Source organism: Arachis hypogaea, chromosome 2, assembly GCF_003086295.3.
Source record: "Arachis hypogaea cultivar Tifrunner chromosome 2, arahy.Tifrunner.gnm2.J5K5, whole genome shotgun sequence".
NCBI classification, from domain to species: Eukaryota; Viridiplantae; Streptophyta; class Magnoliopsida; order Fabales; family Fabaceae; genus Arachis; species Arachis hypogaea.
The window spans coordinates 32,594,643-32,666,731 of NC_092037.1; the positions used below are offsets into that span (position 1 = coordinate 32,594,643).

At 38.4% G+C, this 72,089-nt stretch overlaps 1 protein-coding gene and 4 non-coding genes across 16 annotated transcripts; 3 read left to right on the forward strand and 2 right to left on the reverse strand.

Moving 5' to 3' along the window:
* Positions 1–15,065: 15,065 nt before the first annotated feature.
* LOC112766276 (small nucleolar RNA R71) lies at positions 15,066–15,173 on the reverse strand. The gene has a single exon (XR_003184235.1). It is a non-coding gene; the product is annotated as a small nucleolar RNA R71 (small nucleolar RNA).
* A 20,306-nt stretch (positions 15,174–35,479) lies between these two features.
* On the forward strand, positions 35,480–35,587 carry LOC112762742 (small nucleolar RNA R71). The gene has a single exon (XR_003182756.1). It is a non-coding gene; the product is annotated as a small nucleolar RNA R71 (small nucleolar RNA).
* Positions 35,588–42,656: 7,069 nt separating this feature from the next.
* On the forward strand, positions 42,657–42,760 carry LOC112764536 (small nucleolar RNA R71). The gene has a single exon (XR_003183237.1). It is a non-coding gene; the product is annotated as a small nucleolar RNA R71 (small nucleolar RNA).
* Positions 42,761–44,048: 1,288 nt separating this feature from the next.
* On the reverse strand, positions 44,049–48,336 carry LOC112742426 (naringenin 7-O-methyltransferase). 12 transcript variants are annotated; one of them, XM_072216641.1, is made up of 7 exons: positions 47,820–48,307; positions 47,295–47,404; positions 46,887–47,176; positions 46,261–46,310; positions 46,097–46,172; positions 45,013–45,066; positions 44,049–44,453 (listed from the first exon to the last, which is right to left on the reverse strand). In XM_072216641.1, exons 4-7 carry the CDS (start codon positions 46,272–46,274, stop codon positions 44,250–44,252), a joined length of 348 nt encoding a protein of 115 aa, XP_072072742.1. In that variant the 5' UTR covers positions 46,275–46,310; positions 46,887–47,176; positions 47,295–47,404; positions 47,820–48,307; the 3' UTR covers positions 44,049–44,249. The 12 variants fall into 12 exon arrangements, with proteins under 12 accessions (XP_072072742.1, XP_072072738.1, XP_072072741.1 ...); XM_072216637.1 differs by having other exon boundaries at positions 46,097–46,175; XM_072216640.1 differs by having other exon boundaries at positions 46,097–46,175; positions 47,295–47,426.
* A 7,145-nt stretch (positions 48,337–55,481) lies between these two features.
* LOC112767663 (small nucleolar RNA R71) lies at positions 55,482–55,585 on the forward strand. The gene has a single exon (XR_003185110.1). It is a non-coding gene; the product is annotated as a small nucleolar RNA R71 (small nucleolar RNA).
* The last annotated feature ends 16,504 nt before the right edge of the window (positions 55,586–72,089 follow it).

Consider the following 72,089-nt stretch of genomic DNA (forward strand, 5'->3'; position numbering starts at 1 on the left):
AGCTAGAATTGAATCCACTCCTTCCAACTCCATTACTCCTCTTCTTTGTGATGGTTGGCGTTGTCTTTGATGAGCAAAGAAATATTGGTTATTGGCCACCATATCAATGAGGTTTTGAGCTTCCTCTGTAGTTTTCATGAGTTGCAAAGAGCCTCCAGCTGAATGATCAAGTGCTTCTTGAGCCTTAAGAGTGAGTCCCTCATAGAAGTTCTGCAGCTTGTCCCACTCAGTGAACATCTCTGGTGGACATTTCCTCAATAGTGCCTTGTATCTTTCCCATGCTTCATATAAGTTTTCAGCCTCCATTTGAGTGAAGGTCTGTACCTCAGTCTTCAACCTTAGGATTCTTTGAGGGGGATAAAATTTGGCAAGGAACTTGCTCACTAAGTCATCCCAAGTGTTGATGCTTTCTTTTGGAAAGGTCTCTAGCCATTGAGTGGCTTTATCTCTGAGAGAAAATGGAAAGAGCAGCAACTTGTAACTGTCAGGGGGTACACCATTGGTTTTCACAGTGTCACAGATTCTCAAGAAGGTAGATAAATGTTGATTTGGGTCCTCCAATGGTCCTCCTCCAAAAGAGCAGTTGTTTTGAACCAAAGTGATGAGTTGTGGCTTTAATTCAAAATTGTTTGCATTGACATTAGGAGGAAGAATGCTACTTTCACAGTGTCTAGCATTTGCAAATGTATATGAAGCCAGGACTCTTCGTTGTTGTTGGTTATTGTTGGCTCCTTCTCCTGGTTGATTGAGATCTCCTTCCATTTCTTGGAATTCCTCCTTAGATTCTTCCTCTCCAATAACGTTCTTCCCTCTTTCAGCTCTTCTTATTCTTCGAAGAGTTCTTTGGTCAATTTCAGAGAGGACAGGGGAAGATCTTCCTGTACCTGACATACAAACACACAACAATAAACACACAGATCCAGAAAACCAATGAAACTTCAATCTATAGCTAGAATGAAGTTTTAGTTAGTTTAAGCAAAAATTCAAACAGTTAGTGTGTTAGTCAAAATTAGAAAAACAGAAAAGAAAAAGTGCTTGATCTAGACCTCCACTTCACTTAATCATTGTCAATCTATTTCAATCCCCGGCAACGGCGCCAAAAACTTGAAGTGTGGAAAACGATCCAACACAAAACTCACCGGCAAGTGTACCGGGTCGCATCAAGTAATAATAACTCACATGAGTGAGGTCGATCCCACAGGGATTGAAGGATTAAGCAATTTTAGTTTAGTGGTTGATTTAGTCAAGCGAATCAAGTTTTGGTTGAGTGGGTTGTATTTGACAGAAACTAAATTGCTTGGAATATAAAGGGAGAAAGGGAAATTGCAGTAAATTAAAGAGCAGGAAAGTAAAATTGCCGAATCTTAAAGAACAAGAAAGTAAATGACTGAAACTTAAAGTGCAAGAAATGTAAATTGCAGAAACTTAAAGTGCAAGAAATGTAAATTGCTTGAATATAAAAGGGGAATTAAGGATTGGGAATTCAGAATTCCAGCAAGAGAAAGTAAATTGCAGCAATTAATAAAGTAGAAGATGAAGTGGAATAAACTAAAGTTCAAACAGAAATTGAAATTAAAGTGCAGCAGGGTTCACAGAAGAACCAAAAGTAAATTGGGATCTCAGGGTTCAAGAGACTAGGTAGCAGAGCCTAGATCTCAATTACCTTCCTAGATCCAAGTTCTCAAAGCAATTGACAAGAAATTGAAGAAGAAACAGTAAAGAGAATGTGAATGGATTCAATTATGCCGAAAAGAAACTAAAGAGTTCTTGAGTGGAGATTGAGACAGAATTTCCTCAATTCTTAACACCCAAGAATCAAAACAAGGAAATTAAAAAGGACCCAAGCAAGAACGAGGAAGAAGAGAGATCAATTCTCCTCCCCAATTCTCTGAAATCTCAGTGAAGACACCAAGGGAAGTTCCAAAGTGCAAAAATAAAATTCAAAGCTCAAAGAAAGTGCCAAATTCAAAAGCAAAGCAAAAGATTTAGTAAAGGGTCCTAATTACATCAAACTAGCTCCTATTTATACACTTTCTATTCTTGGATTTTGGGATTTGGATGGGCTTTTGATTTGGTGAAGAAATGAATTAAATTGGAATTTTAATTGAATTTTCGGCCCAAAAATAATAGCTCCCAGGAGGCTGCCCTGCCCTTGTGGAGGGCAGGGCAGGATTTGGTGCGTGTGGGTGCTTGGTGCGGCTTGGTGCGGTCTGGTGCGCAGAACGCTGCCCTGCCCTCGCGGAGGGCAGGGCAGGAAAAATTGGTGCGCCAGAAACGTGCCACAGTGCGTGCTGATGCTGCCAGAATCATGCCATGGTGCGCCAGAATTGAGCCTTGGTGCACAGGATGCTGCCCTGCCCTCGCGAAGGGCAGGGCAAAAAAATATGGTGCTGCCAGGATTGTGCTGTGGTGCGCGCTGGTGCTGCCAGGGTAATGATTTGGTGCGCCAGAAATGTCCCTTGGTGCGCCAGATTCATGCACCAACAAAATGCTGCCCTGCCCTCGCGGAGGGCAGGGCAGTGTTTCCAAAATGAAGTCCCGCGTTCGAATCCGGGAAGAAACACACGCTCATTCATTTTCCTTGGTTTCTTGGCACGGTAATGGAACTTAGTTCCTTACTTCCTCATGGTCCCGTGTTCAACTCTTGTGGCAAGCATTTGGAGACATTTTCCTTTGATTTTCTCCCCTTGTGAGCCCGATACTGCCCTTGTGGAGGGCAGGGCAACATTTTCTTCTTCTTGATTCCAGGGCACAAATTTGTGCTCTGCCCTTGTAGTGGGCAGGGCAGAGTTGCCTTCTTTGCCTTGTTCCCTTATGTTGCCCTCCTAGAGGGCAGTGTGCCCTTGTGGAGGGCAATGCTTGCCTCCCCCATTGTATGCGGCACACTTTTCCTTCCTTTGACCACGCTTCCTTCTCCTTGGGTCACGCTTTCTTAGGCCACGCTTTTCTCTTTTATTCTTTTCTTCACCTGAAATAAACCAAAACAACCACTCCAAGTATCACTAAATTCATAAGGCTTATAAATCAATTAAAATTCAATTAAAATTAGCTTAAACCTCATAAATTAACATTAATTTCATGGTGGTTGCTTGATTTAAAGAAGTTATGCATTTTCACTCCAAATCACTTACTTAAGATGCAAGAAAGTGCATAAAGACTAACAAAACAAATGAACTTAGCTTGAAAAATGGGTATATGATGACTTGTCATCACCTTCTCAAAGGTCATGGTGCCTATGGTACAAGGTATTAAGAATTTACCAGGATCTTGTTTCTTTTGAGGTAAAGTTTGCTGAACCCGTGTATTTAGTTCACTAGTGAGCAAGGGAGGTTCATCTACCCAAGTCTCATTACCAAACAACTTGGCATTCAGCTTCATGATGGCTCCTAGATATTGAGCAACTTTCTCTTCAGTTACATCTTCACCCTCTTCAGAGGAAGAATAGTTCTCAAAGCTCATGAATGGTAAAAGGAGGTTCAATGGAATCTCTATGGTCTCTAGGTGAGCCTCAGATTCCTTAGGTTCCTCATTTTGGAACTCCTTTTTATTTGGAGGACGTCCCATGAGGTCTTCCTCATTGGGATTCACGTCCTCCCGTTCCTCTTTGGATTCGGCCATTGTGATTATATCAATGGCCTTGCACTCTCTTTTTGGATTCTCTTCTGTATTGCTTGGGAGAGTACTAAGAGGAGTTTCAGTAATTTTCTTACTCAGCTAACCCACTTGTGCCTCCAAATTTCTAATGGAGGACCTTGTTTCATTCATGAAACTTAAAGTGGCCTTAGATAGATCAGAGACTATATTTGCTAAGCCAGAGGTGCTTTGCTCAGAATTCTTTGTCTGTTGCTGAGAAGATGATGGAAAAGGCTTGCTATTGCTAAACTTATTTTTTCCACCATTATTAAAGCCTTGTTGAGGCTTTTGTTGATCCTTCCATGAGAAATTTGGATGATTTCTCCATGAGGAATTATAGGTGTTTCCATAGGGTTCACCCATGTAATTTACCTCTGCCATTGCAGGGTTCTCAGGATCATAAGCTTTTTCTTTAGAAGATGCCTCTTTAGTACTGTTGGATGCATTTTGCCATCAATTCAGACTTTGAAAAATCATGTTGACTTGCTGAGTCAACATTTTGTTCTGAGCCAATATGGCATTCAGAGCATCAATTTCAAGAACTCCCTTCCTCTGAGGCATCCATTACTCACAGGATTTCTCTCATAGGTGTACATGAATTGGTTGTTTGCAACCATGTCAATAAGTTCTTGAGCTTCTGCAGGCATTTTCTATAGGTGAATGGATCCACCTGCAGAATGGTCCAGTGACATCTTAGAGAACTCAGATAGACCATAATAGAATATATCCAGAATAGTCCACTCTGAAAGCATGTCAGAAGGACACTTTTTGGTCATCTGCTTGTATCTTTCCCAAGCTTGATAGAGGGATTCACCATCTTTTTGCTTGAATGTCTAAACATCCACTCTAAGCTTGCTTAGCTTTTGAGTAGGAAAGAATTTGGCCAAGAAGGCCGTGACCAGCTTATCCCAAGAGTCTAGGCTATCTTTAGGTTGTGAGTCCAACCATGTTGTAGCTCTGTCTCTTACAGCAAAAGGGAAAAGCATGAGCCTGTAGACTTCAGGATTTACTCCGTTAGTCTTAACAGTTTCACAGATCTGCAAGAATTCAGTTAAAAACTGATAGGGATCTTCTGATAGAAGTCCATAGAACTTGCAATTCTGTTACATTAGAGCAACTATTTGAGGCTTCAGCTCAAAATTGTTTGCTCTAATGGTAGGGATTGAGATGCTTCTTCCATAAACGTTAGAAGTAGGTGTAGTATAATCACCAAGCATCCTCCTTGCGTTATTATTGTTGTTATTATTTTCGGCTGCCATCTCCTCTTCTTTTTCAAAAATTTCTGTCAAGTCCTCTCTAGAGGGTTGTGCTTTAGCTTCCCTCAGCTTTCTCCTTAGAGTCCTTTCAGGTTCAGGATCTTCTTCAACAAGAATGTTCTTGTCCTTGCTCCTGCTCATATGAAAAAGAAGAGAACAGAAAAGAAGAGGAATCCTCTATGTCACAGTATAGAGATTCCTTTATGTGAGCAGAAGAAAAGAAGAATGGAAATGAAGAAGAGAAAAATTCGAACACAGAAGATAAGAGAGGGTTCAAATTTTAAGATGAAGAGAGGAGTGTTAGTAATTAATTAAATAAATAGAAGAAGATGTGATAGAGAGAAATTCGAAAATTATTTTTGAAAAATAGTTAGTGATTTTCGAAAATTGAAAGAAGAAATATAATTAAAATTAAATTTGAAACAATTAGTTAATTAAAATAATTTTGAAAAAGTGGGAGGTAATTTTCAAAAATTAGAGAGAGGAAAGTAGTTAGGTGGTTTTGAAAAAGATAAGAAACAAACAAAAAGTCAATTAGTTAGTTGAAAAAAAAAAGATTTGAAAATCAATTTTGAAAAAGATATGATTTGAAAAAGATATTTTGAAAAGATATGATTGAAAAAGATATTTTGGAAAAGATTTGATATTTAAAATTAAAAGATATGACTCTAGAATTTAAAGATTGAACCTTTCTTAACAAGAAAGTAACAAACTTCAAATTTTTGAATCAATCACATTAATTGTTAGTAAAGTTTTTGAAATTTTGAAATGAAATTAAGAAAAAGATTTTGAAATTACTTTTTAAAATTTTTCGAAAAATAATAAGAAAAATGAAAAAGATTTGATTTTTGAAAAATTTTTGAAAAGATAAGATTTTTAAAATTGAAATCTTAACTTGACTGACAAGAAACAACTTATTTTAAAAATTTTTGACTAAGTCAACCCAAAGATTCCAAAATTTATGAGAGAAATAAGGAAAAGATAATTGTTTTTTTATTTTTGAATTTTTAATGAGGAGAGAGAAAAACACAAATATGACTCACAACATGAAAATTATAAATCAAAACACATGATGCATGCAAGAACACTATGAATGTCAAGATGAACACCAAGAACACTTTGAAGATCAAGATGAACATCAAGACTTATTTTTGAAAATTTTTCAAGAAAAGAAAAAACATGCAAGACACCAAACTTAGAAATTTTCAATGCTCAGACACTATGAATGCAAAAATGCATATGAAAAACAACAAAAACACAAAACAAGAAAATATAAAGATCAAACAAGAAGACTTATCAAGAACAACTTGAAGATCATGAAGAACACATGCATGAATTTTTGAAAAATTCAAAAGTTTTTTAAAACATGCAATTGACACCAAACTTAAAAATTGACTCTAGACTCAAACAAGAAACACAAAATATTTTTTATTTTTATGATTATTAAATTTTTTTGGATTTTTCAGAAATTTATTTTTGGAAAAACAAAAATAAATAAAATAAAAAAATTGAAAAACTTTTGAAAACTTTTTGGAAAACAAAAAACGAAGAAAATTACCTAATTTGAGCAACAAGATGAATCGTCAGTTGTCCAAACTCGAACAATCCCCGGCAATGGTGCCAAAAACTTGGTGCGCGTAAATTGTGATCATCAACAATGGCGCCAAAAACTTGGAGCTCTCAAACGTGAATCACACTTTGTCACAACTTCGCACAACTAACCAGCAAGTGCACGGGGTCGTCCAAGTAATACCTTACGTGAGTAAGGGGTCGATCCCACGGAGATTGTTGGTATCAAGCAAGCTATGGTCATCTTGTAAATCTCAGTTAGGTGGATTCAAATGGTTATAATGGTTTTCAAATATAAAGATAAATAAAACATAAAATAAAGACAGAGATACTTATGTAAATCATTGGTGGGAATTTCAGATAAGTGTATGGAGAGGCTTTTGTCCCTTCTGAATCTCTGCTTTCCTACTACCTTCCTTCAATCATTCTCACTCCTTTCCATGGCAAGCTGTATGTAGGGCATCACTGTTGTCAATGGCTACTTCCCATCCTCTCAGTAAAAATGGTCCAAATGCTCTGTCACAGCACGGCTAATCATCTGTCGGTTCTCGATCATGTCGGAATAGAATCCATTGATTCTTTTGCGTCTGTCACTACGCCCAACAATTGCGAGTTTGAAGCTCGTCACAGTCTTTCAATCCCTGAATCCTACTCGGAATACCACAGACAAGGTTTAGACTTTCCGGATTCTCAAGAATGGCCGCCAATAATTCTAGCTTATACCACGATGATTCTGATTAAGGAATCCAAGATATATTCATTCAATCTTAGGTAGAACAGAGGTGGTTGTCAGGCACATGTTCATAAGGACAGATGATGATGAGTGTCACAGATCATCACATCCATCAGGTTGAAGTACGAATGATATCTTAGAACAAGAATAAGCTTGAATTGAATAGAAGAATAATAGCAATTGCATTAATTCTCGAGGTACAGTAGAGCTCCACACCTTAATCTATGGCGTGTAGAAACTCCACCGTTGAAAATACATAAGTGATGGTCCAGGAATGGCCAAATGACTAGCCCCCCCTGAATGATCAAAAGACCGAATGGTCAAAAGACTAGACCCTAGTACAATAGTAAAAAGTTCTATTTATACTAAACTAGCTACTAGGGTTTACAGAAATAAGTCTAACTGTAGAAATCCACTTATGGGGCCCACTTTGGTGTGTGCTTGGGATGAGCTTGAGCTTTACACGTGCAGAGGCTTCTCTTGGGGTTAAACACCAAGTTGTAACGTCTGTTTGTCGTTTAACTATGGTTTGTGACGTGTTTCTGATGTTTTACTCCAGAATGCAGCATGGAACTGGCGTTGTCATCGAAACTCAAATAAAGTGTAAACTATTATATATTACTGGAAAGCCCTGGATGTCTACTTTCTAATGCAATTGAGAGTGCGCCATTTGGAGTTCTGTAGCTCCAGAAAATCTATTTTGAGTGCAGGGAGGTCAGAATCCAACAGCATCAGCAGTCCTTTGTCAGCCTCCTATCAGATTTTTGCTCAGGTTCCTCAATTTTAGCCAAAAAATACCTGAAATCATAGAAAAACACACAAACTCATAGTAAAGTCCAGAAATGTGAATTTTTCATAAAAACTAATAAAAACATCCCTAAAAGTAGCTAGATCATACTAAAAACTACCTAAAAACAATGTCATAAAGCGTATAAATTATCCGCTCATCAGTACCTTCCCTCCCATGCAATAAAGCCAACCTTTGAATAGCCTTTTGAATGGTTGGATGTCCTCATTTTTCATCAAAGCACATCCGAGAAGTGTCGACTGACTGTGGTGATTCACGCCCACAAAAGAACTAAAAACTAGATTGTACCTGCATAAATGGACACTCTCACATAGTTATGAACCGAAATTTGTAGGCTCTATAAACCTAAATCTATATCCAAATGAACTGACTATCTGTTTGTGTTGTAAGTGGTGTCAAATGAAACAACATCTCCAAAATACTTGTATGCAACCCTGCTCCTTGTATTGGCCTAAAATGCATTTTTGATGGCTTAATCACTTTCAAAGTTAAGCTGGAAAAAGAAATTTTGATTCTTCTCTTTCATTCTTAGTAAGTACTTGCCAAATTCTTTGGCATTGTCTTATTCAGAAACATTTCATACTTTTCTTGTAATGTAATTTCTTACGTCTTTTTTGATAAAACTTAGTTCCCGATGATTGCCCGCTGCTACTACGAATGACTGATATGTTTTACTCGGTCTGATTCCGGCTTCCTCATTGGTTTCAATGGTGTGACACACAAACCTGCTTAGCTCCCTGTGTTGTTTGAGCATCTCAATTCCATCTAGACAGCAAGGGTGTGAATAATCCAGAATAACTTTGGAAATGATCCAAAGATTGACGTCCTTCAATATATGTGCATAAATCCTGGCTGGACACTTTATTTCAGTTGAGGGGTTTATCTTCAGACTTGCAGATATCTTAGATTTTCACTTCCCCTCTACTATATGTAATTAGTTGATTCTTAATCTCATCTCTCTTCCGAGTTGTGTTCCTTATTTTGGTAGAAAAACCAGCAAGTTTGGAATAATCTTTGTAGAACTTTCCAGCTTCTTCTAGAGTCTTGAAAGTCATCCCAACTTTTGAGACAAATTGTTCATCCATAACACACATGGACTATAAAATGAACAGAAAATATTATCAATGTGAAACCATTGTATAATACTAAATGAACCGAATATTGTCCATTATATAAATTCAAATTTAGAACACCTACATCTAGAATGAACCAAAAATATAATCAAACTGAAACCACTATATAATACTAATGAACCAAATAATGTCCATTATATAAATTCAAATTTAGATCACTTGCATCTAGAATAAACTGAGAAATACTATCAAAACAAAACCAATGTACAATACTAAATGAACCGAACATTGTCATTATATAAATTCAAATTCAGAATTTAGCGAAATGTACAATAATATCAAAATGAAACCAATGTATAATACTAATCTTCTAGAATTTAGCAATTGCATTCCATTCAATTCAATTCAAAATTGAATAATCCAAACCTCATCTGCTTGATTCCATTCAGAAGAATAATCCAAATCGCTCTCATTCAACTGATTTGAGGTTGAATCATTCATTTTTTTGATATGCTATTGAAATCTTAAAAAGAAGAAGATAAATTCAATGCAGATCGAAGAAGAAAACAAAGAAGAATAGGAAGAAGATAAATGCAATGTAGATCAAAGAAGAAAACAAAGAAGAACAATGAGATCAAAGAGGAACGACGAGAGCTTTATGTTGAGAAAGAGAAGCTCCACTATAAAAAATCTTGGTTAAAACAGCGGTTTTTTTCGGTATTTGTGGCGGTTTGAACTGCCATTATTTCCAGAACAGTGATTTTAGAAAGCGACATAATTCTAGATGCCATTCTGGTTATTACAGCGATTTTCAGAAAACTGTCACAATTTTCTGGGTTAAAACGGTGGTTTTTGGATAGGTTAAAATGGCGGTTCAAATCGCCATTATTTCCAAATAAAATGGCTTTTTTGGTTGGTTCAAACCGCCGTTATTTCTTGGATAGAAACGGCGTTTATGAACCGCCATTTTTACCTTGGCAGAGTGACATTTTTGGTTGGTTAAAATAGCATTTGATACCATCGTTTTTACTAGATTAAAACAGTATTCTTGGTTGGTTAAAACGGCATTTTGAATCACTATTTTTACCTTGAAAGTTGCATTTTTATTAGTTAAAATGGTATTTGAAATCCCCGTTCTTACCGTGTTAAAATAGCGTTTCATGTTTTTTAGAATGGCAGTTACAAGCTGCCGTTTTTACTGGGTAAAAATGACAATTTTTATCGTTTAGAAAGGTAGTTTTAACCGTCTTTTTTACTATGATAAATAAATAATTTTTTTGTTTAAAATTCATAATAACAAGAAATCATAACCCACACACAAAATATTATGTAATTCATAAATAAAGTATTAAACATAATATATAATTTTTTAGTATTGAAAATCAATGATAATAACTACAATACAAATAAATTATCAAATATAACATCATTTTTTAATTCTAAATGTCGATTGGCTACAATTTCTAGCAATGTGTAACATACATCTCATACATAAAACAAAGTAACTAGCTTAGCTAATACCTTGAGAGTAAGAAAAATAACATAATATCATGATCTTGTTTCTTCCTGTGTATCTTCTTTCTGGCTGTCCAATTTCAAAACTTTTACCTCTCTAGCGCCATGGAAGAGGAATCTGTGATCATCTAAGTTTCCTCCAACCAATTTTAGGGCCGCAACAAGTTTGGCGAGGACCTCCAACACTGTTTCCTGCAACAAACCAGAGGGAATTATAAGAGATGATCATTGGTTAACAAAATAGGAGAGTTGGTCAGAGAAGTTTAAAATCACAGGTGAGACTTGCAATTGCATGTTTGTATACCTGCAAGAAACCTCTTAACGATGAGTATATATAAAATTAATAACACATGAGAGTTGTTAAAGACTGAAAACACTTGAAAATATAAGATACAGAAGCTGAAACGAATTTCAAAAGTATTATCAAACTTTAAAATGAATTCAGAAGTTGAAACTAGTGAAGCTAGTTAACAATTAACTCAAGTGCTATATATACAAAGGGATGAGCTTACTTTACACATTAGTGCTACAAGTATTTCCCTATACCAATTATTTGGTTCCTTCAAATGAACTTTAAAGGCAATGGTTCCACCCATTGACTACCCCAATAGAAATCCAGGAAACTCTCTAACCTTAGGCTTTGCTGTCAATTGAAATATAAAGATATATATGGTGACAACATTACGGCACTTTCTAAATTGAAATTATTAGATCAAAGAACTAATTAAGAGTATGTCCAACCTTTGGAATGTAACCATGTAAGCCTTCAGAAAGGCCAAAACCTGGGTAATCCATAGCATAAACAACATATCCAGAAGTAGCAATTCTCTTGGCAATACCTGAACAAAATTTTGAACCCTATCTCAATCTCTAAATTAACTAGTTCTGAACATAAATATTAAGAGAGAAATTAAACCTTCAAAAAAGAAGGTGCAAGTGCTGCAATATCCATGGCAGAAATAGAGAACGGCCTTCAAACTAACAACTACTAACCACTTGAACAAATTATTCAAATACAAATTTAGGATACAGTATTCAGTAAGCAAATAAAAAAATATTAAAAAATCACACAATTTGAACAGCATCCCATGGTTTTGATGGATAATAATAAAAACTTGGTGCTGAATTCCATAGAATTATCACTTCCTAAATGCATATCATATCAAAATTTATGCTAGAGAATTCATTTTATACAATAAGTACAAAAAGAAATAAAATGAAATAGATCTAATAAATTACTATGAAAAGCCATATTACAAGGTTACCACCCAAGGTGTCCTTCCATGACCAACTAGCACCTTTTATGCAACTTTCAGTTTCACATCAATTATCTTTACTGTGTGGTCACCGCTGTAAATGGCAAACAAACAAATTCAATCACAACAGAGTCTTAAATTCAATTTGGTAAAGCTTTAATTTCAACAGTCTTAAATTTTTTTCTAGAGCAGTAATTGATATAAATTTCAACAGTCATAAAGGTATTGATCCAAATAAAATACACATGATGTTTCCTTCTTTTCCCTTCGGTTTAAGATATTAACAAATGGAATTGCCATTGAAGAGTACCTTGGGGATATTATTCAATTTAACAAGCAAGAAATTAGCATACTTGCCTTGAGGACTAATGAGCGGATAATTTATACGCTTTTTGGCATTGTTTTTAGGTAGTTTTTAGTAGGATATAGTTACTTTTATGGATGTTTTCATTAGTTTTTCTACTAAATTCACATTTCTGGACTTTACTATGAGTTTGTGTGTTTCTTTGTGATTTTAGTTATTTTCTGGCTGAAATTGAGGGATCTGAGCAAAACTCTGATAAGAAGGCTGACAAAGGACTGCTGATGCTGTTGGATTCTGACCTCCCTGCACTCGAAATGAATTTTCTGGAGCTACAAAACTTCAAATGGCGCGCTCTCAACGGGGTTAGAAAATAGACATCCAGAGCTTTCCAGAAATATATAATAGTTCATACTTTATTCAAGATTAGATGACGTAAACCGGCGCTTAACGCCAGTTCCATGCTGCATTCTGGAGTCAAACGCCAGAAACACGTCGCGAGCTAGAGTTGAACGCCAAAAACACGTTACAACTTGGCGTTCAACTCCAAAAGAAGCCTCTGTAAGTGTAAAGCTCAAGCTCAGCCCAAGCACACACCAAGTGGGCCCCGAAAGTGGATTTCTGCATCAATTACTTACTTCTATAAACCCTAGTAGCTAGTCTAGTATAAATAGGACATTTTACTATTGTATTAGACGTCTCTTTTGACCATTCAGTCTCTTTTGACCACATCTTTGGTCTCAGTTTTATTCTATTATTCATTTTTGGATGTTTAGTTCTTAGATCATGGGGGCTGGCCATTCGGCCATGCCTGGACCATCACTTATGTATTTTCAACGGTGGAGTTTCTACACACTATAGATTCCTGTGGAGCTCTGCTGTACCTCGAGTTTTAATGCAATTACTACTGCCTTTTATTCAATTCAAGCTTATTCTTGTTCTAAGATATCACTCGTACTTCAACCTGATGGATGTGATGATCCGTGACACTCATCATCATCCATCCTTATGAACGTGTGCCTGACAACCACCTCCGTTCTACAAGCGAGAGCTAGAGTGTGTATCTCTTGGATTCCTGATGCACGACTCATGGCTGCCCTCGCCTGACAACTGAGCCTTCCATTCCGTGAGATCAGAGTCTTCATGGTATAAGCTAGAATTATTGGCGGCCATTGTTGAGAATCCGAAAAGTCTAAACCTTGTCTGTGGTATTCTGAGTAGGATTCATGGATTGAATGACTGTGACGAGCTTCAAACTCACGATTGTTGCATGTGATGATAAACGCAAAAGAATCAATGGATTCTATTCCGACATGATCGAGAACTGACAGATGATTAGCCGTGCTGTGACAAGAGCATTTGGACATTTTTCATTGAGAGGATGGGAAGTAGCCATTGACAACGGTGATGCCCTACATACAGCTTGCCATGGAAAGGAGTAAGAAGGATTGAAAGTATGAAAGTAGTATGTTGCAGAGATCCAAAAGGAACACAGCATCTCCATACACTTATCTAAAATTCTTACCAATGACTTACATAAGTATTTCTATCTTTATTTTCTGTTTATTTATTATTATTATTCGAAAACTCCATAACCATTTATTATCCGCCTAACTGAGATTTACAAGATGACCATAGCTTGCTTCATACCAACAATCTCTGTGGGATCGACCCTTACTCACATAAGGTTTATTACTTGGACGACCCAGTGCACTTGCTGGTTAGTTGTGCGAAGTTGTGAAGAAAGTGCTGAGTTATAAACGCGCATACCAACTTGAGCACCATTGTTAGAGATCACAATTTCTTGCACCAAGTTTTGGCGCCGTTGCCGGGGATTGTTTGAGTTTGGACAACTGACGGTTCATCTTGTTGCTCATATTAGGTAATTTTATTTTCAAAAAGTTTTCAAAAATTTTTCAAAAAAAAAAATTTCTTGTTTTTGTTTTTCTAAAAATTAATTTTCGAAAAAAAATATACAAAAAATCATAAAATCATAAAAATCAAAAATATTTTGTGTTTCTTGTTTGAGTCTAGAGTCAATTTTTAAGTTTGGTGTCAATTGCATATTTTTATTTTTCAAAAAATTTTTGAAAATTCATGCATGTGTTCTTCATGATCTTCAAGTTGTTCTTGATAAGTCTTCTTGTTTGATCTTTAAATTTTCTTGTTGTGTGTCCTTTGTTGTTTTTCATGTGCATTTTTGCATTCATAGTGTCTAAGCATTAAAGATTTCTAAGTTTGGTGTCTTGCATGCTTTTCTTTTCTTGAAATTTTTTTAAAAATAAGTCTTGATGTTCATCTTGATCTTCAAAGTGTTCTTGGTGTTCATCTTGACATTCATAGTGTGGTAAAGAGGATCCCTATTATTATTTTCTGTTCCCTTCTTTTTCATATGAGCAGGAGCAAGGACAAGAATATTCTTGTTAAAGCAGATCCTGAACCTGAAAGGACTCTGAAGAGGAAACTAAGAGAAGCTAAATTACAACAATCCAGAAACAACCTTATAGAAATTTTTGAAAAGGAAGAGGAGATGGCAGCCAAAAATAATAATGCAAGGAGGATGCTTGGTGATTATACTACACCTACTTCCAAGTTTGATGGAAGAAGTATCTCAATCCGTGCTATTGGAGCAAACAATTTTGAGATGAAACCTCAACTAGTTGCTCTACTGCAACAGAACTGCAAGTTCCATGGACTTCCATCAGAAGATCTCTATCAGTTTTTAACTGAGTTCTTGCAGATCTGTGAGACTGTTAAGACTAATGGAGTAGATCCTGAAGTCTACAGGCTCATACTTTTCCCTTTTGCTGTAAGAGACAGAGCTAGAACATGGTTGGACTCAACCTAAAGATAGTCTGGACTCATGGGATAAGCTGGTCGCAGCCTTCTTGGCTAAGTTCTTTCCTCCTCAAAAGCTGAGCAAGCTTAGAGTGAATGTTCAGACTTTCAAACAAAAAGATGGTGAATCCCTCTATGAAGCTTGGGAAAGATACAAGCAAATGACCAAAAGGTGTCCTTCTGACATGCTTTCAGAGTGGACCATTCTGGATATATTCTATTATGGTCTATTTGAGTTCTCCAAGATGTCATTGGACCATTCTGCAGGTGGATCTATTCACCTAAAGAAAACTCCTGCAAAAGCTCAAGAACTTATTGACATGGTTACAAATAACCAGTTCATGTACACTTCTGAGAGGAATTCCGTGAATAATGGAACGCCTCAAAAGAAGGGAGTTCTTGAAATTGATGCTCTGAATGCCATATTGGCTCAGAACAAAATGTTGACTCAACAAGTCAACATGATTTCTCAAAGTCTGAATGGATGGCAAAATGCATCCAACAGTACTAAAGAGGCATCTTCTGAAGAAAAAGCTTATGATCCTAAGAACCCTGCAATAGCAGAGGTAAATTCCATGGGTGAACCTTATGGAAACACCTATAATTCATCATGGAGAAATCATCCAAATTTCCCATGGAAGGATCAACAAAAGCCTCAACAAGGCTTTAATAATGGTGGAAGAAATAGGCTTAGCAACAGCAAGCCTTATCCATCATCTTCTCAGCAACAGACAGAGAATTCTGAGCAGAGCACTTCTAGTTTAGCAAACTTAGTCTCTGATCTGTCTAAGGCCACTTTAAGTTTCATGAGTGAAACAAGGTCCTCCATTAGAAATTTGGAGGCACAAGTGGGTCAGCTGAGTAAGAAAGTCACTGAAACCCCTCATAGTACTCTCCCAAGCAATACAAAAGAGAATCCAAAAAGAGAGTGCAAGGCCATTGACATAATTAACATGGCCAAACCTAGGGAGGAAGGGGAGGACGTGAATCCCAATGAGGAAGACCTCATGGGACGTCTCTCAAGCAAGAAGGAGCTCCCTATTGAGGACCCAAAGGGATCTGAAGGTCATATAGAGACCGTAGAGATTCCATTAATCCTCCTTCTGCCATTCATGAGCTCTGAAAACTATTCTTCCTCTGAAGATGATGAAAATGTAACTAGAGAGCAAGTTGCTCAATATCTAGGAGCCATCATGAAGCTGAATGCCAAATTGTTTGGTAATGAGACTTGGGAAGGTGAACCTCCCTTGCTCATTAGTGAACTAGATACATGGGTTCAGCAAACCTTACCTCAAAAGAGACAAGATCCTGGCAAATTCTTAATACCCTGTACCATAGGCACCATGATCTTTGAAAAGGCTCTGTGTGACCTGGGATTAGGCATAAATCTTATGCCACTCTCTGTAATGGAGAAGCTGGGGGTCATTGAGGTACAGCCTACCATATTCTCACTACAGATGGCAGACAAGTCAATAAGACAAGCTTATGGATTAGTAGAGGACGTGTTAGTAAAGGTTGAAGGCCTTTACATCCCTGCTGATTTCATGATCTTAGACACTAGAAAGGAGGAGGATGAATGCATCATCCTTGGAAGACTTTTCCTAGCCACAGCAGGAGCTGTGATAGATGTTAACAGAGGAGAATTAGTCCTTCAATTGAATGGAGACTACCTTGTGTTTAAAACCCAAGGGTGTTCCTCTGCAACCATGGAGAGGAAGCATGAAAAGCTTCTCTCAGTACAGAGTCAAACAGAGCCCCTACAATCAAACTCTAAGTTTGGTGTTAAATCCCCACATCCAAACTCTAAGTTTGGTGTTGGGAGTCTACAACATTGACCTGATCACCTGTGAGGCTCCATGAGAGTCTATTGTCAAGCTAGTGACATTAAAGGAGCGCTTATTAGGAGGCAACCCAATTTTTATTTATCTAATTTTATTTTTATTTTCTTTATGTTTTATTAGGTTCATGATCATGTGGAGTCACATAATAAATACTAAAATTAAAAACAGAATCGAAATAGCAGAAGAAAAAGCACACCCTGGAGGAAGGGCTTACTGGCGTTTAAATGCCAGTAAGGAGCATCTGACTGGCGTTCAACGCCAAAACAGATCATGGATCTGGCGTTGAATGCCAGAAACAAGCAGCATCATGGCGTTTAAACGCCAGGAATGCACTCTGAGGAGAGCTGGCGCTGAACGCCAGAAACAAGGATGGAACTGGCGTTCAATGCCAGAAACATGCTGCAAATGGGCGTTGAACGCCCAAAACAAGCAAGAAGCTGGCGTTCAACGCCAGAAACAAGCATCAATCTGGTGTTGAATGCCAGGATTGCATGCAGATGGTGTTTTACACGCCTCATTGGTGCAAGGATGATAATCCTTGACACCTCAGGATCTGTGGACCCCACAGGATCATCTCAGGATCTGTGGACTCCACAGGATCCCCATATATCTCAACTCACCTTCTCTCCTCTTCACACAATCCAATAACACTCTTCCCCAAAAATCCTTTACCAATCACCTCAATCTCTCTTCCCCATCACCTCTTCACCACTCACATCTATCCACTCTTCCCCATAAACCCCACCTACCTTCAAAATTCAAAATCCTTTTTTCCCACCCAACCCACCCAATATGGCCGAACCTTAACCCCACTCCCTCCACTATATAAACCCCTCCATTCTTTTTCATTTTCACCCAAAACAACACTCTCTTCTCCTCCTTAGCCGTAACACCACCATCTTTCCCTCTCTTCCATATCTTCTTCTTCTTCATCTATTCTTTCTTCTCTTGCTCGAGGGTGAGCAATACTTTAAGTTTGGTGTGGTAAAAGCATAGTTTTTTTTGTTTTTCCATAACCACCTATGGCACCTAAGGCCGGAGAAACCTCTAGAAAAGGGAAAGGGAAGACAAAAGCTTCCACCTCCGAGTCATGGGAGATGGAGAGATTCATCTCCAAAGCCCATCAAGACCACTTCTATGAAGTTGTGGCCAAGAAGAAGGTGATCCCCGAGGTCCCTTTCAAACTCATGAAAAATGAGTATCCGGAGATCCGACATGAGATCCAAAGAAGAGGTTGGAAAGTTCTATCCAACCTTATTCAACAAGTCGGAATCCTAATGTATCAAGAGTTCTATGCCAATGCATGGATCACTAGGAACCATGATCAAAGTATGAACCCGAATCCAAAGAATTATCTTAGAATGGTTCGGGGAAAATACTTAGATTTTAGTCCGGAAAATGTGAGGTTGGCGTTCAACTTGCCCATGATGCAAGGAGATGCACGCCCCTACACTAGAAAGGTCAACTTTGATCAAAGGTTAGACCAAGTCCTTATGGACATATATGTGGAAGGAGCTCAATGGAAAAGAGACTCCAAAGGTAAGCCGGTTCAATTAAGAAGACTGGAGCTCAAGCCTGTGGCTATAGAATGGTTGGAGTTTATCCAACGCTCCATTATCCCCACTAGCAACCAATCCGAAGTTACTGTGGATCAGGCCATCATGATTCATAGCATCATGAATGGAGAGGAAGTAGAAGTTCATGAAGTCATCTCTCTTGAATTCTACAAAATAGTCGAAAAGCCCTCCACCATGGCAAGGCTAGCTTTTCCTCATCTTATTTGCCATCTATGTTACTCAGCTGGAGTTATCATAGAAGGAGACATCCCCATTGAGGAGGATAAGCCCATCACTAAGAAGAGTATGGAGCAAACAAGAGAGCCCACTCATAGTCCCAAGAGACGCATGAGGAAGCTCATCAACAAGAAATCCCGGAGATGTCTCAAGGGATGCACTTTCCTCCCAACAATTATTGGGAACAACTCAACACTTCTCTAGAAGACTTGAGTTACAATATGGATCAATTAAGGGTGGAACATCAAGAGCACTCTATCATTCTCCATGAAATTAGAGAAGATCAAAGAGCAATGAGGGAGGAGCAACAAAGGCAGGGAAGAGACATAGAAGAGCTCAAGGATATCATTGGTTCTTCAAGAAGAAAGCGCCACCATCACTGAGGTGTACTCATTCCTTGTTCTTATTTCTCTATTTTTCGGTTTTTATGCTTAATGTTTATCTATGTTTGTGTCTTTCCTACATGATCAGTAGTATTTAGTAACTATGTCTTAAGGCTATGAATAATTCCATAAATCCTTCATCTCTCTTAAATGAAAAATATTTTAATACAAAAAGAACAAGAAGTACATGAGTTTCGAATTTATCCTTGAATTTAGTTTAATTATATTGGTGTGGTGACAATACTTTTTGTTTTCTGAATGAATGCTTGAACAGTGCATATTTCTTATCTTGTTGTTTATGAATGTTAAAATTGTTGGCTCTTGAAGGAATGATGAACAAAAAGAAATGTTACTGATAATCTGAAAAATCATAAAATTGATTCTTGAAGCAAGAAAAAGCAGTGAATAGCAAAAGCATGCGAAAAAAAAGTGTGGCGAAAAAAATAGAAAGAAAAAGAAAAAGCAAGCAGAAAAAGCCAATAGCCCTTAAAACCAAAAGGCAAGGGTAAAAAGGATCCAAGGCTTTGAGCATCAATGGATAGGAGGGCCCAAGGAAATAAAATCCAGGCCTATATAATAGTCTATACTTTATTCGTGATTAGATGACGTAAACTTGTGCTTATTATATAGGCCTGGATTTTATTTCCTTGGGCCCTACTATCCATTAATGCTCAAAGCCTTGGATCCTTTTTACCCTTGCCTTTTGGTTTTAAGGGCTATTGGCTTTTTCTGCTTGCTTTTTTTTCTTTTTCTTTCTAATAAATTTTTTTTCGTCACTTTTTTTTCACTGCTTTTTCTTGCTTCAAGAATCATTTTCATGATTTTTCAGATCATCAATAACATTTCTCTTTGTTCATCATTCTTTCAAGAGCCAACAATTTTAACATTCATAAACAACAAGATAAAAAATATGCACTGTTCAAGCATTAAACAAAAAGTATTTTCACCACATCAATATAATTAAACTACATTCAAGGATAATTTCGAAATTCATGTACTTCTTGTTCTTTTAAATTAGAAACATTTTTTTCATTTAAGAAAGGTGAAGGATTCATGGAATTATTCATAACTTTAAGACATAGTTACTAAATACTACTGATCATGAAGTAGAGACACAAAACATTAATAATCATGAAGCATAAAAATTGAAAAACAGAGAAATAAGAACAAGGAATGAGTCCACCTTAGTGAGGGTGGCGCCTTCTTGAAGAACCAATGGTGCTCTTTGAGCTCCTCTATGTCTCTTCCTTGCTTCTGTTGCATGATCCCCTAGTGATTTTGGTGTTCCTACCCTTAGTTGCTTCCAATAATTATGTGGAGGAACATGTATCCCCTAAGGTATCTCAGGGATTTCTTGATGAGGGAATTTCTCATGCTCTCTTGATGTGCAGTCAAATGCTCTTCTACTGAGTTATGGACCCTTGAGATGTATCTCTCCATCTCCCATGACTCAGAGGTGGAAGCTTTTGTCTTCTCTTTTCTCTTCTTTTTCTTTTCTCTTTTTTTTGAGGTTTCTCTGGCCTTAGGTGCCATCAATGGTTATGGAAAAAAAAAAGCTATGCTTTTACCACACCAAACTTAGAATGTTGCTCGCCCTCGAGCAAAAGAAGAAAGAATAGAATAACGAAAAGAAGATATGGGGGAGAGGGAGAGATGTTTGTGTTTCGGCCATGTAGGGTGGGTTTGGGTGGGAGGGATGGATGGATGTGAGTGGTAAAGAGATGATGGGGAAGAGGGATTAAGGTGATTGGTGAAGAAGGGAGAAGGTGAGTTGAGGTAGGTGGGAATCCTGTGGGGTCCACAGATCCTGAGATGATCCTGTGGACCTGAGGTGTCAAGGATTTACATCCCTACACCAATTAGGCATGTAAAACGCCTTTGCATACAATTCTGGCATTTAAATGCCGAGGTGATGCCTGTTCTGGGCGTTCAACGCCCATGTGTAACATGTTTCTGGCATTGAACGCCAGTTCCATGCTTGTTTCTGGCGTTCAGCGCCAGCTCTATGCTCTGTTCTGGCGTTGAACGCCAGCCAGATGCTCCTTACTGGCGTTTAAACGCCAGTAAGTCCTTCCTCCAGGGTGTGATTTTTCTTCTACTTTTTTTGATTCTGTTTTTAATTTTAGTATTTTTTTCATGACTCCACATGATCATGAACCTAATGAAACATAAAAAAAGAAAAATAAAATTAGATAAATAAAAATTGGGTTGCCTCCCAATAAGCGCTTCTTTAATATCAATAGCTTGACAGTGAGCTCTCATGGAGCTTCACAGATGTTCAGAGCATTTTTGGGACCTCCCAACACCAAACTTAGAGTTTAAATGTGGGGTGGTGCACGAAATTGTGATCATCAATGGCGCCATCAACATGGTACACTCAATTGCAATCTCAACTCTATATCACAACTTCGCACAACTAACCAGCAAGTGCACTAGGTCGTCCAAGTAATAAATACGCGAGTAAGGGTCGATCCCACGGAGATTGTTGGTATGAAGCAAGCTATGGTCATCTTGTAAATCTCAGTCAGGCAGATTCAAATGGTTATAAATGATTGATGAATAAAGCATAAAATAAAAATAGAGATACTTATGTAATTCATTGCTGAGAATTTCAGATAAGCGTATGGAGATGCTTTGTCCCTTCCGTCTCTCTGCTTTCCTATTGTCTTCATCCAATCCTTCTTACTCCTTTCCATGGCAAGCTATATGTTGGGCATCACCATTGTCAATGGCTACAGTCCCGTCCTCTCAGTGAAAATGTTCAATGCGCTCTGTCACAGCACGGCTATTCAGCTGTCGATTTTTGATCATGTCGGAATAGAATCCAGTGATTCTTTTGCGTCTGTCACTAACGCCCCACAATCGCGAGTTTGAAGCTCGTCACGGTCATTCAATCCTTGAATCCTACTCAGAATACCACAGACAAGGTTTAGACCTTTCGGATTCTCTTGAATGCCTCCATCAATTCTAGCTTATGCCACGAAGATTCCGGTTAAGAAATCCAAGAGATAAACATTCAAGCCTTGTTTGCTTGTAGAACGGAAGTGGTTGTCAGGCACGCATTCATAAGTGAGAATAATGATGAGCGTCACATAATCATCACATTCATCATGTTCTTGGGTATGAATGAATATCTTAGAATAAGAATAAGCTGAATTGAATAGAAGAACAATAGTAATTGCATTAATACTCGAGGTACAGCAGAGCTCCACACCTTAATCCATGGTGTGTAGAAACTCCACCGTTGAAAATACATAAGAACAAGGTCTAGGCATGGCCGAGATGCCAGCCCCCAATAATCTAAGAACTAGACGTCCAAAGATGATCTAGAGATCTAAAGTGATCAAAAGATGAAAATACAATAGCAAAAGGTCCTACTTATAGAGAACTAGTAGCTTAGGGTTTACAGAAATGAGTAAATGACATAAAAATCTACTTTCGGGCCCACTTGGTGTCTTCTTGGGCTGAGCATTGAAGCATTTTCGTGTAGAGACTCTTCTTGGTGTTAAATGCCAGCTTTTGTGCCAGTTTGGGCATTTAACTCCCATTCTTGTGCCAGTTTCGGCGTTTTACGCTAGAATTCTTGAGCTGACTTAGAACGCTTGTTTGGGCCATCAAATCTCGGGCAAAGTATGGACTATTATACATTGCTGGAAATCCCAGGATGTCTACTTTCCAACGCAGTTGAGAGCGCGCCAATTGGACTTCTGTAGCTCCAGAAAATCCACTTCGAGTGCAGGGAGGTCAGAATCCAACAGCATCTGCAGTCCTTTTCATCCTCTGAATCAGATTTTTGCTCAGGTCCCTCAATTTCGTCCAGAAAATACCTGACATTACAGAAAAACACACAAACTCATAGTAAAGTCCATAAAAGTGAATTTTAACTAAAAACTAATAAAAATATAATAAAAACTAACTAAAACATACTAAAAACATACTAAAAACAATGCCAAAAAGCGTATAAATTATCCGCTCATCACAACACCAAACTTAAGTTGTTGCTTGTCCCCAAGCAACTGAAAATCAAATAAGATATAAAGAAGAGAATATTTAATGAATTCCAAAAACATCTATGAAGATCAATATTAATTAGATGAGCGTATAAATTAATCAGTTTTTGCCTCTGAACAGTTTTGGCATCTCACTTTATCCTTTGAAATTCAGAATGATGGGCTTCTATAGGAACTCAGAATCCAGATAGTATTATTGATTCTCCTAGTTAAGTATGATGATTCTTGAACATAGCTAATTTATGAGTCTTGGCCGTGGCCCAAAACACTCTGTCTTCCAGTATTACCACCGGATACATACATGCCACAGACACATAACTGGGTGAACCTTTTCAGATTGTGACTCAGCTTTGCTAGAGTCCCCAATTAGAGATGTCCATGGTTCTTAAGCACACTCTTTTTACCTTGGATTACAACTTTATTATTTTTTTCTTTTTCCTTCCTTTTTTTTGTTTTTTTTTAATTCAATGCTTTTTCTTGCTTCAACAATCATTTTTATGATTTTTCAGATCCTCAGTAACATGTCTCCTTTTTCATCATTCTTTCAAGAGCCCACATTCATGAACAACAAATTCAAAAGACATATGCACTGTTCAAGCATACATTCAGAAGTCAAAGTATTGCCACCACATCAAAATAATTAATCTGCTATAAAATTCAAAATTCATGCAATTCTTCTCTTTTTCAATTAAGAACATTTTTTCATTTAAGAAAGGTGATGGATTCATAGGGCATTCATAACTTTAAGGCATAGACACTAAGACACTAATGATCATAAGACACAAACATAAATAAAACATAAAGCATAATTTTCGAAAAATAGAAAAATAAAGAACAAGGAGATTAAAGAGCGGGTCCACCTTAGTGATGGCGGCTTGTTCTTCCTCTTGAAGATCTTATGGAGTGCTTGAGCTCCTCAATGTCTCTTCCTTGCCTTTGTTGCTCCTCTCTCATGATTCTTTAATCTTCTTTAATTTCATGGAGGAGAATGGAATGTTCTTGGTGCTCCACCCTTAGTTGTCCCATGTTCAAACTCAATTCTCCTAGGGAGGTGTTGATTTGCTCCCAATAGTTTTGTGGAGGAAAGTGCATCCCTTGAGGTGTCTCAGGGATTTCATGGTGAGTGGAATCTCTTGTTTGCTCCATCCTCTTCTTAGTGATGGGCTTGTCTTCATCAATGAGGATGTCTCCCTCTATGTCAATTCCAACTGAATAACAGCGGTGACAAATGAGATGAAGGAAAGCTAACCTTGCCAAGGTAGAGGACTTGTCCGCCACCTTATAAAGTTCTTGGGATATAACCTCATGAACCTCTACTTCCTCTCCACTCATGATGCTATGAATCATGATAGCCCGGTCTATAATAACTTCGGACCGGTTGCTAGTCGGAATGATTGAGCGTTGGATAAACTCTAACCATCCTCTAGCCACGGGCTTGAGGTCATGCCTTCTCAGTTGAACCGGCTTCCCTCTTGAATCTCTCTTCCATTGAGCGCCATCTTCACAAATGTCTATGAGGACTTGGTCCAACCTTTGATCAAAGTTGACCCTTCTAGTGTAAGGGTGTTCATCTCCTTGCATCATGGGCAAGTTGAATGCCAAGCTTACATTTTCCGGACTAAAATCCAAGCATTTCCCCCGAACCATTGTAAGACAATTCTTTGGGTCCGGGTTCACACTTTGATCATGGTTCTTGGTGATCCATGCATTGGCATAGAACTCTTGAACCATTAAGATTTCGACTTGTTGAATAGGGTTGGTAAGAACTTCCCAACCTCTTCTTCGGATCTGATGTCGGATCTCCGGATATTCACTCTTTTTGAGTTTGAAAGGGACCTCGGGGATCACCTTCTTCATGGCCACAACTTCATAGAAGTGGTCTTGATGCACCCTTGAGATGAATCTCTCCATCTCCCATGACTCGGAGGTGGAAGCTTTTGCCTTCCCTTTCCTCTTTCTAGAGGTTTCTCCGGCCTTAGATGCCATAAATGGTTATGGAAAAACAAAAAGCAATGCTTTTACCACACCAAACTTAGAAGGTTTGCTCGTCCTCGAGCAAAAGAAGAAAGAAGAGAGTAGAAGAAGAAGAAATAGAGGAGATAGAGGTGGCTTTGTGGTTCGGCCAAGGGGGAGAAGTAGTGTTTTGGTTGTGTGAAAATGAAGGAGTGAAGATAGGTTTATATAGGGGTGGAGAGAGGGGTAGGGTTCGGTCATGTGAGGGTGGGTTGGGAGGGAAAGTGGTTTGAATTTGAATGGTGAGGTAGGTAAGTTTATGAAGGATGGATGCGAGTGGTGAGGAGAATAGTGGGATTTGATAGGTGATGGATTTTTGGGGAAGAGGTGTTGAGGTGATTGGTGAATGGGTGAAGAAGAGAGAGGGTGGTGGGGTAGGTGGGGATCCTGTGGGGTCCACAGATCCTGAGGTGTCAAGGAAAATTCATCCCTGCACCAAGTGGCGAGCAAAAATGCTCTTTATGCCAATTCTGGCATTAAACGCCAGGCTGGTGCCCATTTCTGGCGTTTATCGCCAGCTTCTTGCCCCTTCCTGGCGTTTAACGCCAGTCTGGTGCCCCTTTCTGGCGTTAAACGCCCAGAATGGTGCCAGACTGGGCGTTAAACGCCCATTTGCTGCCCTTACTGGCGTTTAAACGCCAGCAAGTTTTCCTCCAGGGTGTGCTATTTTTCTTTCTATTTTTCATTTTGTTTTTGCTTTTTCAATTGATTTTGTGACTTCCTATTATCATCAACCTACAAAAAACATAAAATAAGAAAAGAAAAATAGATAAATATAACATTGGGTTGCCTCCCAACAAGCGCTTCTTTAATGTCATTAGCTTGACAGTGGACTCTCATGGAGCCTCACAGATACTCAGAGTAATGTTGGAACCTCCCAACACCAAACTTAAAGTTTGACTGTGGGGGTTCAACACCAAACTTAGAAGTTGGTTGTGGCCTCCCAACACCAAACTTAGAGTTTGATTGTGGGGGCTCTGTTTGACTCTGTTTTGAGAGAAGCTCTTCATGCTTCCTCTCCATGGTTATAGAGGGATATCCTTGAGCCTTAAACACAAAGGATTCTTCATTCACTTAAATGATCATTTCTCCTCTATCAACATCAATCACAGCCTTTGCTGTGGGTAGGAAGGGTCTGCCAAGGATGATGGATTCATCCATGCACTTCCCAGTCTCTAGGACTATGAAATCAGCAGGGATGTAACGGTCTTCAACTTTTACCAGAACATCCTCTACAAGTCCATAAGCTTGTTTTCTTGAATTGTCTGCCATCTCTAGTGAGATTCTTGCAGCTTGTATCTCAAAGATCCCTAGCTTCTCCATTACAGAGAGAGGCATAAGGTTTATGGTTGACCCTAGGTCACACAGAGCCTTCTTGAAGGTCATGGTTCCTACTGTACAAGGTATTGAAAACTTCCCAGGTTCCTGTCTCTTTTGAGGTAACCTCTGCCTAGTCAAGTCATCCAGTTCTTTGGTGAGCAAAGGGGGTTCATCCTCCCAAGTCTCATTACCAAATAACTTGTCATTTAACTTCATGATTGCTCCAAGGTATTTAGCAGCTTGCTCTTCAGTGACATCTTCATCCTCTTCAAAGGAAGAATACTCATCAGAGCTCATGAATGGCAGAAGTAAATCCAATGGAATCTCTATGGTCTTAGTGTGAGCCTCAAATTCCCATGGTTCCTTGACGAACGGATTTTTCACGGTTTAGAATTTCACAAATGAATTCTCGTTGCAAGTATAGTTTCTAAACCAATCAAAAATCCTTTCATACAAAAGATTGTTTGTCACAAGTAACAAACCCCTAATTTTATAAACCGAAGTATTCAAACCTCGGGTCGTTCTCCCTAGGAATTGTAATGAAGTGTCTTGTTATTGGTTGTGAATTATATTTGGGGTTTTTAAGCTTTTGGACAAGAAGTATAAATGGTAAAGAAAATAAACTAACAACTAACAAAGCTCTTGGCAAGATATGAGAACTAGAAGTCCTATCCTAGTTATCCTCCTCAATTGTGATGACAAATTGTCCATCGCTCCCACTTAGTTAACCTCTAACCATGGAGGAAAGTCAAGTGGATGAATCAATTTGATTCCTCAAATCCTAATCAACTCCTAAAGGAAAGACTAGCTTTAGAGGCATTCAAATCAATTAGCAATCTCTCCAATTATCAATCAACAAAGGAATTAGATGACTCAAGAGTTACTAATTACTCTACCTAGGCCAAGAGGAACAAAATCTACACTAAAACTAAAAGAGACATTTCAACAAACACATAGAGTGCAATAGAAGTAAACATTATTAAATGCAAGAATTAAAGGAATCTATAACTACAAAAACAAGAGATCAACAATGGAAGAGCAAAGAAGACACATTTATTATGAATTACCTCTTATTGAATTGGAAGAATGTAGAAAGAACAATACTAGATCTACAACAAAATGTACGAACAACATAAAGGAAATTACAACAAAAGAATAGAAGAAGATGAATGTAGCAACAAAGAATTGAGAAGTAGAAGTAGAAGAATGAATGAATGAAAACCTAGATCTAAGAACTAAACCTAATCCTAATTCTAATTCTAGAGAGAAGTGAGAGCTTCTCTCTCTAGAAACTACTTCTAACTACTTCTAAAACTAAACTATGACTAATGGCTAAAAGTTAGTTGATTCCTCTTCAGTCCTTGGCTTAAATAGCATCAGAAATGAGTTGGATTGGGCCCACAAGGCTTCTAAAATCGCTGGCCACGTTTTACTTTAAGTGGACCATATGGCAGCAACGGCGCGTGCGCGTACTTTGCGCGTGCGCGCCACCATACTTGTAGCAACTATGGCAAATCTTATATCGTTGCGAAGCCCCGGATGTTAGCTTTCTAACCCAACTGGAACCGCATCATTTGGACCTCTGTAGCTCAAGTTATGGTCGTTTAAGTGCGAAGAGGTCGGCTTGACAGCTTTCCGGTTCTTTCATTTCTTCATGAGTTCTCCAACTTTACATGCTTTTTCTTCATTCCCTTGATCCAATCTTTGCCTCCTAAACCTTAAGCCACTTAACAAACATATCAAGGCATCTAATGGAATCAAGGAGAATTAGATTTAGCTATTTTAAGTCCTAAAAAGCATGTTTTCACTCTTAAGCACAATTAAAGGAGAATATACAAAACCATGCTATTTTATTGAATAAATGTGGCTGAAAGGTTATAAAATCTCCTAAAATCAATACAAGATAAACCCTAAAAATGGGGTTTGTCAACCTCCCCACACTTAGACCAAGCATGTCCTCATGCTTAAACCAAGAGAAAGCAAAGGGATCAACATTTATTCAATGAAAACTAACTAAATGCAATCTATCCATATGCAACTATCTACATGAATGCAATTGCTTGGTCAAAGTAAATTAATTCCCAAGAAGTATATATAAGCACAAGGGCAAAAGGTATTAACAACCATGCCAAACCATAATTGAATTGAGCTATTAAATATTTTTACAAACTTGCATGAAAGGAGATGATCATTGGTGGAAACATGTAACTGAGCATCAAACCCTCACCGGATGTATTTGCACTCTATTCACTCAAGTGTTTAGGGTTGATTCACTCAATTCTCTCCTAATCATGCTTTCTAAGATTTGTTTTTCTTCTAACAATCAACAAATATTTTATGCATGCATACAAGTATCATGAGGTCTTTTCTTTGGTTGTAATGGGGCTAGGGTCAAGGTAGGATGCATATTTGGTTAAGTGAGTTTGAAATTTGAATCTTTGATAAGCTTAGACTTCCCACCTAACCTATGACATCCTATACAATTAAGTTCTAATCTAACTACCCATTTTTCACTTTTTCACATACTCATGTATCCCTTTTCATTTCACAACACTCATGCATTGATTTTATTGAGCTACACTTTGCTTTGGGGCATTTTGTCCCCTTTTTATTTCTTTCTTTTTCTTCTTTTTCCTTCTTTTTCTATTTTTTCTTTTTCTTTTCCATATTATTTTTTTTCTTTTTCTCTTTTTTTTCTTTTGTTTTTCTCATTTTTTTTCTTTCTATATACAAGAACCTCAATGCATGAGGTTTTACATTGATCAATACATGAGTATGTACCCAATTCCCAATATTTTCAATAAAAATACAAAACTACCTTTTTATTCACCCAATGTCCCAAGGTTCCCACACTTAAATGATACTCACACACACTAGCCTAAGCTAATCAAAGATCCAAATAAGGACATTTATTGTTTTTCGCTTCAAGGCTTGTAATGTGCTAAAATTAGGAACAGGTGGGTTAATCGTAGGCTCAAATTGGCTAACAAAGGAAGATAAAAGGTAAGGCCATTTGGGTAAGTGAGCTAATGAAATGATGGCCTCAATCATATAAATGCATGAATACACAAAATAATGGACATAAAGAATCAAACAAATCCAAGATTACATTCATAGAAAGAGAATAATGCACACAAGAAGGGAAATAAGTGGTTATAGGATGTAACCACACCATTAGGCTCAAATCTCACTTGCTTGTGTTATTAGCTCAAAAACAAGATCCACAAGATATATAATTCAAGCAAGTTCTATGAAAAGTTTTCACTCAAATCAATTGGTGCCCTATAGATAGAAATCCTTGAAAAATTTCATTATTTTGACTAAGCTTATTGTGTATACATATGCAAAAATTAAGAGAATGCAAGTAAAAATCCTAAAATCCTAGAATGAAATGCAAAAGTGTTGGAATTAGAAACTTGTCACCCAAAATCGCCGATCGGTCGGACGACCTCCCCACACTTAAAAGTTTGCACCGTCCTCGGTGCACTCAAAGATGAGCAAGGGGGTACGGCGACTCTCCGGATTGCTACGTGTTCTTAGTCTTGCTTCCGTTATTGCTTGTGGTGCATCATTTATGAAAAACAAAAATATAACACCATAAGATGAGAAGATATAAAAGCAAGGAAGCATACTTTGTTGGAATGAGGTAAATCACTAGAATTGAGTGAGTGAATTAGTGTGACATTAAGAAATATTAGGTGTGTGAATTCTAAATTGCGCGGTTTAGAACACACATTAGCATAAAAAGCTATGTCACCAAAGAAGCATGCACTTTACTCGTTCTAGTATGCTTGAGATGCTTTAAGTAAACTTGTAAGGTCAAACAAGCATTAAAGAAGCATGAAAGCATTCAAGTCGAACACATATGGATGCATATGATCATGAAATACCATGTATTAAGGTAAATGCACATCATCATCCATCATCAAGAGGTTGCCTAATCACAAAATAAGGCTCAAATCACATGGTGGCCAAATCATGTAATTCAAGAAGAGTTACAAGCGCGAAGGCAATTATCATCACTTGGTCTTTTTCAAAAGATAAGCATGAAAAACTCAAGACCAAGTAGCAAAATATAACCTCAATCATAGGATCCAACAAAGATTATCTAAAGACATTAATGCTAAATTAGCATTTAGGCAATAAGGAGGCAACAATGTGTAGTAAACAAAGTTAATAATCCAACACTTGTAATGAAAAGAGAGAAAATAAAATGAAAACTAAACTAAAACTAACTAATTAACTAACTAAAATAAATGGTTATCCATGGTGTTTGGAAGTGTTGGATGAGGGGTAGAAGGAGGAAAGAAGAAAGGAGAAGAAAAGAAATGGAAAAAAGAGAAGAAAAGAAATGTAGTGAAGGAAGGAAATCCGCGCGTACGCACGCATGCCACGCGCGCGCGGATGGTGTATTTCGAGAGTGGCGCGTTCGCGTCATGTGCGCGTACGCGCAAGTGGGGTTGTGCCAAAGGCACAACGTTGGCGTGGCATAGCCATAACTCTCTGGAAAATGTATGAAATGTGGAACTTCTCAATCCACGCGTACGCACGCATGGCGCGCGTGCGTGGATGGTCCAAAATGCATGATGTGCGCGTACGCATGCAGTGCGCGTACGCGTGGATGGTGCTCTGTTTTTTTTTTTTTTTTTCAAAAATTTTTGCTATGTTTTTGCACCAATCCAAGCATTCCAAACCTCCAAACAGCTACCAAAACACCATAAAACCTTATTTAACATACTAAAATACCAAATAAACTCATCAAATCAATCAAAACAAGAATTTAAACCAATTCTACCAATATGTACAAAAAGAAAAAAATGCAAGGATTTTACCATGGTAGGGTGTCTCCCACCTAGCACTTTTATTTATTGTCCTTAAGTTGGACTTATGGGGAGCTTCTCTCAAGGTGGCTTGTGCTTGTACTCATCTTGGAACTTCCACCAATGCTTGGACTTCCAATAAGCTCCATCATTCAAGATTAATATCTCCAAGCTTTGATGGAGTTCTTCACAAACCATGGGCTCCCAATGTTGATCCTCATGTGTTCCCGGATCCCATATTTTGTCTTCACACCCATCTCCAAGTTGATTATCATTAATCCATGTGGGTGGTGAGCAAGGTGAATTCTCAACAAGGTGACCAAACATCCTTCTAGACCCATGTACTCTAGTTATACACCAACCTTTGCTATCAAGCTTTGGACATGTAACCATGGTGAACTTAGGATGGAATTTCCAACCACTAACCATCTCCTTTTTACTCTTAAAGCCACAAATATATCTAAGTTGACCATCCGTTTCAAGCAAACCATATTCAAGGGGAATAATAAAGCTTGAGTATAAGGAATTTACCCACTTGAATGAGAGAGTGGATGGTGGTGGCTTGGGGAGAGGTATTTCCAATGTGCTAGTAAACTCCACTCCCTTGTTTGCTTCCTTGTCAATCTCCACCTCTTCATAAACTTCTTCATTCTTAATCCTTTGTTCATCAACTTCATCTAACTCTTCTCCATCACTCAAGTTATAAATGGGAGGTTGAGAGAAATCTACCTCCACATCACTTTCAAATTCATTGGGAGAAGGTTCTTCAAATTCAAAGGATTCTTCACCAAGAAGATTGGATGCATGATCTTCATCACCAAGGGAACTCAATTCTTGCTTCATTCTCTCCAAGTCTTCATATAGAATATGCCTTGGAGGTTGTGCACATTCCTCCTCAACATCAAATTTACTCTTCTTGGAGGGATTTTCTTTGATTTTAGCTTCCCATGGAGGTTCCGCATCTCCTAAGTCTTCAACCACTTCTTCCTTTTCTTCAATAATCATAGGCTTCTCCAATTGTTCTAACACAAAGTAGCCTTCCTCCTTCTCCACCGGAGTCTCCAATCTCTCCTTCATGCTATGCTCTTCCTTGGATCCTTCACATGTAGCTATAGGAGTTCCTTGAATATTCAAGCATTGGGAGGCTAAATGATTTACTACCTTGGTCATGGTAGCTACAAATTGTTGCACATCCCTTTTCATTTCATCTTGCCCTTGAAGAAGAACATCAAGGGTTTCATCCATTAGAGATTGGGGTGGATAAGAGGGTTCATTGTCTTGGAGAAAGGGTTCATTATAGGAAGGTGGTTCTTCTTGGTAAGGTGGTGGTGTGTATTGAGGTGGTTCTTGGGAGTAATCTTGGAATTGTGGTTCCATGTATGGCTCATATGGTTCAAAAGTAGGTTGGTATGGTGGGTAAGGATCATGGTCATATGGAGGTGTTTGTTGAAAATAGGCTTGTGAGTGTGGTTGAAGTTCATGTTGAGGATATGACTCATAGGCATATGGTGGTGGTTCTTGAAAATCACAAGGAGATTCACCATAGCCATTGGATTGATATGCATCTAAAAATGGCTCTTCTTCATAGTGCATTGGTGGGGGTTGTTGCCATGAGGATTGATCATAAGCATATGGCTCTTCCCACCTTTGATTATCCCATTCTTGATACATATCTCTATTATAGTCCTCATCACCTACAACATAATTGTAATCACACTCATAGCCAAAATGAGAATTCATGGTAGCAAGAGGAAATAAAAATCAAAAGCTAATAGAAAACAAGAGAAACAGCTCTACAACTAGCAAATAAAGCAAAAATCAAGCTATTCACAATATTCACATATATACAATAACCAATAACATAACACCATTGCAATTCCCCGGCAACGGCGCCATTATGACGAACGGATTTTTCACGGTTTAGAATTTCACAAATGAATTCTCGTTGCAAGTATAGTTTCTAAACCAATCAAAAATCCTTTCATACAAAAGATTGTTTGTCACAAGTAACAAACCCCTAATTTTATAAACCGAAGTATTCAAACCTCGGGTCGTTCTCCCTAGGAATTGTAATGAAGTGTCTTGTTATTGGTTGTGAATTATATTTGGGGTTTTTAAGCTTTTGGACAAGAAGTATAAATGGTAAAGAAAATAAACTAACAACTAACAAAGCTCTTGGCAAGATATGAGAACTAGAAGTCCTATCCTAGTTATCCTCCTCAATTGTGATGACAAATTGTCCACCGCTCCCACTTAGTTAACCTCTAACCATGGAGGAAAGTCAAGTGGATGAATCAATTTGATTCCTCAAATCCTAATCAACTCCTAAAGGAAAGACTAGCTTTAGAGGCATTCAAATCAATTAGCAATCTCTCCAATTATCAATCAACAAAGGAATTAGATGACTCAAGAGTTACTAATTACTCTACCTAGGCCAAGAGGAACAAAATCTACACTAAAACTAAAAGAGACATTTCAACAAACACATAGAGTGCAATAGAAGTAAACATTATTAAATGCAAGAATTAAAGGAATCTATAACTACAAAAACAAGAGATCAACAATGGAAGAGCAAAGAAGACACATTTATTATGAATTACGTCTTATTGAATTGGAAGAATGTAGAAAGAACAATACTAGATCTACAACAAAATGTACGAACAACATAAAGGAAATTACAACAAAAGAATAGAAGAAGATGAATGTAGCAACAAAGAATTGAGAAGTAGAAGTAGAAGAATGAATGAATGAAAACCTAGATCTAAGAACTAAACCTAATCCTAATTCTAATTCTAGAGAGAAGTGAGAGCTTCTCTCTCTAGAAACTACTTCTAACTACTTCTAAAACTAAACTATGACTAATGGCTAAAAGTTAGTTGATTCCTCTTCAGTCCTTGGCTTAAATAGCATCAGAAATGAGTTGGATTGGGCCCACAAGGCTTCTAAAATCGCTGGCCACGTTTTACTTTAAGTGGACCATATGGCAGCAACGGCGCGTGCGCGTACTTTGCGCGTGCGCGCCACCATACTTGTAGCAACTATGGCAAATCTTATATCGTTGCGAAGCCCCGGATGTTAGCTTTCTAACCCAACTGGAACCGCATCATTTGGACCTCTGTAGCTCAAGTTATGGTCGTTTAAGTGCGAAGAGGTCGGCTTGACAGCTTTCCGGTTCTTTCATTTCTTCATGAGTTCTCCAACTTTACATGCTTTTTCTTCATTCCCTTGATCCAATCTTTGCCTCCTAAACCTTAAGCCACTTAACAAACATATCAAGGCATCTAATAGAATCAAGGAGAATTAGATTTAGCTATTTTAAGTCCTAAAAAGCATGTTTTCACTCTTAAGCACAATTAAAGGAGAATATACAAAACCATGCTATTTCATTGAATAAATGTGGCTGAAAGGTTATAAAATCCCCTAAAATCAATACAAGATAAACCCTAAAAATGGGGTTTGTCATTCCTCATTAGGGAACTCATTGGTGGCCAGTGGACGTCCATTGAGGTCTTCCTCAGTGGCGCTCACTGCCTCTTTCTCCTCTCCAAGTTCGGCCATGTTGATGGCCTTACACTCTCCTTTTGGATTTTCTTCTGTATTGCTTGGAAGAGTACTAGGAGGGAGTTCAGTAATTTTCTTACTCAGTTGACCCACTTGTGCCTCCAAATTTCTAATGGAGGACCTTGTTTCAGTTATGAAACTTTGAGTGGTTTTGATTAGATCAGAGACTATAGTTGCTAAGTCAGAGGAGTTCTGCTTAGAATTCTCTGTCTGTTGCTGAGAAGATGATGAAAAAGGCTTGCCATTACTAAACCTATTTCTTCCACCATTATTATTGTTGAAACTTTGTTGAGGTCTCTGTTGATCCTTCCATGAGAGATTTGGATGATTTCTCTATGAAGGATTATAGGTGTTTCCATAGGGTTCTCCCATGTAATTCACCTCTTCCATTGAAGGGTTCTCAGGATCATAAGTTTCTTCTTCAGATGAAGCATCTTTAGTACTGCCTGGTGCAGCTTGCATTCCAGACGGACTTTGAGAAATCATGTTGACTTGCTGAGTCAATATTTTGTTCTGAGCCAGTATGGTATTCAGAGTATCAATCCCAAGAACTCCTTTCTTCTGATTCGTCCCATTGTTCATAGGATTCCTTTCAGAAGTGTACATGAATTGGTTATTTGCAACCATTTCAATGAGTTCTTGAGCTTCTGCAGGCGTCTTCTTCAGATGAAGAGATCCTCCAGCAGAGCTATCCAATGACCTCTTGGACAGTTCAGATAGACCATCATAGAAGATACCTATGATTCTCCATTCAGAAAGCATGTCAGAAGGACACTTTCTGATCAATTGTTTGTATCTTTCCCAAGCTTCATAGAGGGATTCACCTTCCTTCTGTCTGAAGGTTTGGACTTCCACTCTAAGCTTACTCAATTTTTGAGGTGGAAAGAACTTTGCCAAGAAGGCATTGACTAGCTTTTCCCAAGAGTTCAGGCTTTCTTTAGGTTGTGAGTCCAACCATATCCTAGCTCTGTCTCTTACAGCAAAAGGGAATAGCATAAGTCTGTAGACCTCAGGGTCAACCCCATTGGTCTTGACAGTGTCACAAATTTGCAAGAATTCAGCTAAAAACTGATGAGGATCTTCCAATGGAAGTCCATGGAACTTGCAATTCTGTTGCATTAGAGAAACTAATTGAGGCTTAAGCTCAAAGTTGTTTGCTCTAATGGCAGGGATAGATATGCTTCTCCCATAAAAGTCGGGAGTAGGTGCAGTAAAGTCACCCAGCACCTTCCTTGCATTGTTGGCATTGTTGTTGTTTTCGGCTGCCATGTCTTTTTCTTTGAAGAATTCTGCTAGGTCCTCTACAGAGAGTTGTGCCTTAGCTTCTCTTAGCTTTCGCTTCAAGGTCCTTTCAGGTTCAGGGTCAGCCTCAACAAAAATGCTTTTGTCTTTGCTCCTGCTCATATGAAAGAAAAGAGAACAAGAAAATATGGAATCCTCTATGTCACAGTATAGAGATTCCTTGAGGTGTCAGAGGAATAGAAAAATAGAAGGAAGAGGTAGAAGAATTCGAACTTAGAAAGATAGAGTTCGAATTGTGCATGTTAGTCCATAAATAGAAGGATGTGAGAAGAGGGGAAGAGATTTTCGAAAATAAATTTAAAAGGATTTTAAAAACATTTTGAAATATTGAAGAATGATTTTCGAAAAATATGATTGGGAAAGAGATAAAGTGATTTTTGAAAAAGATTTTGAAATTAGAAATCAAAAAGATATGATTGAAAACTTATTTTGAAAAAGATGTGATTAAAAAGATATGATTGAAAATATATAGTTTTAAAAAGATATGATTGAGAAGATATGATTGAAAAACAATTTAAAAAGATTTGATTTTTAAAATCAATGACTTGGCTAACAAGAAAAGATATGATTCAAACATTAAACCTTTCTCAACAGAAAAGGCAACATACTTGAAATGTTGAATCAAATCATTAATTGTTAGCATGTATTTTTGAAAATGGAAAGAAATTGATTTTGAAAATATATGTTGAAAAGGTTTGATTTTGAAAAATTTTGAAAACTTGAAAAAATTTGAATTAAAAACAAAATCTTCCCTCTTGTGCCATCCTGGCGTTAAACGCCCAGAATGGTATACATTCTGGCATTAAACGCCCAAATTGCTACCCTTTTGGGCGTTAAAGGCCCAGCCAGGCACCCTGGCTGGCGTTTAAACGCCAGTTTTCCTTCTTCACTAGGCGTTTTGAACGCCCAGCTTTTTCTGTGTAATTCCTCTGATGTATGTTCTGAATCTTCAATTCTCTGTATTATTGACTTGAAAAGACACAAATTAAAAATTTTTTGAATTTTTAATGATGAGGAAAAATCAAAATACAACTAAAATAAAAAAAACAATGCATGCAAGACACCAAACTTAGAAGTTTGTATACTATTGACACTAACAAATTGAGAATGCATATGAGAAACAACAAAACACACAAAACAAGAGAATTTAAAGATCAGAGCAAGTAAATCATCGAGAACAACTTGAAGATCAATGAAGACACATGATAAATGCAAGAAGAACAGAAACATGCAATTGACCCCAAACTTAAAATGAGACACTAGACTCAAACAAGAAATATTTTTGGTTTTTATGATTTTGTAATTTTTTTGGTTTTTTCGAAAATTATGTGGAAAAAGAAAATAAAGAGATTTAAAATTCTTAATAAGAATTATAAGAATCATGCAATGTTAGTCTAAAGCTTCAGTCTAAAGGAATTAGAGATGGCTAGCCAAGCTTCAGCAGGACATTGCATTCAAGAGCTAAATTGATGAAGATCAATCAGCTTTGGTGATGATAAGAACATCACCTTGAAACACTAGAATTCATTCTTAAAAATTCTGAAAAATACCTAATCTAAGCAACAAGATGAACCGTCAATTGTCCAAACTCAAACAATCCCCGGCAACGGCGCCAAAAACTTGGTGCATGAAATTGTGATCATCAATGGCGCCATCAACATGGTATGCACAATTGCAATCTATACTCTATATCACAACTTCGCACAACTAACCAGCAAGTGCACTGGGTCGTCCAAGTAATAAACCTTACGCGAGTAAGGGTCGATCTCACAGAGATTGTTGGTATGAAGCAAGCTATGGTCATCTTGTAAATCTCAGTCAGGCAGATTCAAATGGTTATAAATGATTTATGAATAAAGCATAAAATCAAGATAGAGATACTTATGTAATTCATTGGTGAGAATTTCAGATAAGCGTATGGAGATGCTTTGTCCCTTCCATCTCTCTGCTTTCCTACTGTCTTCATCCAATCCTTCTTACTCCTTTCCATGGTAAGCTGTATGTTGGGCATCACCGTTGTCAATGGCTACAGTCCATTCCTCTCAGTGAAAATGTTCAACGCGCTCTGTCACAGCATGGCTATTCAGTTATCGAGAAATCGATCATGTCGGAATAGAATCCAGTGATACTTTTGCGTCTGTCACTAACACCCCACAATCGCGAGTTTGAAGCTCATCACAGTCATTCAATCCTTGAATCCTACTCAGAATACCACAGACAAGGTTTAGACCTTCCGGATTCCCTTGAATGCCGCCATCAATTCTAGCTTATGCCACGAAGATTCCGGTTAAGAAATCCCAGAGATATGTGCCCGGCTTAAGGTAGAACGGAAGTGGTTGTCAGTCACACACGTTCATAGGTGAGAATGATGATGAGTGTCACGGATCATCACATTCATCAAGTTGAAGTGCAACGAATATCTTAGAACAGGAATAAATCGGATTGGAGAGAAAATAATAGTAATTGCATTGAAACTTGAGGTACAACAGAGCTCCACACCCTTAATCTATGGTGTGTAGAAACTCCACCATTGAAAATACATAAGTGAAAGGTTTAGGCATGGCCAAATGGCCAGCCCCCATGTGGTCACAAGACCAAATGATCAAAAGACCACTAATACAATAGTAAACTATCCTATTTATACTAGACTAGCTACTAGGGTTTACAGGAGTAAGTAATTGATGCATAAATCCCCTTCCAGGGCCCACTTGGTGTATGTTTGGGCTGAGCTTGATCTATCCACGAGCTGAGGCTTCTTTTGGAGTTGAACACCAAGTTGTAACGTGTTTTGGGCGTTCAACTCCGGTTCGTGACGTGTTTCTGGCGTTTTACTGCAGACAGCAACATAGAACTGGCATTGAGCGCCAGTTTATGTCATCTAATCACGAATAAAGTATGGACTATTATATACTGCTGGAAAGCTCTAGATGTCTACTTTCCAACGCCGTTCAGAGAGCACTATTTGGAGTACTGTAGCTCTAGAAAATCCATTTCAAGTTCAGGGAGGTCAGATTCCAACATCATCAGCAGTCCTTTGTTAGCCTCCTATCAGAGTTTTGCTCAGGTCCCTCAATTTCAGCCAGAAAATACCTGAAATCACAGAAAAACACACAAACTCATAGTAAAGTCCAGAAATGTGAATTTAGCATAAAAACTAATGAAAACATCCCTAAAAGTAGCTTGAACCTATTAAAAACTACCTAAAAACAATACCAAAAAGCGTATAAATTATCCGCTCATCACAACACCAAACTTAAATTGTTTCTTGTCCCCAAGCAACTGAAAATCAATTAGGATAAAAAGAAGAGAATATACTATAAATTCCAAAATATCAATGAATATTAATTCTAATTAGATGAGCGGGACTTGTAGCTTTTTGCTTCTGAACAGTTTTGGCATCTTACTTTCTCCTTTGAAGTTTAGAATGATTGGCTTCTCTAGGAACTTAGAATTTAGGATAGTGTTATTGATTCTCCTAGTTAAGTATGTTAATTCTTGAACACAACTACTTTTATGAGTCTTGACCGTGGCCCTAAACACTTTCTTTTCCAGTATTACCACCGGATACATAAATGCCACAGACACATGACTGGGTGAACCTTTTCAGATTGTGACTCAACTTTGCTAGAGTCCCCAGTTAGAGGTGTCCAGAGCTCTTAAGCACACTCTTTTTGCTTTGGATCACGACTTTAACCACTCAGTCTCAAGCTTTTCACTTGGACCTGCATGCCACAAGCATATGGTTAGGGACAGCTTGATTTAGCCGCTTAAGCGTGGATTTTATTTCCTTGGGCCCTCCTATCCATTGATGCTCAAAGTCTTGGATCCTTTTTACCATTGCCTTTTGGTTTTAAGGGCTATTGGCTTTTTCTGCTTGCTTTTTTTTCTTTTTCTTTCTAATAAATTTTTTTTCGCCACTTTTGTTTTTCACTGCTTTTTCTTGCTTCAAGAATCATTTTCATGATTTTTCAGATCATCAATAACATTTCTCTTTGTTCATCATTCTTTCAAGAGCCAACAATTTTAACATTCATAAACAACAAGATCAAAAATATGCACTGTTCAAGCATTCATTCAGAAAACAAAAAGTATTTTCACCACATCAATATAATTAAACTAAATTCAAGGATAATTTCGAAATTCATGTACTTCTTGTTCTTTTGAATTAGAAACATTTTTTTCAATTAAGAAAGGTGAAGGATTCATGGAATTATTCATAACTTTAAGACATAGTTACTAAATACTACTGATCATGAAGTAGAGACACAAAACAAAAATAAACATGAAGCATAAAAATTGAAAAACAGAGAAATAAGAACAAGGAATGAGTCCACCTTAGTGAGGGTGGTGCCTTCTTGAAGAACTAATGGTGCTCTTTGAGCTCCTCTATGTCTCTTCCTTACTTCTGTTGCATGATCCCCTAGTGATTTTGGTGTTCCTACCCTTAGTTGCTTCCAATAATTATGTGGAGGAACATGTATCCCCTGAAGTATCTCAGGGATTTCTTGATGAGGGAATTTCTCATGCTCTCTTGATGTGCAGTCAAATGCTCTTCTACTAAGTTATGGACCCTTGAGATGAGTCTCTCCATCTCCCATGACTCAGATGTGGAAGATTTTGTCTTCTCTTTTCTCTTCTCTTTCTTTTCTCTTTTTTTTTTGAGGTTTCTCTGGCCTTAGATGCCATCAATGGTTATGGAAAAACAAAAAAGCTATGCTTTTACCACACCAAACTTAGAATGTTGCTCACCCTCGAGCAAAAGAAGAAAGAATAGAAGAAGGAGAAGAAGATATGGGGGAGAGGGAGAGATGTTTGTGTTTCGGCCATGTAGGGTGGGTTTGGGTGGGAAGGATGGATGGATGTGAGTGGTGAAGAGATGATGGAGACGAGGGATTAAGGTGATTGGTGAAGAAGGGAGAAGGTGAGTTGAGGTAGGTGGGGATCCTGTGGGGTCCACAGATCCTGAGATGATCCTGTGGGATCCACAAATCCTGAGGTGTCAAGGATTTACATCCCTGCACCAATTAGGCATGTAAAACGCCTTTGCATACAATTCTGGCGTTTAAACGCCGAGGTGATGCATGTTCTGGGCATTCAACGCCCATGTGCAGCATGTTTCTGGCGTTGAACGCCAGTTCCATGCTTGTTTCTGGCGTTCACCGCCAGCTCTATGCTCTGTTCTGACGTTGAACGCCAGCCAGATGCTCCTTACTGGCGTTTAAAGGCCAGTAAGTCCTTCCTCGAGGGTGTGATTTTTCTTCTGCTGTTTTTGATTCTGTTTTTAATTTTAGTATTTTTTTTCGTAACTCCACATGATCATGAACCTAATGAAACATAAAAAAAGAAAAATAAAATTAGATAAATACAAATTGGGTTTCCTCCCAATAAGCGCTTCTTTAATGTCAAAAGCTTGACATTGAGCTCTCATGGAGCTTCACAGATGTTCAGAGCATTGTTGGGACCTCCCAACACCAAACTTAGAGTTTGAATGTGGGGGTTCAACACCAAACTTTGTGGCCTCCCAACACCAAACTTAGAGTTTGATTGTGGAGGCTCTGTTTGACTCTGTACTAAGAGAAGCTTTTCATACTTCCTCTCATTACCAAATAACTTGGCATTTAGCTTCATGATGGCTCCTATATATTGAGCAACTTGCTCTTCAGTTACATCTTCATCCTCTTCAGAGGAAGAATAATCTTCAGAGCTCATGAATGGCAGAAGGAGATTTAATGGAATCTCTATGGTCTCTATATGAGCCTCAGATTCCTTCAGGTCCTCAATAGGGAACTCCTTCTTGTTTGAGAGACGTCCCAGGAGGTCTTCCTCACTAGGATTTTCTTCCTTCTCCTCCTTTGTGCATTCAGCCATATTGATTACATCAATGGCCTTGCACTCTCCTTTTGGATTCTCTTCTGTATTGCTTGGGAGAATACTGGGAGGAGTTTCAATGACTTTCTTACTCAGCTGGCCTACTTGTGCCTCCAAATTTCTGATGGAGGACCTTGTTTCACTCATGAAACTTAAAGTGGCTTTAGACAAATCAGAGACTAAGTTTGCTAAATTCGAAGGGCTCTGCTCAGAATTCTCTATCTGTTGCTGAGAAAATGATGGAAAAAGCTTGTTATTGTTGAGCCTGTTTCTTCCACCATTATTAAAGCCTTGTTGAGGCTTATGTTGATCCTTCCATGAGAAATTTGGATGATTTCTCCATGATGAATTATGGGTGTTTACATAAGGTTCACCCATGTAATTTATCTCTGCTATTGCAGGGTTCTCAGGATCATAAGCTTCTTCAGAGGCTGCCTCTTTAGTACTGTTGGATGCATTTTGCCATCCATTCAGACTTTGAAAAATCATGTTGACTTGCTGAGTCAACACTTTGTTCTAAGCCAATATGGCATTCAGTGCATCAATTTCAAGAACTCCTTTCCTTTGAGGCGTCCCACTATTCACAAAATTCCTCTCAGAAGTGTACATGAATTGGTTATTTGCAACCATGTTAATAAGTTCTTGAGCTTCTGCAGGAGTTTTCTTTAGGTGAATGGATCCACCTGCAGAATGGTCCAATGACATTTTGGAAAACTCAGATAGACCATAATAGAATATATCTAATATGGTCCATTCTAAAAACATGTCAGAAGGACACCTTTTGATCAGCTGCTTGTATCTTTCCCAAGCTTCATAGAGGGATTCACCATCTTTTTGTTTGAATGTCTAAACATCCAACCTAAGCTTGCTCAGCTTTTGAGGAGGAAAGAATTTAGCCAAGAAGGCCGTGACCAGCTTACCCCATGAGTCCAGGCTATCCTTAGGTTGTGAATCCAACCATATTCTAGCTCTGTCTCTTACAGCAAAAGGGAAAAGCATGAGCCTGTAGACTTCAGGATCTACTCCATTCGTCTTTACAGTCTCACAGATCTGCAAGAACTCAGTTAAAAACTGATAGGGATCTTCTGATGGAAGTCCATGAAACTTGTAGTTTTGTTGCATTAGAGCAACTAGCTGAGGTTTCAGCTCAAAGTTATTTGTCCCAATGGTGGGAATTGAGATGCTTCTTCCATCAAACTTGGAAGTAGGTGTAGTATAATTGGTGGACGAAATTGTGATTCATATGTTATTGCATTTTGTAAAATTCATTGCTTTTTCTTTCCCGGGCAATGGCGCCAAAAACTTGGTGTCAATGCCATGGTTCACAACTCCGTTCAACTTAACCAGCAAGTGTACTGGGTCATCCAAGTAATACCTTACGTGAGTAAGGGTCGATCCCACAGAGATTGTTGGTATGAAGAAAGCTATGGTCACCTTGTAGATCTCAGTTAGGCAGATTAAATGGTTTATGATAAGTTCGAAAATAAATAATAAACAGAAAATAAAATAGTAAATAGTTGATAGTTACTCATATAATTCCATGGTGGGAATTTCAGATAGGCATATGTAGATGCTGTGCTCCTCTCGAATCTCTACTTTCTGATTACATTCATCCAATCCTTCTTACTCCTTTCCATGGCAAGCTGTATGTAGGGCATCACCGTCACTACAAGAAAACATGTCTATTGCCACGCTTTTAAAGCGTGGCAAAAAGTTGAAAAAAGCGTGGCGATAGCTTTTTGCCACGCTTTTTGAGCTACCGCCACGCTTTTGAAAGGGTGACCTATAGAAGGGTGGCGGTTGCTCTATCGCCACGCTTTTTTCAACCTATTGCCACGCTTTTTGTTTGCCACGCTTTTTTACAAACTGCCACTTGTAAAAGCGTGACTGTAGGCGGGAAATATGGCCACGCTTTTAAGCGTGGCGATAGATAGAGATACGGCCACGCTTTTAAAGCGTGGCGATAAGTAGAGATACGGCCACGCTTTTAAAGCGTGACAATAGGGAGAGATACGGCCACGCTTTAAAAGCGTGGCGATAGCCTTATCAAATTAAAAAAAAAAAAACCTTTTTTTGACTTTACCTTCATCACTACACAATATAAATTTTCAGTCATTTTCTATTACCAAACCAGTATGCAATTTTTATTATAAGATAAATCAAATAGTAATTACTGACATATAATTTTTGCTATAATTGTTTTATACATTAATACTCAAATACAAAATAAATCTCGAGTTCAAAACTCTAATTTCACAACAAGCTTTTCAACTTGAGCAAAAAATACAATGCTATCTAATACTTCAATTAGCTTACTAAATTTGACCATAATTATACAGATTTACTAAGGTGGGATTTACAAATCTTGGTAGGTTCGTTCCTTCCCTTTTGGCGTTTGAAACATCATGAAAACATCAGACCTGAAAGTCATCTTAGCAACATCTGTCTGCTCTGGCACTGCAGGAAGAACTTTGTGCACCCCCATCATTCGGTGTATAGCCTTCCAGCAATTCTTTAATATCTTCAAGCATTCTTCGTCATCCGAATCATGAAGTATGTTCTAGAAATAAAATAATATAATCTAAGAAAACTATGGGATCAACTCAATCATAATATATATAGTTTGTTCCATTAACATTAACTCTTGTTTCTAGTGTAAATGTTTCGGCATGCTATCAAATAAATTATTTATATTAAAATGCAAAAATATATATTGAAAATGAATTCAATAATATATTTATTATACACAAATATACACAAATATACAAAATCTAATCTAATTAATTATACACAAATATACAACACAAAGAGAATCCGAGTTTATTATTTAGCTTTATTATTGCATAAAAAAAATCATCACATGGAGGGAATCATTATTTAGCTTTAGCTATAATCCTAAAGCATTTATCATAAACCAAAGCATGCAGGTTCAGTACCCCTAAATTCTAACCACTTCTGTAATTATAATACTTCTAATGATATGTCAGGAACAAGTAGTTTCCAGTCAAACTTGATGATATAATATAGTCTATAGTTCATACATCCAAAGCAGAGACTGTTTTCCATAGTTATTAAAATATCCCAGAGAATGAGTTTCAGGAGCATCAGTGTCAACTTACTTGTCTTTGAGTTTCCAACTGAGATGTTAGAAGACGGTTGTATTCATCCAAAATCTGTTTTTGAGAAATAACAATGAATCACTAACCATGTATAGAAATGGGAAATATACTCAAGAACAGTGGTGCTAATAACAATGAAGACTTAGTGTGTTAGAAAATTAAAATGCTATCCTATCAAATGATGATGTGGAACTATGTCTACAAGACAGTATATCTATTAAATATAAAGTGGTTCATGCAAGCAGGCCAGTGTTAATTAATCACAGCGAGCAAGATTATATCAGACCCAGATATGCATATGTTTCTATTTCAGGCTATCTGTCCAAGTTAGCTTCAGCATAAACACAGGACATTCAAGAGTTTATATAGAACAAACATACTTCCAAAACTTCAATACAAAGTGGAAATATAATGCTTTTTGCAATTATTATATTAGTTATCGCTTTGTCCTCTAACAGATTTCAAGGACTAATGATTGTTTTTGGGGCCGGGGGAAGGGGAGTTGGGAATCAATTCTAAAAAAAATGATAATGTTCTATACTAATGTAGGACAAAATAAGGATTGCATAGTTTTATTATTTTTGTTTTTTGTTATAATGTCAGAGAAATCTTGATGCATATAAATTTTGATGCATATCATGTTCTATACACAAATCTTGATGCATATAAATTTTTCGTCCAAATGTTCCTCTTCAAGGTGATTTGAATTGAGATTTCTACTTAAAATCTAATGCAACAGAATAAACAGAGTAAATATATAAAACCAGAAATAATTTATAGGCAACATTATAATCCTTTCATGTCACTTGCAATAAAACCAGAAACAGCTGTTGGTACCAGAAATTCCCACATAATAATGGCAAATACAACACAACAATCAAACTGCAAAAGTAGTGTTGAAACTCTATGTTCATATGAGGTCACTCTATTTCTAAAATCATATATGCCGAGATGTGGAAGGCATATAGTAAGCTGCTTCCTTCCTGAAAGTAACATTTTGTGACAATAGAATTGCCTAAACCAGCCAAAATAAGAACTTCAATACAAAGTGGAAACAAGATGAAGGAATGAAAAACCTGCTTACCGGGCAAGACAAGTATGTCCACTTTGAAACACAAGGGCATTGAAAGGAGTGATCGCAAAGTGTAGTGAGTATTCTACTTCTATCCGGAACATAAAAAGGTTGCACAATTAACCAAAAATTATAACATGTGCTTTAACAATAGGACAAGTTATGGAGAAAATTACCTTTGGAACTGCATTCCTTTACCCTTCTGAGCACTAATCACAAGAACCTTCTGAGCACAAATAAAAAACCCCATAACATGAAAAAGGATAAAAATTCAAAGGGGGGAAGAAAAATAGAGAAAGAAAGAAGACACACCCTACAACAAGGCGACAAGAGAAAGAAAGAAAGAAAGAGAAAAGTTAAAGAGAGAGTAGAGTAGAATAATAATGGAAGGGGAGAGAAAGAAAGAGGAAAAAAGGAAACAGAAAAAAATGAACAAGAATGGAAGAGGGAGTTAGGGGGTGTTAGAAGTGGCTGATCTCACAGGCTTGAAAATCCTTACAACAACCCCAATTGGCTTCTATTTCTATCTATTGCACTAGATCTATGTATCTAACAAACCAAGAGCTAAGAAAAATTATCATAAGCAGGAAAAAAAACATAAAAATATATATAAACATAAATTAAAAAAAAGGGCTCATATAGAAAGGAAAAAGTCAAAATAAGAAGTAAAGAAAGACAAGTGGAACTTCTTGTTTGCAGAACAACAGAGATACAAAGAGGAAAAATAAATTTGGTGCAATTTTCATTCTCTATTTTACTGTTATTTTTTTTTCTTTATTCATCCAAAGTTTGATAAGATTACTTGCTGCAGACATCCCACTTGCGAACTCCAATGAGCTTGGCATAGAGCACCTACTGCACATCTCTTCCGTTCAAATAATTTGTAACTTTGTCATCTACGCATATATTGATGCTCTCATTTTCTTTCTGTTTGGCCATAGGAAGGGAAAAAAAACTCAAGTAAAAAGGAACAAAAAAAACTCAAGTAAAAAAAACTCAAGTAAAAAGGGAATCTGATATTAATCCGTGAGACCAAAAAAACTCAGCCCTTGAATTGAAGTCAGTGGCATATTCTACAAGTGGATTACCCAACTGCAATAATGCAAAGAGACCCTTTAAGCATTAATATTATTAGCAATATCTAAGAATGAAAGGCAGAAAGAAGCATAGTTTATAAATATATTTGGTAAATAAATTGTATATTGCTTACAACTATGCCTTTCAGATTGAATATCTTCTCCTTTTTGTAAATAAAGGGCTCCTGACATGGATTCATTTGCTCCTGGAAAAGCCATCTTCTTTATTTCACCTATACCTACCCTGAAAAATCACACTACAAAATCTTCTCAACAATAAGAAGAAAAATTCTGGTCTTGATCAGCTTTCAGATGGTGTTTATGTTAGGGAAAAATTTGAAAAGGAAAAGACAATGAAATATTGAAACTTTTGGGGAATCTATCTATCTCATTACAGCATATTTTTTCAACTTAGTTCACAACATTTATATTGTTAGCTTCTAAAATAGTTTCATTTACTTCTAATATTATAGCATAGTATGCACTCTATGTCAAAGAACAATTTCAATAGCTACACGCTGGATAAAACTAAGTTCAATCAGCACACTGTAGCGATTTTCCATTCCATCATTCCTACGCATGTCAAATCACGATTTTGGGATTTCAACGAAAGAAATATGCAAAGAAAGCAATAAACGTTTAAGGAGAAGAAACGGTACCTGATGAAGAGGAGGCGGTGGAGATGGTGGAGGTGGGGCCCGCACCAGCGAATGAGGTCATCGAAGGAGATGTGATTGGGAACGGTGAGAATGAAGACAAGAGAAGAGCGAGAGCTAGGGCTTGGGATCGAGGAGTGAGAGGAGCTCCGGAACAAGTGGAGAACCCCTCTTCGCTCCCTGAATTTAGGGCTCGAATCTTCATCGTTCTCGGAGAAGATGGATTCAGGGTCCAGAGGCTGCTCCGAGTCGACCGAGTGAACTCGGAGAAAGTCACCACCAGAGAGACTTGCGACGACAAAGGCATCGCGAGCGCCGGCGATGTTCTTCGGAGGGCTGGGGTTCTTCGCGGAGTGCTGGGGTGAGGACTGGGGTTCTTCAAAGCTTTTAGGGTTCTGGCCTTCTGAGTTCTTTGAAGAGAAAGGGGGGTTTTGAACGATGAAGGAGATAAGCAGCGCTGATTGAGGAAGTAAAACGGAGCGTTTTATTTTGTATGAGGACCTTTTGGCCACGCTTTTAAACTGTCCCTGTTTCTCTCTATGGCCACGCTTTTAAAGCGTGGCAGAAAAAAAGCCCTTTTGGCCACGCTTTTAAAGCGTGCCAAAAGAGTACCAGGATATGGCCACGTTTTATAAGCGTGGCCGTAATGAAACTCTGTCGCCACGCTTTTAAAACGTCCCTCTTTCTCTCTATGGCCACGCTTTTGAAGCGTGGCAGAAAAAAAACGTGGCCCTTTCTCTAATCAATTGCCACCCTTCAAAAAGCGTGGCCGTTGACCCTTTTCGCCACGTTTTTGAAGCGTGGCGAGAAAAAACGTGGCCAAATCTCTATTCAATCGCCACCCTCACAAAAGCGTGGCCATTGACCACTTTTGGCCACGCTTTTAAAGCGTGGCAAAAAAAAGCGTGGCCATAGGCCTTTTTTCTTGTAGTGCGTTGTCAATGGCTACATCCTATCCTCTTAGTGAAAATGGTCCTATGCTGTGTCACAGCACGGCTAATCATCTGTCGGTTCTCAATCAGGTTGGAATAGAATCCCTTGATTCTTTTGCGTCTGTCACTAACGCCCAGCCTTCAGGAGTTTGAAGCTCGTCACAGTCATTCAATACCGGAATCCTACTCGGAATACCACAGACAAGGTTAGACTTTCCAGATTCCCGGAATCCTACTCAGAATACCACAGACAAGGTTAGACTTTCCGGATTCCCAGGAATGCCGCCATCTATCTAGCTTATACCACGAAGATTCTGTTGGGGAATTTAAGAGATATGCGCCCGGCCTAAGGTAGAACGGAAGTGGTTGTCAATCACGCGTGTTCATAGGTGAGAATGATGATGAGTGTCACGGATCATCACATTCATCAAGTTGAAGTGCAACGAATATCTTAGAATAGGAATAAAGAGAATTGAATAGAAAGTAATAGTAATTGTATTGAAACTTGAGGTACAGCAGAGCTCCACACCCTTAATCTATGGTGTGTAGAAACTCCACCGTTGAAAATACATAAGTGAAAGGTCCAGGCATGGCCGAATGGCCAGCCCCCATGATCTGAGAACTAATCGTCCCAAGATGTCTATTACACTGGTAAAAAGTTCTATTTATAATAAACTAGCTACTAGGGTTTACAGGAGTAAGTAATTGATGCATAAATCCACTTCCGGGGCCCACTTGGTGTGTGTTTGGGCTGAGCTTGATCTATCCACGAGCTGAGGCTTCTTTTGGAGTTGAACGCCAAGTTATAGCGTGTTTCTGGCGTTCAACTCCGGGTCGTGACGTGTTTCTGGCGTTTGACTCCAGACAGCAGCATGTACTTGGAGTTGAGCGCCACTTTACGTCGTCAATTCCCAAATAAAGTATGAACTATTATATATTTCTGGAAAGCTCTAAGTGTCTACTTTCCAACGCCGTTGAGAGCGCGCCATTTGGAGTTCTGTAGCTCTAGGAAATCCATTTTGAGTGCAGGGAGGTTAGATTCCAACAGCATCAGCAGTCCTTTTGTCAACCTTTGTCAGAGTTTTGCTCAAGTCCCTCAATTTCAGCCAGAAATTACCTGAAATTACAGAAAAACACACAAACTCATAGTAAAGTCCAGAAATGTGAATTTAACATAAAAACTAATGAAAACATACCTAAAAGTAGCTTGAACTTACTAAAAACTACCTAAAAACAATGCCAAAAAGCGTATAAATTATCCGCTCATCACAACACCAAACTTAAATTGTTGCTTGTCCCCAAGCAACTGAAAATCAAATAGGATAAAAAGAAGAGAATATACTATAAATTCCAAAATATCAATGAATATTAATTCTAATTAGATGAGCAGGACTTGTAGCTTTTTGCTTCTAAACAGTTTTGGCATCTCACTTTTTCCTTTGAAGTTTAGAATGATTGGCATCTCTAGGAACTTAGAATTTCAGATAGTGTTATTGATTCCCCTCGTTATGTATGTTGATTCTTGAACACAACTACTTTTATGAGTCTTGGCCGTGGCCCTAACCACTTTGTTTTCCAGTATTTCCACCGGATACATAAATGCCACAGACACATGACTGGGTGAACCTTTTCAGATTGTGACTCAGCTTTGCTAGAGTCCCCAGTTAGAGGTGTCCAGAGCTCTTAAGCACACTCTTTTGCTTTGGATCACGACTTTAACCACTCAGTCTCAAGCTTTTCACTTGGACCTGCATGACACAAGCACATGGTTAGGGACAGCTTGATTTAGCCGCTTAGGCCTGGATTTTATTTCCTTGGGCCCTCCTATCCATTGATGCTCAAAGCCTTGGACCCTTTTTACCCTTGTCTTTTGGTTTTAAGGGCTATTGGCTTTTTCTGCTTGCTTTTTCTTTTTCTTTCTTTTTTTTTGCCATTTTTTTTCGCAAGCTTTTTACTTTTCACTGCTTTTTCTTGCTTCAAGAATCAATTTTCATGATTTTTCAGATTGTCAATAACATTTCTCTTTGTTCATCATTCTTTCAAGAGCCAATAGTTTTAACATTCATAAACAACAAGATCAAAAATATGCACTGTTCAAGCATTCATTTAGAAAACAAAAAGTATTGTCACCACATCAATATAATTGAACTAAATTCAAGGATAAATTCAAAATTCATGTACTTCTTGTTCTTTTGATTAAAAACATTTTTCACTTAAGAGAGGTGAAGGATTAATGGAATTATTCATAACTTTAAGACATAGTTACTAAACACTAATGATCATGAAGTAGAAACACAAAATATAGATAAACATGAAGCATAAAAATCGAAAAACAGAGAAATAAGAACAAGGAATGAGTCCACCTTAGTGAGGGTGGCGCCTTCTTGAAGAACCAATGGTGCTCTTTGAGCTCCTTTATGTCTCTTCCTTGCTTCTGTTGGATGATCCCTAGTAATTTTGGTGCTCCTATCCTTAGTTGCTCCCAATAATTGTGTGGAGGACAATTTATCCCCTGAGGTATCTTTGGGATCTCTTGATGTGCAGTCAAATGTTCTACCATTGAGCTATAAACCCTTTAGATGAGTCTTTCCATCTCAGAGGTGGAAGTTTTTGTCTTCCCTTTTCTCTCTCTCTTTTTTTTGATGTTTCTCTGGCCTTAGGTGCCATCAATGGTTATGGAAAAACTAAAAGCTATGCTTTTACCACACCAAACTTAGAAAATTGCTCGCCCTCGAGCAAGAGAAGAAAGAAAAGATGAAGAATAAGAAGAATATATGGAGGAGATGGAGGGATGTGTGTATTCGGCTATATGGGTGGGATTGGGTGGGAAAGAGATTTTGAATTTTGAAGGTAGGTGGGGTGTATAGGGACGAGTGGATGGATGTGAGTGGTGAATGGAAAACAGAAGGGATGACCATTGGTGCACGAAATTGCAATCACACTTTTGCAACCCCGCACAACTAACCAGCAAGTGCACTGGGTCGTCCAAGTAATACCTTACGTGAGTAAGGGTCGATCCCACGGAGATTGTCGGCTTGAAGCAAGCTATTGTTATCTTGTAAATCTTAGTCAGGATATCAGAAATTATCAGGATTGATTGTGAAAAGTAAAAGAACATGAAATAAGTACTTGTTTTGCAGTGATAGAGAATAGGTTGAGGTTTTGGAGATGCTACATCTTCTGAATCTCTGCTTTCCTACTGTCTTCTTCTTCAAACACGCAAGGCTCCTTCCATGGCAAGCTGTATGTAGGGTTTCACCGTTGTCAATGGCTACCTCCCATCCTCTCAGTGGAAATGTTCAACGCACCCTGTCACGGCACAGCTATCCATCTGTCGGTTCTCAATCAGGCCGGAATAGAATCCAATGATTCTTTTGCGTCTGTCACTAACGCCCCGCCTTCAGGAGTTTGAAGCTCGTCACAGTCATTCAATCATTGAATCCTACTCAGAATACCACAGACAAGGTTTAGACCTTCCGGATTCTCTTGAATGCCGCCATCAGTTCTAGCTTATACCACGAAGATTCTGATTAAAGAATCCAAGAGATATCTACTTAATCTAAGGTAGAACGGAGGTAGTTGTCAGGCACACGTTCATAGTTGAGAATGATGATGATTGTCACGGATCATCACATTCATCCGGTTTAAGAACAAGTAATATCTTAGAATGGAAGCAAGCATGATTGAATGAAAAACAGTAGTAATTGCATTAATCCATCAAGACACAGCAGAGCTCCTCACCCCCAACCATGGGGTTTAGAGACTCATGCTGTAGAAGATACAATGAGAAACGTGTAAAGTGTCATGAGGTCCAGAAACAATGTCAAAAGATCCTATTAATAGTAAGCTAGTAACCTAGGGTATACAAAAATGAGTAAATGACGTAAAAATCCACTTCTGGGTCCACTTAGTGTGTGCTTGGGCTGAGCATTGAAGCTTTTATGTGTAGAGACATTTTCTGGAGTTAAACGCCAGTTCTCATGCCAGTTTGGGCGTTTAACTCCAAGTTTTATGCCAGTTCCAGCGTTAAACGCTGGAAATTCTGAGGCTGATTTGCCACGCCGGTTTGGGCCATCAAATCTCGGGCAAAGTATGGACTATTATACATTGCTAGAAAGCCCAGGATGTCTACCTTCCAATGCCGTTGAGAGCGCGCCAATTGGGCTTCTGTACCTCCAGAAAATCCACTTCGAGTGCAGGGAGGTCAGAATCCAACAGCATCTGCAGTCCTTCTCAATCTCTAAATCAAATTTTTGCTCAGGACCCTCAATTTCAGTCAGAAAATACCTGAAATCACAGAAAAACACATAAACTCATAGTAAAGTCCAGAAAAGTGAATTTTAACTAAAAACTACTAAAAATATACTAAAAACTAACTAGATTATACTAAAAACATACTAAAAACAATGCCAAAAAGCGTATTTTTTTTATCCGCTCATCAACCATGAATGGAGAGGGAGGGCGAGGTAGGTGGGGATCCTGTGAGGTCCACAGATCCTGAGGTGATCCTGTGGGGTCTACAGATCTTGAGGTGTCAAGGATTTACATCCCTGCACCAATTAGGCATGTAAAATGCCTTTGCATACCATTCTGGCATTTAAACGCCGAGGTGATGCACGTTCTGGGCGTTCAACACCCATGTGTAGCATGTTTCTGGCGTTGAACGCCAGTTCCATGCTTGTTACTGGCGTTCAGCGCCAGCTTTCCTCAAGGCACATTCTTGGTGTTCAAACGCCAGAATGTTGCTTGTTTCTGGCGTTCAGCGCCAGATTCATGCTCTGTTCTGGCGTTGAACGCCAGCCAGATGCTCCTTACTGGCGTTGAACGCCAGTATGTCCTCCCTCCAGGGTGTGATTTTTCTTCTGCTATTTTTGATTTTGTTTTTAATTTTTATATTTTTTTTCGTGACTCCACATGATCATGCACCTAATAAAACACAAAATAAAAATAAAATAAAAATTAGATAAATAAAAATTGGGTTGCCTCCCAACAAGCGCTTCTTTAATGTCAATAGCTTGACAGTGGGCTCCCATGGAGCCACAAAGGTGACCAGGTCAATGTTGTATAGTCCCAACACCAAACCTAGAGTTTGGATATGGGGTCTTAACACCAAACTTAGTGTTTGGTTGTGGCCTCCCAACACCAAACTTAGAGTTTGACTGTGGGGGCTCCTCTTGACTCTGAACTGAGAGAAGCTCTCTGTGCTCACTCTCTTTTGTCACAGAGGGATGGCCATGTGCCTTAAACACAAGGTAGTCCCCATTCAATTGAAGGATTAATTCACCTCTGTTGACATCTATCACAGCTCCTGCTGTGGCTAGGAAAGGTCTTCCAAGGATGATGCACTCATCCTCTTCCTTCCTAGTGTCTAAGATTATGAAATCAGCAGGGATGTAAAGGCCTTCAACCTTTACTAACACGTCCGCTACTACTCCATAAGCTTGTCTTAATGACTTGTCTGCCAATTGTATTGAGAACAAGGCAGGTTGTACCTCAATGATCCCCAGCTTCTCCATTACAGAGAGTGGCATAAGATTTATCCCTGACCCCAGATCACATAGAGCTTTTTCAAAGGTCATGGTGCCTATGGTACAAGGTATTAAGAACTTGCCAGGATCTTGTCTCTTTTGAGGTAAAATTTTCTGAATCCAGGTGTCTAGTTCACCAATGAGCAAGGGAGGTTCATTTTCCCAAGTCTCATTACCAAACAACTTGGCATTCAGCTTCATGATAGCTCCTAAATATTAAGCAACTTGCTCTCCAGTCACATCTTCATCCTCTTCAGAGGAAGAATAGTCTTCAGAGCTCATGAATGGCAGAAGGAGATTTAATGGAATCTCTATGGTCTCTATATGAGCCTCAGATTCCTTTGGATCCTTAATAGGAAATTCCTTCTTGCTTGAGAGACGTCCCAGGAGGTCTTCCTCACAAGGATTTTCGTCCTCCTCCTCCCTTGTGCATTCGGCCATATTGATTACATCAATGGCCTTGCACTCTCCTTTTGGATTCTCTTCTGTATTGCTTGGAAGAATACTGGGAGGAGTTTCAAAAGACTTTCTTACTCAGCTGGCCCACTTGTGCCTCCAGATTTCTGATGGAGGATCTTGTTTCACTCATGAAACTGAAAGTGGCCTTTGACAGATCAGAGACTAGATTGGCTAAATTAGAAGTGTTTTGTTCAGAATTCTCTGTCTGTTGCTGAGAAGATGATGGAAAAGGCTTGCTATTGCTCAGCCTATTGCGTCCACCATTGTTTAAGCCTTGTTGAGGCTTTTGTTGATCCTTCCATGAGAAATTTGGATGATTTCTCCATGATAAATTATAGGTGTTTCCATAAGGTTCACCCATGTAATTAACCTCTACCATTGCAGGGTTCTCAGGATCATAAGCTTCTTCAGAAGCTACCTCTTTAGTACTGTTAGATGCATTTTGCCATCCATTCAGACTTTGAGAGATCATGTTGACTTGCTGAGTCAACACTTTGTTCTGAGCCAATATGGTATTCAGAGCATCAATTTCAAGAACTCCCTTCCTCTGAGGTGTCCCATTATTCACGGAATTCCTCTCAGAAGTGTACATGAATTGGTAATTTGCAACCATGTCAATGAGTTCTTGAGCTTCTGCAGGTGTTTTCTTTAGGTGGATGGATCCACCTGCAGAATGGTCCAATAACATTGTCGAAAACTCAGATAGACCATAATAGAATATATCTAATATGGTCCATTCTGAAATCATGTCAGATGGACACCTTTTGGTCAACTGCTTGTATCTTTCCCAAGCTTCATAGAGGGATTCACCATCTTTTTGTTTGAAGGTCTGAACATCCACTCTAAGCTTGCTCAGCTTTTGAGGAGGAAAGAATTTATCCAAGAAGGCCGTGACCAGCTTCTCCCAGGAGTCCAGGCTATCCTTAGGTTGTGAATCCAACCATATTCTAGCTCTGTCTCTTACAGCAAAAGGGAAAAGCATGAGCCTGTAGATTCAGGATCTACTCCATTTGTCTTAACAGTCTCACAGATCTGCAAGAACTTAGTTAAAAACTGATAAGGATCTTCAGATGGATGTCCATAGAACTTGCAGTTTTGTTGCATTAAGGCAACTAGCTGAAGTTTCAGCTCAAAATTATTGGCTCCAATGGCAGGAATGGAGATGCTTCTTCCATCAAATTTGGACGTTGGTTTTGTGAAGTCACCAAGCATTCTGCTTGCATTATTGTTGTTGGATTCGGCTGCCATCTCCTTCTCTTGTTCTAATATTTCTGAAAGGTCGATCTCGGATGAGATCTTCTGTGTTGGTCGGAGCTGACGTGTCCGGCAGGTGTACAGCGGCCGGAGCTGATGTGTCCGATTTGTTGGACTTGGTAGTGGTGTTGATCCTTCGTCCCCAGAGGGTGGGGGTACCTGCAAGGGACTCCGATGCTTAAGTTAGCAAGGGTATTAAGCAGGTATTGAGTAGAATCAGAGTATGAGTTATACCTCGGTGCTCTAGTGTATTTATAATGGTGAGATGTGGCCTCCTGTGGATAAGATAAGTTAGTTATCTTATCTTATCTTATCTTTAAGTGAGGTCATCTTATCTTCAAGGGAACCGCCTTTATCTTTCTGGGCTTTGGCTACCTTTAGATTGGGCTGTGTTCCTTCGTTTTGGGCCTGCTTTGGGCTCCTTTGGCGAGTTGGCCGAGCTCTTTGAGAAGAGGTCGGATAGTCTGACCTGAAGAGGTCGATCGGCTTGTCGCTAAACATCCCGGGTCGGACAACTTGACCCAGGGTATGAACAGTGCCCCTGCTTGAGTTCGATCTTTCCATGAGATCATGCTTTTCAGAGCTTCGATCTCTTTGGAGGTCGTGCTCAAGCATATGTCTGGCTTGTTTCTTCATTTCTTTGCAATCTTTGTAGATTTTCTAGAGGTTTGGTAGTTCACAGTCCAACCTCTTTTGAGTTGTAGCATGGGTTTTCTACCCTTGCCTTCTGGATCATGCTTTGCTTTAAGTTTGTGTTGACAACCCTCTGCTTTGGCGAAGTTGTCCTTGCGGCTTGATATCCGCACTTTTAGTGATTTGTCCAATGACTTTTTTAGTGTTCTTTATGTAGAACCTTTTTTAGTCTCAGATGACGTTCGTAGCCCTGTTTGAGATTGTGCCTTCTTTGAGTGGAGTTGTATCCCTTTTGGCTGAGCACATTTGAGCCTTAGGTTGTTTTTGAACCTTTATGGCTTGTTCTTTTTTGAGATCATACTTGCACCTCTTCTTTAGCTGACGTTGACCTGTATGACTTTGCCCCTGCTTGAGTTCGGACTTTTCCGTGAGACCGTGCTTTCAGAGTTTCGATCTCTTCGAGGAAGTCATGCTCAAGCATCCTGACTTTGGTCGATCTTTGAGTAGTTTCTCCTTGTGCGAGTCTGATATTGCCCCTTTTACTTTGTTGAGGGGACTTTTTCAGCCTTCTTCCGACTTGTTTGTCTTCGCTGTTCGGGCTTTTTAGTCATAATCCAACAACTTTTTAGGTAGTGTTCCGATGGGGAACCTTTTTATAGTTTGTTTTGGATGACTTTTTATCTCCGTCTTTGATTTGTGCTTTTGCCTTTTAAGAAGTGTCTTTTTCCAAGACTTCGTATTTTTTAGCAAAGCATTTCTGGCCTTCCTCTGGTCGTTGCGAGATGTCTTTGTCATTTTTTGTGGATCTTTGTAGAGTGTCGGTACTTTATTGTCCGACCTCTTTTGATCACTTCTGGTTTCGTCCACTTTCTGCTTGGTTGAGGTGGTCCTTGGGGCTAATTTGTCCGACGACTTTTTAGTGTTTTCGTAGAACACTTTTTAGTCATTCTGAACAGTTTTTGATAGCCTTGTCGTAGAGCCGTGGCTTTTTGGGCAGAGCTATGTCCGTTTTAGCGCACATTTTTCGTTGGTCCGATTTCTTCTTGTCGGTCCAAGCTGTAGCTTTCGTTGGTCCGACTTCTTCTTGTCGGTCCAAGCTGTTGCTTTCGTTGGTCCGACTTCTTCTTGTCGGTCCAAGTTGCTATAACCCTCTTTTTTGGACCTCATTTGGGTCTCTTTCAGGGGTTACTTTTGTAGCTTTATAGTTTGGGCCGACTTCGTCATGTCAGACCCTGTCGAGTTGCTTGGTAATCCTCTTTCTTGGACCTTGTTTAGGTCTCTTTTAGGGATTTTCTTTGTAGCTTTATATTTTGGGCCGACGTCGTCATGTCGGGCCCTGTCGAGTTATTTGGTAATCCTCATTCTTGGACTTTGTTCAAGTCTCTTTCAGGGATTACCTTTGTAACTTTTTGTAGGAGTCCGACTTCATCATGTCGGTCTCTTCTGAGTTATGTCTGTAATCCTCTTTCTTGGACCTTTGTCAGGTCTCTTTCAGGGATTACTTTGATAACTTTTTAGTGGTAGGAGTCCGACTTGGTTATGTCGGTCTCCTTTAAGTTATTTTTTGTAGTCCTCTTTCTTGGATCTTTGTCAGATCTCTTTCAGGGACTACTTGTATAACTTTTTAGTGGTAGGAGTCCGACTTGGTTATGTCGGTCTCCTTTAAGTTATTTTTTGTAGTCCTCTTTCTTGGATCTTTGTCAGATCTCTTTCAGGGACTACTTGTATAACTTTTTGTTTTGGGCTGACTTTGTTATGTCAGGGCCTTCTAAGTTAAAGTAATCCTCTTTAATAGGGTTGGCCATACCTCTTTTCAGGGTTTACTTATAACTTGGGTTGACTTGGTTCGACTTCTTAACGTTCGACCAGTCCTTAAGTTATTATTTTAGCGATCCGTAAGACCTCGTCAGGTTCTTTTTTAGATCACTTTCGATAACTTCTTACATTATTCTGTGTTCATCTTTGCCGATTTGTAGAAAGTGGTTGTCATCTCTAGATCGTCCTTTGGGTGAATCGCGTTTTCACCTTTATCGGACGGTTGTCTTTATCGTGATCGTGCAGTGAAATTGTTTTTCACTTTCTGCCGATCTGTTGCTTTATAATCGGGTGATGAACTCTGCTTTCACTTTTTTACCGACCTTGTCGAAATCGGGTGATGAATTCTGGTTTCATCTTTGCCGACTTTTATCATGATCGGGCGGTGAATTTGGTTTTCACCCCGCCGACCTTGTCGTGATTCGGCAGTGAAATTTGCGTTTCAGATTAATGCGTCTTGGCATAGCAGTGAATTTTGTTTTCACTTTGTCGAAATCAAATGATGAATTCGGTTTTCATCGTGGTCGAGCAGTGAAGTTGGTTTTCACCTTGCCGACTTGTCGCTTTGTAATCGGACGATGAGTTTGGTTTTCATCTTGCCGACTTTGTTGTAATCGGGCGGTGATTTTGGTGTTTCACCTTGCCGACCTGCCGTAGTCGGGCGTCTTGGTAGGAAACTTTTTAGGGAATCTGCAATCTTTTAAACAATAATATAAAGATAAGAGTGTGTACATGTTAGTACTTACCTTTCTAGGTTGGGCAATCTTTTTGGATCTCGGCCTGGTGCCCTTTTTAGATTGCAGGCATGCCATGACCTTGGTAGCTCTTGCCCTTCGAGTTCGGACAGTCTGTAGCAACCTTTCCCCAGTTCTTCTAAACAACTTGGTATGGTCCTTTCCAGTTGGCTGCTAGCTTTCTTTCTCCAGGTTGAGTTGTTCCGATATCATTTCGGATTAGGATGAGGTTGTTGTTGGCAAAGCTTTGCTGTACTACCTTCTGATTGTATCTTGAGGCCATTCGACGTTTTAACGCCTCTTCCTTGATCAGAGCTCTCTCTCGGACTCTTGGAAGTAGGTTGAGTTCTTTCCCTTGGATTTGGGAGTTGACCTCTTCATTGTAGAAGATCATTCTGGGGGATCTTTCTTTGATCTCTACTGGGATCATTGCCTCCATTCCGTAAATCAATCGGAAGGGTGATTCCCCCGTGGTGAAGTGTGGAGTTGTCCGATATGCCCATAGGACTTGTGGGAGCTCTTCAGCCCAAGTTCTCCATTTTAACCTAGCTAGTATGACTTTGTTGGCAGCTTCTGCTTGTCCATTGGCTTATGGGTGTTCTACGGATGTGAATTGGTGCTTGTAATAATATTTTTGTACAAGAATTTCTGACTTCTTTGAGCAGTGGCACTAGCTAGGGGCTCTGCCTCAATCCATTTTATGAACACCCCTACAATGAGGAACTTGACTTGTCCCAATCCTTGGGAAAATAGTCCGAGGAGGTCGAGTCCCCTCTTTGCGAACGGCCAAGGTAATGTTACACTGATGAGCTCCACTGGTGGGGCACTGTGGAAGTTGGCATGCTTTTTGATGTAAAGCTTTGACTTTGTATTTGGGTTTTTGCTCCGTTGTTGCCTCCAAAGGGTGTCCCTGGACCTTCGTGTGAGTCCTGGGGTTTCCCTTTTACTGTTGTATCTGACACCTGATATTTTGCTGTTATTGTTCGAGTTGTTGCCCGAGTTGTTTGGTAGTAACCCCATAGTTGACCTATGTCTTTGAGATGTATACTAAGATCCTGGACGGCATGTCTAATTGGCTGGATTCCATAGTTTTTTAATGCGTGTTACTGTGGCTGACCCTGAGTACATCCCTGAGATTGACTTTGTTGTGGTCTTGTGATGTAGCCTGGATGAGGCTTCTGTTATTGCCCCCTAGTTTGGTGTTGGCTAGTTTTGAAAATGCATCAGCTCGGGCGTTCTGCTCCCGAGGTATGTGTCGGACCTCATATCCCCGAATTGTCCGAGCTGTTGGTGTTGGCTGGTTTTGAAAGTGCATTAGCTCGGGCATTCTACTCCTAAGGTATGTGTCGGACTTCATGTTCCCTGATTTGTCCGAGCTATTTTCTGTTTTTGTCCAGGGTCCCCCGAATTGTCCAAGATGTTTTCTGGTTTTGTCCAAGGTCCCCCGAATTATTCGAGCTGTCCTCTGTAGGATTCTTCCAGCTAAGTTTATTTTCTATAGGATGTCTTTTATGGGCTGGTTGGTCCGAACTCTGATAGTGTGAGCTTGAAAGTATGGATGGAGTCATCGAGAGGTGAGTATGAGGGTGTAGGAAAACTTTTTCTATCTGTTGATGGTTTAGTTCGGTCCCTTGTAGAGCTTTGCTGATGAAGTAGACGGGTTGTTGCCCACTTTCATCTTCTCTGACTAGTGCTGAGGCTATTGCCTGACTTCCCACTGCGAGGTGTAATGAGTTCTTTACTTTCCCGTGGTCTGGAAAGAATGGGTGATTGCCTCAAGAATTTTCAAAATCCCGGAAGGCTTGTTTGCACCCCGTCGTCCTATTCAAACCTCTCTCCCTTCCTTAATATACCTCTTTGAGGTGTCCTTTGCGGGATGATTTAGAGATCCTTCCTCCTGCGAATCCTCCATGAACATGTCTCTCAGGGGTGTGAGGTGGACGTTCAACTCATTCGACCTCTTTGGTGTGAGACGTTTGACTTGTCCGACCTCTTTGGTGTGAGTTGTTCGACTTGTCCGACCTCTTTGGTGTGAGGTTGACCTTCGACTTGTCCGACCTCTTTGGTGTGAGGTGGACCTTCAACTTGTCCGACCTCTTTGGTGTGAGGTAGACCTTCAACGCGTCCGACCTCTTTGGTGTGAGGTGGACCTTCAACTTGTCTGACCTCTTTGGTGTGAGGTGGACCTTCAACTTGTCCGACCTCTTTGGTGTAAGGTGGACCTTCAACGCGTCCGACCTCTTTGGTGTGAGGTGGACCTTCAACATGTCCGACCTCTTTGGTGTGAGGTGGACCTCTAACTCGTCCGACCTCTTTGGTGTGAGGTGGACCTCCAACTCGTCCGACCACTTTGGTGTGAGGTGGACCTTCAACTTTGTCCGACCTCTTTGGTGTAGGTGGACCTTCAACGCGTCCGACCTCTTTTGTTTTTGATTGGGCGAGTTGATGGGATCTTCTCAGTGTTGCATATTTCTCGGTAGACATCCACAACAGACACCCGAAGGGGGTGTAATTGTGGTATTTTTTAGGCTTCTCTCCATGTTGATCTTCTTTTTTCTTGGACTCTTTATCCTTATCCCGAGAGGAGTAGAAATGTTCGGTTTTTGAGATCTCTCCTAGTCGAGAGTTTTCCTCCATGTTGATGTACTTCTCTGCCCGTTCCTGTACCTCGTTCCGAGGTGTTTGGGTGCTTCTTGGATATTGAGTGGCTAAAAGGTCCTTCTCGTAGACCATTGATGAGACCCCTGATAGCTGCTTCTGTTGGCAGACTTTGTATGTCCAGACATGTTTTGTTGAATCTTTCCATGTAGTTACGAAGGCTCTCTCGATCTCCTTGCTTGATCCCTAATAGGCTTGATGCGTGTTTGGCTTTGTCCTTCTGGATGGAGAATAACGGATTGCATCTGAGGCCTCCGTGAGATACATCATGCTTCTGAAATCGCTAAGATGATAGCTTAGATCTGATGTGCCGTCGTACGGAGTCATGTTGGGAGCTTTGAAGTCCTTTGGGACCTTTAGCTTTCATGATCTCTTTGGTGAATGGGTCTTGATATTTGTGGGGGCTATCTTCGTGACTGGATCGAGCCGTCTCAGTTTTGAGATCAGCTTCGAGTTTTAAGAGCTTTACCTTTTAACTCTCGGCGTCGGCTAGTTTCCGTTCAGAGGTCCTTCTTGGCTTCCCGCTGATGCTCGTCTTCTTTTTCGAGTTGTTGGAGGCGGTTTTGTTGAGCTTGTAGTGCTTCCATGATTTCTGTGTTTGCAGGTTACTTATCTTCCCCGTTTTGGGGTGTGCTTTTGGGGGTGGCGTCCACATTTTTATGCGGCGTTCTATCCTCTAGATCTGAATCGTGGTCGTTGTCATGGTTGTCCGCCACGGTGGTGGGATGACTTCCAGGTTCCCCGGCAACGGCGCCAATGTTCCGAGGGTTACCTGAAACTGTAGGTCGATCTCGGATAAGATCTTCTGTGTTGGTCGGAGCCGACGTGTCCGGTAGGTGTACAGCGGCCGGAGCTGATGTGTCCGACTTGTTGGACTTGGTAGTGGTGCTGATCCTTCGTCCCCGGAGGGTGGGGGTACCTGCAAGGGACTCCGATGCTTAAGTTAACAGGGGTATTAAGCAGGTATTGAGTAGAATCAGAGTATGAGTTATACCTGGGTGCTCCAGTGTATTTATAATAGTGAGATGTGGCCTCCTGTGGATAAGATAAGTTAGTTATCTTATCTTATCTTATCTTTAAGTGAGGTCATCTTATCTTCAAGGGAACCGCCTTTATCTTTCTGGGCTTTGGCTGCCTTTAGATTGGGCTGTGTTCCTTTGTTTTGGGCCTGCTTTGGGCTCCTTTGGCGAGTTGGCCGAGCTCTTTGAGAAGAGGTCGGATAGTCTGACCTAAAGAGGTCGATCGGCTTGTCGCTAAACATCCCGGGTCGGACAACTTGACCCAGGGTATGAACAGTTAGTAAATAAATAATTAAATAGAATAAGAAAAGAGAGGGAGAATTTCGAAAATAATTTTGAAAAGGAGGTTAGTATTTTTGAAAATTAAAGATAAGATAAGATTAAAATTAAAATTAAAAAAAAAAGAGTTTTTTAAAAAAGAGATGAGATATTTTCGAAAATTAGGGAGGGAAAAGTAGTTAGGTGGTTTTGAAAAAGATAAGAAACAAACACAAAGTCAAAGAGTTAGTTGAAAAAGATATTAAAATCAAATTTGAAAAGATAAGAAGATAAGAAGTTAGATAAGATATTTTGAAATCAAATTTTGAAAAAGATAAAATTTTTGAAAAAGATATGATAAAAGATAAAATAACTAGATAAGATAAAAAGATAAGATTTTTAAGAAAAAAGATATTTTGAAAAAGATTTAATTTTTATAATTAAAATTAATTACTTAACTAACAAGTAACTACAAGATATGATTCTAGAATTTAAAGATTGAACCTTTCTTAACAAGAAAGTAACAAACTTCAAATTTTTGAATCAATCACATTAATTGTTAGTGTAATTTCGAAAATATGATATAAAGATAAGAAAAAGATTTTGAAAATATTTTGAAAAAGATTTTTGAAATTTTCAAAAAAAAAGAAAAAAATGGAAAAGATATGATTTTTGAAAAAGATTTTGAAAAGATAAGATTTTTAAAATTTGAAAATTTGATTTGACTTGTAAGAAACAACTAATTTTGAAAATTTTTGACTAAGTTAACTTCAAATTTTCGAAATTTTGAGAGAAAAAAGGAGAAGATATTTTTTATTTTTTGAATTTTTTTCAATGATGAGAGAGAAAAACATGAAAATGACCCAAAATATGAAAATTTTAGATCAAAACACATGATGCATGCAAGAACACTATGAATGTCAAGATGAACACCAAGAACATTTTGAAGATCATGATGAACATCAAGAACATATTTTTGAAAAATTTTTTGATGCAAAGAAGACATGCAAGACACCAAACTTAGAAATCTTTAATGCTTGGACTCTAACAAACGAAAAATGCATATGAAAAACAACAAACAACACAAAACAAGAAAACATCAAGATCAAACAAGAAGACTTGTCAAGAACAACTTGAAGATCATGAAAACACTATGAATGCATGGAATTTTCGAAAATAATGCATAAATTTTAAAAACATGCAATTGACACCAAACTTAAAAATTGACTCAAGACTCAAACAAGAAACACAAAATATTTTTGATTTTTATGATTTTATGATTTTTTTGTATTCTTATTATATTTTTCGAAAATAAAGTTTGGAAAAACAAAAAAGAAAAGAAAAATTTTGAAAAAGATTTTTGAAAAATTTTTGAAAAGAAAATTACCTAATCTTAGCAACAAGATGAACCGTCAGTTGTCCATACTCGAATAATCCCCGGCAACGGCGCCAAAAACTTGGTGGACAAAATTGTGATTCATATGTTATTGCATTTTGTAAAATTCATTGCTTTTTTTTCCCCGGCAATGGCGCCAAAAACTTGGTGTCAATGCCATGGTTCACAACTCCGTTCAACTTAACCAGCATGTGTACTGGGTCATCTAAGTAATACCTTACGTGAGTAAGGGTCGATCCCACAGAGATTGTTGGTATGAAGCAAGCTATGGTCACCTTGTAGATCTCAGTTAGGCAGATTAAATGGTTTATGATAAGTTCGAAAATAAATAATAAACAGAAAATAAAATAGTAAATAGTTGATAGTTACTCATATAATTCCATGGTGGGAATTTCAGATAGGCATATGTAGATGCTGTGCTCCTCTCGAATCTCTACTTTCTTATTACATTCATCCAATCCTTCTTACTCCTTTCCATGGCAAGCTGTATGTAGGGCATCACCGTTGTCAATGGCTACATCCCATCCTCTCAGTGAAAAATGGTCCTATGCTCTGTCACAGCACGGCTAGTCATCTGTCAGTTCTCAATCAGGTTGGAATAGAATCCCTTGATTCTTTTGCGTCTGTCACTAACGCCCAGCCTTCAGGAGTTTGAAGCTCGTCACAGTCATTCAATACCGGAATCCTACTCGGAATACCACAGACAAGGTTAGACTTTCCAGATTCCCGGAATCCTACTCGGAATACCACAGACAAGGTTAGACTTTCCGGATTCCCATGAATGCCGCCATCAATCTAGCTTATACCACGAAGATTCTGTTGGGGAATCTAAGAGATATGCGCCCGGCCTAAGGTAGAACGGAAGTGGTTGTCAGTCACGCGCGTTCATAGGTGAGAATGATGATGAGTGTCACGGATCATCACATTCATCAAGTTGAAGTGCAACGAATATCTTAGAATAGGAATAAAGAGAATTGAATAGAAAGTAATAGTAATTGTATTGAAACTTGAGGTACAGCAGAGCTCCACACCCTTAATCTATGGTGTGTAGAAACTCCACCATTGAAAATACATAAGTGAAAGGTCCAGGCATGGCCGAATGGCCAGCCCCCATGATCTGAGAACTAGTCGTCCCAAGATGTCTAATACACTAGTAAAAAGTTCTATTTATAATAAACTAGCTACTAGGGTTTACAAGAGTAAGTAATTGATGCATAAATCCACTTCCGGGGCCCACTTGGTGTGTGCTTGGGCTGAGCTTGATCTATCCACGAGCTAAGGCTTCTTTTGGAGTTGAACGCCGAGTTATAGCGTGTTTCTGGCATTCAACTCCGGGTCGTGACGTGTTTCTGGCGTTTGACTCCAAACAGCAGCATGTACTTGGCGTTGAGCGCCACTTTACGTCGTCAATTCCCGAATAAAGTATGGACTATTATATATTGCTGGAAAGCTCTGGATGTCTAATTTCCAACGCCGTTGAGAGCGTGCCATTTGAAGTTCTATAGCTCCAGAAAATCCATTTTGAGTGTAGGGAGGTCAGATTCCAACAGCATCAGCAGTCCTTTTGTCAGCCTTTTTCAGAGTTTTGCTCAAGTCCCTCAATTTCAGCCAGAAATTACCTGAAATTACAGAAAAATACACAAACTCATAGTAAAGTCCAAAAATGTGAATTTAACATAAAAACTAATGAAAACATCCCTAAAAGTAGCTTGAACTTACTAAAAACTACCTAAAAACAATGCCAAAAAGCGTATAAATTATCCGCTCATCAATAATCACCAAGCATCCTCCTTGCATTATTGTTGTTGGGTTCGGCTGCCATCTCCTTCTCTTGTTCGAAAATTTCAGAAAGGTTGTCTCTGGATTGTTGTAATTTAGCTTCTCTTAATTTCCTCTTCAAAGTCCTTTCAGGTTCAGGATCAGCTTCAACAAGAATGCCTTTTTCCTTGTTCCTGCTCATTTAGGGAAGAAGAGAACAAGAAAAGAAAGAGGAATACTCTATGTCACAGTATAGAGATTCCTTTATGTTAGTAGAAGAAGAAAGGGAATAGGAGTGAAGAAGAATGAATAGGTAGGGGCAGTGATTTGAGATGAAGAGAGGTGAAGAGAAGTGTTAGTAAATAAATAAATAAATAGAAGAAGGGGAGAGGGAAGAAATTTCGAAAATAAATTTGAAAAGAAGTTAAATGATTTTCGAAAATAAAAGATAAGATAGAATTAAAATTAAAACAATTAATTAATTAAAAAGAATTTTTGAAAAAGGGATGAGATATTTTTGAAAATTAGAGAGGGAAAAGTAGTTAGGTGGATTTGAAAAAGATAAGAAACAAACAAAAAGTCAAATAGTTAGTTGAAAAAGATATTAATGTCAAATTTGAAAAGATAAGAAGATAAGAAGTTAGATAAGATATTTGAAATTAAATTTTTGAAAAAGATAAAATTTTTAAAAAGATGTGATATAAAAGATAAGATAAGATAGATATGATAAAAAGATAAGATTTTTGAGAAAAAAGATATTTTGAAAAAGATTTAATTTTTTAAAAGTAAAATTGATTACTTGACTAACAAGAAACTAAAAGATAAGATTCTAGAGTTTAAAGATTGAACCTTTCTTAACAAGAAAGTAACAAACTTCAAATTTTTGAATCAATCACATTAATTGTTAGTGTAATTTCGAAATTTTAAAATTAAGAAAAAGATTTTTGAAAAAATATTTTGAAATTTTCGAAATTAAAAAAGATAAAAATGAAAAAGATTTGATTTGAAAAAGTTTTGAAAAGATAAGATTTTTAAAATTGAAAATTTGACTTGACTTGTAAGAAACAACTAATTTTTAAAAATTTTTGACCAAGTCAACCCAAAATTTCAAAAATTTGGAGAGAAATAAGGAAAAGATATTTTTTTACTTTTGAATTTTTGATGAGGAGAGAGAAAAACACAAAAATGACTCACAACATGAAAATTATGAATCAAAACTCATGATGCATGCAAGAACAATATGAATGTCAAGATGAACACCAAGAACACTTTAAAGATCATGATGAATATCAAGAACATAATTTTGAAAAAATTTTTATGCAAAGAAAACATGCAAGACACCAAACTTAGAAATCCTTAATGCATGGACTCTAACAAACGAAAAATGCATATGAAAAACAACAAACAACACAAAACAAGAAAACATCAAGATCAAACAAGAAGACTTGTCAAGAACAACTTGAAGATCATGAAGAACACCATGAATGCATGAATTTTCGAAAAAATGCAAGAAAAATTTTTAAAGCATGCAATTGACACCAAACTTAAAAATTGACTCAAGACTGAAACAAGAAACACAAAATATTTTTTTTTATGATTTTATGAATTTTTTTTGTATTTTTATTATATTTTTCGAAAATTATTTTCTTGGAAAAACAAAAAATAGAGAAAAAATTTTGAAAAATTTTTTGAAAACTTTTTTTTGAAAAGAAAATTACCTAATCTGAGCAACAAGATGAACCGTTAGTTGTCCAACCTCGAACAATCCCCGGCAACGGCGCCAAAAACTTGGTGCACGGATTTATGATCATCAACAATGGCTCCAATAATTTGGTAGCTCTCACACGTGAATTACACTTAGTCACAACTCCGCACAACTAACCAGCAAGTGCATTGGGTCGTCCAAGTAATACCTTACGTGAGTAAGGGTCAATCCCACAGAAATTGTTGGTATGAAGCAATCTATGATCATCTTGTAAATCCCAGTCAGGTGGATTTAACTAATTTAAGAGATTATTGGTTTAAATATGATTAATAAAAATAAACAGAAAGTAAAGATAGAGTTACTCATGTAATCAAATGGTGGGAATTTCGGATAGGTGCATGGAGGTGCTGTGTTCCTTCTGAATCTCTGCTTTCCTGCTGCTTTCATCCAATCCTTCTTAATCCTTTCCATGGCAAGCTGTATGTAGGGCATCACCCTTGTCAATGGCTACATCCCATCCTCTCAGTGAAAATGGTCCAAATGCTCTGTCACAGCACGACTAATCATCTGTCAGTTCTCAATCAGGTTGGAGTAGAATCCAGTGATTCTTTTGCATCTGTCACTAACGCCCAGCCTTCAGGAGTTTGAAGCTCTTCACAGTCATTCAATCCCAGAATCCTACTCAGAATACCACAGACAAGGTTAGACTTTCCGGATTCCCATGAATGCCGCCATCAATTCTAGCTTATACCACGAAGATTCTGATTAAGGAATCCAAGAGATATGCGCCCGGCCTAAGGTAGAACGGAAGTGGTTGTCAGTCACGCGCGTTCATAGGTGAGAATGATGATGAGTGTCACGGATCATCACATTCATCAAGTTGAAGTGCAACGAATATCTTAGAACAGGAATAAATCGAATTGGATAAAAAATAATAGTAATTGCATTGAAACTTGAGGTACAGCAGAGCTCCACACCCTTAATCTATGGTGTGTAGAAACTCCACCATTGAAAATACATAAGTGAAAGGTTCAGGCATGGCCAAATGGCCAGCCCCCATGTGGTCACAAGACCGAATGATCAAAGACCACTAATACAATAGTAAACTATCCTATTTATAATAGACTAGCTACTAGGGTTTACAGGAGTAAGTAATTGATGCATAAATCCACTTCCAGGGCCCACTTGGTGTATGTTTGGGCTGAGCTTGATCTATCCACGAGCTGAGACTTCTTTTGGAGTTGATCGCTAAGTTGTAACGTGTTTTGGGCGTTCAACTCCGGTTCGTGACGTGTTTCTGGCGTTTGACTCCAGACAGCAACATGAAACTGGCGTTGAGCACCAGTTTACATCATCTAATCACGAATAAAGTATGGACTATTATATATTGCTCGAAAGTTCTGGATGTCTACTTTCCAACGCTATTGAGAGCGCGCCATTTGGAGTTTTGTAGCTCCAGAGAATTCATTTCGAGTGCAGGGAGGTCAGGTTCCAACAGCATCAGCAGTCCTTTGTTAGCCTCCTATCAGAGTTTTGCTCAGGTCCCTCAATTTCAGCCAAAAAGTACTTGAAATCACAGAAAAACATACAAACTCATAGTAAAGTCCAGAAATGTGAATTTAGCATAAAAACTAATGAAAATATCACTAAAAGTAGCTTGAACCTATTAAAAACTACCTAAAAACAATGCCAAAAAGCGTATCAATTATCCGCTCATCACAAGTCTAGTATAAATAGGACATTTTACTATTGTATTAGACGTCTCTTTTGACCATTTGGTCTCTTTTGACCACATCTTTGGTCTTAGTTTTATTCTATTGTTCATCTTTGGACATTTAGTTCTTAGATCATGGGGGCTGGCCATTCGGCCATGCCTGGACCATCACTTTTGTATTTTTAACGGTGGAGTTGCTACACACCATAGATTAAGGGTGTGGAGCTCTGCTGTACCTCAAGTTTTAATGCAATTTCTACTATTTTCTATTCAATTCAATTTATTCCTGTTCTAAGATATTCGTTGCACTTCAACATAATGAATGTGATGATCCGTGACACTCATCATCATTCTCACCTATGAACGTGTGACTGACAACCACTTCCGTTCTACCTTAGACCGAGCGCATATCTCTTGGATTCCTAAATTAGAATCTTCGTGGTATAAGCTAAAATTGATGGTGGCACTCATGAGAATCCGGAAAGTCTAAACCTTGTCTGTGGTATTTCGGATAGGATTCAAGGATTGAATGACTGTGACGAGCTTCAAACTCGCGATTGTTGGGCATGATGACAAACGCAAAAGAATCAATGGATTATATTCCGACATGATCGAGAACCGACAGATGATTAGCCGTGCTGTGACAAGAGCATTTAGACCTTTTTCACTGAGAGGATGGGAAGTAGCCATTGACAATGGTGATGCCCCTACATACAGCTTGCCATGGAAAGGAGTAAGAAGGATTGAAAGTATGAAAGCAGTATGTTGCAGAGATCCAAAAGGAACATAGCATCTCCATACACTTATCTGAAATTCTTACCAATGATTTACATGAGTATTTCTATCTTTATTTTCTGTTTATTTATTATTATTATTCGAAAACTCCATAACCATTTATTATCCGCCTAACTGAGATTTACAAGATAACCATAGCTTGCTTCATACCAACAATCTCCGTGGGATCAACCCTTACTCACGTAAGGTTTATTACTTGGATGACCCAGTGCACTTGCTGGTTAGTTGTGCGAAGTTGTGAAGAAAGTGCTGAGTTATAAACGCGCATACCAAGTTGAGCGCCATTGTTAGAGATCATAATTTCGTGCACCAAGGACCTTTGCATCCTGTATACGAGTATCGTACAAACCAGTTAGTGAGTGCCTATAGAAAAATCCTACATGAGTCCATGCCATGACTCTAGGGACATAGAAAACTAGCCAACCTTCTTCCCTAGCCCAAATCACAAGCATTGCAGGTGCAATGCTCTTTCCACAGCTAACCGGACCATCTAACACAACTTGCTTCCTAACTTTAACACCTAAAAAAAAGAAATAGACACACAAATCACACTGAACCTCACTTTAAAAATGAATCAAGCCAAAAAAGAAGATGGGGGAATCAAGCCAAAGACACATCATCATCAGCCTCGAATATGCATATTAATATTAATCATTATTATATATCCATATACATATAAATATATTACATATAAGAAAGAGAATTGGGTTCAATAAATACCCTTTGGTCTCTATTAATTGTATTAAATCTTTTCTCAAGTCCATAAATATATTTAGTATAGTAAATATCCCTTTCATTTTTATCTCCAACAAAACTACTCCTATCTATCAAACTTTTAAAACATGAAATTTAATGTCTAATTATACCAATATCTACAAAAATTTAAAACTACAACTTAGTTGGGAGCAGATTAGCAGTGTGGCAATCAAGCTTCTACTACTACTAATAATAAATAATTATAACCAAAAAGTGAAAAATCACCCAAATTCAGAATCAACCATAGAAAAGTAAGCCAAATTCCATATATTAGGATTAAACACTCAATACTCATGTAATTTTACCTTATCTTTTGACTTATTGTTTAAAATACATAATCAATTTTTAAAACGATACTGAATCAATTTTGAAATAGAAGAAAAACAAAATTCCTACCTATCGAGCAAAAGCAGAAGCATAGTATAACTAAGCTATTCTCCTACGCTTGGTTTCCATCATCAAACACTGCCATTATCAAAATTTACACCACATTTATCAAACACAACATTAGCATTCATTCACATAGCAATGAGAATACATTTATTTTTTAAAAAAAGAAAATCTAAATAATGTACTTCTTGTTTAATTTATCTATATTTGTGTTAAAGAAGAGACTCATCACAATATCAAAAAGTAGAGAATCGCACTTTTAACCCTAAAATGTAAAAAAATAGAAAACTGACCTGCCGATCTAGAACGAAAGAGAGGAACTAAGATTTTTTGCAGAGAAGACACAGAGGATGGCAAGGAGGAAGCTAGAGGATATCATCGCTGGAGAAGAAGTCACCGAAAAAGATCATGACTTGAGGAGATGTCACCGAAGGAGATCGCCACTGAAGGAGGTGTAGCTGGAGAAGAT

Coding starts and splice junctions, on each gene's coding strand:
- LOC112742426 (XM_025791662.2), bottom strand. CDS start 46,334: ATGGGGTTTTTTATTTGTGCTCAGAAGGTTCTTGTGATTAGTGCTCAG. Junction 46,176..46,260: donor AAAGGAATGCAGTTCCAAAG/GTAATTTTCTCC, acceptor TGTTCCGGATAG/AAGTAGAATACTCACTACAC. Junction 45,067..46,096: donor GGACATACTTGTCTTGCCCG/GTAAGCAGGTTT, acceptor TCTCAAAAACAG/ATTTTGGATGAATACAACCG.